General features: G+C 59.6%; 2 protein-coding genes across 3 annotated transcripts in view; both read left to right on the top strand.

Annotated features, from left to right (window-relative positions):
* Nucleotides 1–11,088: 11,088 nt before the first annotated feature.
* Nucleotides 11,089–39,715, top strand: ACCS (1-aminocyclopropane-1-carboxylate synthase homolog (inactive)). The gene is made up of 14 exons (XM_054162145.1): nucleotides 11,089–11,706; nucleotides 14,239–14,298; nucleotides 18,948–19,018; nucleotides 19,500–19,569; nucleotides 22,330–22,396; nucleotides 25,444–25,541; nucleotides 27,322–27,399; nucleotides 30,774–30,874; nucleotides 32,486–32,575; nucleotides 33,790–33,835; nucleotides 34,765–34,906; nucleotides 36,267–36,409; nucleotides 37,281–37,434; nucleotides 39,420–39,715. Exons 1-14 carry the CDS (start codon nucleotides 11,092–11,094, stop codon nucleotides 39,713–39,715), a joined length of 2,031 nt encoding a protein of 676 aa, XP_054018120.1. The 5' UTR covers nucleotides 11,089–11,091.
* Nucleotides 39,716–63,757: 24,042 nt separating this feature from the next.
* The window catches only part of EXT2 (exostosin glycosyltransferase 2), a 105,913-nt gene continuing 102,048 nt past the window's right edge, over nucleotides 63,758–67,622 (top strand). For both annotated transcript variants that reach the window (XM_054161415.1, XM_054161414.1), the window contains exons 1-2: nucleotides 63,758–64,290; nucleotides 65,324–65,413. In XM_054161415.1, coding sequence (XP_054017390.1) covers nucleotides 63,758–64,290; nucleotides 65,324–65,413 — 623 coding nt within the window. The remainder of the gene's footprint in view (nucleotides 64,291–65,323; nucleotides 65,414–67,622) is intronic.

The following is a 67,622-nucleotide window of genomic DNA, read 5'->3' as shown; positions in this document are numbered from 1 at the left end:
GGGAGCATGAGTCCCACTTGTGAGGGGTTGGAAAGGACCTCTGGAGATCATCCAGTCCAACCCCCCTGCCAGAGCAGGAGCATGGAACCCAGCACAGCTCACACAGGAACACATCCAGACAGGGCTGGGAAGGCTCCAGAGAAGGAGACTCCACAACCTCTCTGGGCAGCCTGCTCCAGGGCTCTGGGAGCCTCACAGGGCAGAAGTTCCTCCTCATGCTGAGGTGCAACCTCCTGTGCTGTATCCATTGCCCCTTGCCCAAGGCTTCTGTTTCTCTCACGTCCATGTGCTGCAGCTGCTTAGACTGCTGTCTTCATTCCACAACTCCCAACAATACTCTCACTGTGCCTTCAGATGAAATTAGCCTAGGAGCAGGCCTCTGTAAGTGCCTGTTGGGGCTTCTTTGCTGGGAAATCCAGCAAGATGTCAGCTCACCTCTAAAGAAACAGAGAGAGATGGAAAAATAAGGAAGGAGCTGGGAGGGAAGGTCCTGGTACACAGGAGCTCCTGCCTTAGTTTTGGCTTAGATGCTTTACTTCAGCCCTCGTGCTGTAGTTGTCAGGGGCTGGTGTGTGCCTCCATGGTCTGTTTGGACCTCAGCTTCTAAGCTGCAAAGAATTTTCAGCAGTGCAAGCTCTCAAGAACTAGACCTGGGTCTGCTCAAACCTTCTGAATGCAAGTCAGGGTGGGAGCAGGCAGCAGGTGGTTCTGGTTGTGCTGCTGCTGCTGGACATCAAGTAAACTGCTCCTAGCAGAGGGTGCACATCCCAGGGAGGCAACCTTCTGGCCTGCAGCATTGTAAGAGTCAGTCCAGCATCCTCTTCCACGTCAGAGGCCGATGAAAAGACTTAACTGCAGCAGAAGCTTCCTCTTATACCATGTACTGAACCTTGATTATTGTGTTCAGGTTTGGGCCCCTCACTGCAAGAAGGACATTGAGGGCTGGAGCAGGTCCAGAGAAGGGGAACGAAGCTGGGGAAGGGTCTGGAGCACAGGGCTGGGGAGGAGCAGCTGAGGAAACAGGAGCTAGCTGTTCAGCCTGGAGAAAAGGAGGCTGAGGGGAGGGAAAGGTGGGGGTTGGCCTCTTCTCCCTCGAAACAAGTGAGAGGACGAGGGGAAAGGGCCCCGAGTTGCACCAGGGGAAGCTTAGGTTGGGCATGAGGAACAATTTCTTCCCCAAAAGGGCTGTCAAGCCCTGGAACAGGCTGCCCAGGGCAGTGGTGGAGTCACAGTCCCTGGAAGAGTTTCAAAGCCGTGCAGATGCGGTGCTGAGGGACATTGTTCAGCGGTGAGCTGCCAGCGCTGCGTTAATGGCTGGGCTTGACGAGCTTAAAGGTCTTTTCCAACCTAAACAATTCCGTGCTTCCATGAACTTCCGAGAAAGAGGCCTGCCAGGCAACTCACCCTCCAGCTTAATCTGCCTCTGATGCATTCCCAGCCTGCCAAGGTCCCCTCGCTTGCCTGCGCTCCTTCCCACCCAAAGCTTTGCACAGAACCCTGCTGCAGCGTGTTGCAGTCCCAGCTGTCCTGCTCCAGCTTGGAGGAAAGTAGCTGGGACTGGAGCACCCTCTGCAGGGACCTGCCTCCCATCACTACCCGAGCTGCCTGCCACAAACACCTCCATGCTGCTACAGCTCCTCCTGAGGAATGCAGACAGATGTGAGCTGACATTCCGAGGAGGTTTTCCTTTGCAAGGCTTCAGCTTCAGGCGTGCCAGCAGGGGGAACTGCTGTCTCTCTCCATCACTTTCCTCCAGTCCTGGCTCACTGGAGAGGTCCCAGGTGACTGAAACTGGCCAAGGTGGTCCCCATCCACAGGCAGGGTGGGATGGAGGAACCTGGAAACTCCAGGCCTGGCAGCCTGACCTCAGTGCCAGGGAAGTGATGGAGCAGATTATCCTGGGGGCAATAACTGCACCTGAAGCATGGCCAAGGGCTCAGGCCCAGCCAGCATGGGTTTAGGAAGGGCAGCTCCTGCCTCTCCAACCTGATCTCCTTCCATGCCCAGTGACTGCCTGGTGGATGTGGGGCAGGCTGTGGATGTGGTCTACCTGGAATGCAGCAAGGCCTTTGACACCGTCCCCCACAGCAAACTCCTGGCCAAGCTGTCAGCCCCTGGCTTGGACAGCAGCTCTCTGAGCTGGGTTAGGAACTGGCTGGAGGCTGAGCCCAGAGAGTGGTGGTGAATGGTGCCACAGCCAGCTGGCAGCCAGGCACCAGTGCTGTGCCCCAAGGATCAGTGCTGGGCCCTGTGCTCTTCAACATCTTCATTGATGATATGGATGAGGGGGTTGAGTCAGTCATCAGCAAGTTTGCAGATGACACCAAGCTGGGAGCAGATGTTGGTCAGTTAGAGGGCTGAAGGGCTCTGCAGAGGGACCTTGCCAGGCTAGACAGATGGGCAGAGGCCAACAGGATGGCATTCAACAAGTCCAAGTGCCAGGGGCTGCACTTTGGCCACGGCAACCCCATGCAGAGCTACAGGCTGGGGTCAGAGTGGCTGAGAGCTGCCAAACAGAGAGGGACCTGGGGGTGCTGATTGACAGCTGCCTGAACATGAGCCAGCAGTGTGCCCAGGGGGCCAAGAGGGCCAATGGCATCCTGGCCTGCATCAGGAACAGTGTGGCCAGCAGGAGCAGGGAGGTCATTGTGCCCTGTGCTCAGCACTGCTGAGGCCACACCTTGAGTCCTGTGTCCAGTTCTGGGCCCCTCAGTTTAAGAAGGACATTGAGAGACTTGAAGGTGTCCAGAGAAGGGCAACAAGGCTGGGGAGAGGCCTTGAGCACAGCCCTGTGAGGAGAGGCTGAGGGAGCTGGGGTTGCTTAGCCTGCAGAAGAGAAGGCTCAGGGGTGACCTCATTGCCCTCTACAACTACCTGGAAGGTGGTTGTAGACAGGAGGGGGTTGGTCTCTTCTCCCAGGCAAGCAGCACCAGAACAAGAGGACACAGTCTCAAGCTGTGCCAGGGGAGGTTTAGACTCGACGTGAGGAAAAAGTTCTTCCCAGAGAGAGAGATTGGCCCTTGGGATGTGCTGCCCAGGGAGGTGGTGGAGTCGCCGTCCCTGGAGGTGTTCACGGGGAGATTGGACGTGGCACTTGGTGCCATGGTCTAGTCGTGAGGTCTGTTGGGACAGGTTGGACTTGATGATCCTTGGGGTCTCTTCCAACCTTAGTTATACTGTGAGACTCTGATACTGTCTCCTCACCTCGGAGGGGCTGCAAGTGGCTCTCTTTGAGAGGGGTGGAGAGGGGAACCCCAGAATCCCAGCATGGTGTAGATTGGAAAGGAACTCTGGAGCTCACCCAGTCCAACCCCCTGCCAAAGCAGGGCACCCACAGCAGCTTGCCCAGGAGCACAATGGCCAGGGGGGGTTGGAAGCTCTCCACACAAGGAGACTCCACAACCTCTCTGGGCAGCTTGGTGACTGGATGTTAGGAATTCAGATTGGCTGTGAGGAAGAAGTTGTTGCCCAGGAGGGTGGTGAGAGCCTGGCACAGGTTGCCCAGGGTGGAAGCCTCCTGCCTGGAGGTGTTTGCAGCCAGGCTGGAGGTGGCTGTGAGCAACCTGCTGTGGTGTGAGGTGTCCCTGCCCATGGCAGGGGGTTGGGACTGGCTGAGCCTTGAGCTCCCTTCCAAGCCTGCCAGCTCTGTGATTCTGTGATTGTGGAGATGCTAAGCCAAGCTGCTGCTCATTAGCAGCCACCCTCTGTGCAGCATGAAGACCTCACTAATTTTAAGGTGCCTTTTTTATATTGCTAAACCAAATTACTGTGACATTTATCTGTGCAGCAAGCCCTCCCTGTGCTTTGCTGAGGGTTTTCTCCACCAAAACAAACAGAAGAACCACTGAAAGGGTTCTCAAAGCCTGGCCCAGGCTGCCCAGGGAGGTGGTTGGATCCCCTTCCCTGGAGGTGTTTCCAAGCTGCAGGGATGTGGTGCTGAGGGACATGGCTTAGCCAGCTGACTTGGTAGAGTTAGGGAATGGTTGGGCTTGATGACCTGAAAGGTCTTTCCCAACCCAAATGATTCTATGATTTCATGCTGCCTTGATTTATATTTGCTGTTCCCCTCTCCTCAATGGCTCTGCTCACTGAGGCCTGGGTCTTGGTGTCCTCCAGCAGTCAATGTCAATGGCCTTATTTGATTATCATTATTGGTAGAACACAGAGTGCCTGCTCCCATGAAAAACTCCTCCTAGGGAAGTGGAAACACTTTGTGGGGTTGTGGGCATACAAACCCTGCTTGAGCAGCCCCACAGCAGAAAACATCCAAACGGATCACAAGTAATTAGGAAGGGTAGCATCAGACTGAAGACAAGGACCTGGGGGTGCTGAGGGAGGAGAAGCTCAACAGGAGCCAGCAGTCAGCACCTGCAGCCCAGAGAGCCAAGCAGAGCCTGGGCTGCAGCAAGAGAAGTGTGGCCAGCAGGGCCAGGGAGGGGATTCTGCCCCTCTGCTCCACTCTGCTGAGACCACAGCTGCAGCTCTGGGGCCAGCTCTGGAGCCTCTGTGCCAGGAAGGCTCTGGAGGGGCTGGAAGGTGTCCAGAGCAGGGCCAGGAGGAGGAGCAGAGGGCTGGAGCTGCTCTGCTCTGGAGACAGCCTGAGAGAGTTGGGGTTGTGCAGGCTGGAGAGGAGAAGGCTCCCAGGAGACCTCATTGTGGCCTTCCAGGATCTGCAGGGGGCTCCAAGAAAGCTGGGGAGGGACTTTTGAGGGTGTCAGGGAGGGATAGGACTGGGGGGGATGGAGCAGAACTAGAAGTGGGGAGATTGAGATTGGCTGTGAGGAAGAAGTTGTTGCCCAGGAGGGTGGTGAGAGCCTGGCACAGGCTGCCCAGGGAGGTGGTGGCAGCCTCCTGGCTGGAGGTGTTTGCAGCCAGGCTGGAGGTGGCTGTGAGCAAGCTGCTGTGGTGTGAGGTGTCCCTGCCCATGGCAGGGGGCTGGGGCTGGCTGAGCCTTGAGCTCCCTTCCAACCCAAACCATTCTACGTGGTGTTTGCTCTGGAAGGGAAATCACAAACCTAGTGCTGGGTAGCCTGCAGATCACCTGTGAGACAGGCGGTGCAGGATGCAGCCACGCTGTGCTCTGCGTTTCTGCTCATACCTGCTGCCTTAAGACTCAGTCCTTGTCCTGCCCAGGCTCAGCTTTGGACTGAAACTTCCAAAGCACAGGGCCAGAGTGCAGCGTTCCCTCGAGGCCATCGTCTCGGCTGATGCGGCAGGACAGCTCCGAGCAGTCAGCTCCGGCAGTTACAGCTCCGTGCCGGGAACCTGCCCTGCTGAGGGGGAGGCACAAGCGCAGGCCGTGGCTCTCTGCAGCGCCCTGCGCCGCGTTCCCGGGCTGCGGCAGAGCACCGGGGGCACCCGGCAGGGCGGTGTATAACCACGGCTCGCCTTACTCGGCAGGGGCGGGGAAGGGAGGAGTGAGCTGGTGTCTGGTCCCTGCACCCCCTGCCGCTGCAGCTCCCGGGGGATGAAAAGCAAGGACTGGGCACACAGGTCCTTCACCGGGGGCCGCAGGCGCTCACCTCTCGCCCCCAGCCCTGCTGAGTGACCTGCGGGGCTGCCAAGGGCAGCTGCGGGCGCACCCCCAACCCCAGGCAGTGCTTGCCAAGCTGGGACCCCCAGGCCTGCACAGCAGAGACCCGGCACCACAGACCCCCCCCAACAGCCTCCCCAGCACAGACCCCTGCTCACACCTGCCGTGACAGCCCCCCCAGCACAGCCCCCTCCTCACACCTGCCGTAACAGCCCCCCCCAGCACAGCCCCCTCCTCACACCTGCCGTAACAGACCCCCCAGCACAGCCCCCTCCTCACACCTGCCATAACAGCCCCCCCAGCACAGACCCCTCCTCACACCTGCCGTAACAGCCCCCCCCAGCACAGCCCCCTCCTCACACCTGCCGTAACAGACCCCCAGCACAGCCCCCTCCTCACACCTGCCGTGACAGCCCCCCCCAGCACAGCCCCCTCCTCACACCTGCCGTGACAGCCCCCCCCAGCACAGCCCCCTCCTCACACCTGCCGTAACAGCCCCCCCCAGCACAGCCCCCTCCTCACACCTGCCGTAACAGACCCCCAGCACAGCCCCCTCCTCACACCTGCCGTAACAGCCCCCCAGCAAAGACCCCTCCTCACACCTGCCGTAACAGCCCCCCCAGCACAGCCCCCTCCTCACACCTGCCGTAACAGCCCCCCCAGCAGATACCCCTCCTCACACCTGCCGTAACAGCCCCCCCAGCACAGCCCCCTCCTCACACCTGCCGTAACAGCCCCCCCAGCAGATACCCCTCCTCACACCTGCCGTAACAGCCCCCCCCAGCACAGCCCCCTCCTCACACCTGCCGTAACAGCCCCCCCCAGCACAGCCCCCCTCCTCACACCTGCCGTAACAGCCCCCCCCAGCAGAGACCCCTCCTCACACCTGCCGTAACAGCCCCCCCCAGCACAGCCCCCTCCTCACACCTGCCGTAACAGCCCCCCCAGCAGAGACCCCTCCTCACACCTGCTGTAACACAACCCCAGCACAGCCCCCTCCTCACACCTGCCGTAACAGCCCCCCCCAGCACAGCCCCCTCCTCACACCTGCCGTAACAGACCCCCCCAGCAGAGACCCCTCCTCACACCTGCCGTAACAGCCCCCCCAGCACAGCCCCCTCCTCACACCTGCCGTAACAGACCCCCAGCACAGCCCCCTCCTCACACCTGCCGTAACAGACCCCCCAGCACAGCCCCCTCCTCACACCTGCCGTAACAGCCCCCCCCAGCACAGCCCCCTCCTCACACCTGCCGTAACAGCCCCCCAGCACAGATCCCCTCCAGACCCCTCCCCACAGACCTGCCCCCCAGCACAGATCCCCCCCAGCCCGCCTCTCCCTGCTCCGGAGCCCCGCGGGCGAGGCCGTGCCGAGCCGTGCCTGGCCGCGGCGGGCGGGGCGGGGCGGGGCGGGGCGGGGCGGGGCGGGGCCGGGGGCGGCGCTGGCCCTGCCCGGCACAGCTTGGTACGGCGCAGAACGCTGCTGCCTGGCGGGGGGGTGGAGGGGGGGCGGGTAAGGCAAGCCCGGCGCTGCGGTCGCCTGGCACGGGCTAAAAGTTATCCCGGAATAAGGCGGCACGCATGTGCGTCACCCCGGATGTGAACATGCCGGCCCGGCCGCTCGCCGCTAGCTCGCTCCGCCCGGTTCCAGCGGCCGGGCCGTGCCGCGCCGCGCCGTGCCGCGCCGCGCCGAGCCGTGCCGGCGGCCGCGCAGCCCGTTAGGGGCGCGCGGGAGGGCAGGGGGACGGGGGAGGGCGGCAGGGCCGGGCCGGGCGCCCTCCTTCCCGCCGGGTCCAAGGTGCCAGAGCCTCCTCCCGGCGGGGGGCCCGGCCCCCCGGGCCGTGGCGGGCCGGCGCCCGCGGCAGGTGCGCGGGGCCGGGCCGGCCCCAGCGGCGGGCGCGACCCCCGGCGGGGCTGGGCAGGGCGGGGGGCGAGCTCCCGGGCCGGCGGCGGCGGCGCCTGGCCGCTGCGCCGCGGAGCGCGGCGGGGCCCGGGAGCGATGGATTTCCGCGGGAAGAAGTACGAGCGCGGCAGTAACTGGTCGGACCCCGAGGTGGTGGAGCTGCTGCAGCTGTGGGCCGACGAGTCGGTGCAGCTGGAGCTGGAGAGCTGCCTGCGCAACCAGCACGTCTTCAACCGCATCGCCGAGGTGCTGCGGGAGAAGGGCATCCACCGCACCGGCGACCAGTGCCGGGAGAAGATCAAGAAGATGAAGCTGGAGTACCGGCGGATCAAGGACAACAGCAAGGCGCCGCGGGGCGGCCGGACCTGGAAGTTCTACGAGGTGATGGACCGGGTGCTGACCAGCCGACCTCCCCCGGCCTTGGCTTACGGAGCGCTGAGCGGCACCATGATGGCTCAGCAGGTGCTGCAGGGCACCATGGTGGAGACCTACCACCACCAGTTTGCCTCCTCCGCCCTGCCCTTCGGACCCTCCCAGCACCCCGAACTGATGGAGATCAAATGTGAGGAGGTGAACTCCGATGAGCGCAGCTTGACCCCAGAGCCCCCCGCGTCCATGTCTTACCAGCAGGGCTCCCCTGAAGAGCATGAGATGGAGAGAGCCTTCTTGGAGAGGGCCCAGAACGACTCTCCCATCTCCAGGGTGGAGATTCCCATTGAAACCAGTGTTTCACCTTCAGGTAGGGACAGCCTTTTACGTTCCAGCACCAGGCCTCTGCCTGGTTGCCCAGACAGAGAGCTGTAGGGGTTTGGTTTTTTTCCCCCCTGGTGCAGAGATAAGACACCAGCTTTTCACACTGGCATTTGCATCCTTGTTTTCCCACATCCCAGAAAGCCTTCAAGTAGAAGGCTGGTGTCTGCTGTGGGTGGTCTTCTGGCCAGCCCTGTAAGGAGTCTCACTGCAGGTAAACAAAGGCTGAAACCACTGCCTTGGGCTCATTGCCGTGGCTGGAATCCAAAGGAGCTGCCAGGGCTGCCGGGTGAGGTGCTTGATTCCTGCCTGGGAAGCGGACAGGAATCACCACCTGGACTGAAAAGCCATGACAAATTGGATGCCTTTTAGTACCTTTTGAGTATCACCAGGGCTCCTCATGCTGAACTGGGTGGGAGAGAGCCTCTTCTGCCATGGCTGCGTTGCAAAGCTGCAGGTGAAACCTTCAGCACCTTCCTGGCCAAGTGTTCCCCAGATCTAAAATGTTAGGAGACTCCACGGGGAAGGACACCTGGGAATAATCATGGCCTGGCTTTTCCAAGCTCTTCAGTAGGACTTGCAGTGCTACAGGCTGGGGACAGAGTGGCTGAGAGCAGCCAGGCAGAGAGGGACCTGGGGTAGTGGTGGACAGCAGCTGAACGTGAGCCAGCAGTGTGCCCAGGGGGCCAGGAAGGCCAAGGGCATCCTGGCCTGCAGCAGGAACAGTGTGGCCAGCAGGAGCAGGGAGGTCATTGTGCCCTGTGCTCAGCACTGCTGAGGCCACACCTGGAGTCCTGTGTCCAGTTCTGGGCTCCTCAGGTTAGGAAAGAGGTTGAGCTGCTGGAAGGTGTCCAGAGAAGGGCAACAAAGCTGGGGAGGGGTCTGGAGCACAGCCCTGGGAGGAGAGGCTGAGGGAGCTGGGGTTGCTTAGCCTGCAGAAGAGGAGGCTCAGGGGAGACCTTCTTGCTCTCTCCAACTCCCTGAAGGGAGGCTGTAGCCAGGTGGGGGTTGGTCTCTTCTCCCAGGCAGCCAGCACCAGAACAAGAGGACACAGTCTCAAGCTGTGCCAGGGGAAGTCTAGGCTGGAGGTGAGGAGAAAGTTCTTCACAGAGAGAGAGATTGGCCCTTGGGATGTGCTGCCCAGGGAGGTGGTGGAGTCCCCATCCCTGGAGGCGTTCAAAAAGGCTTGGATGTGGCCCTTGGAGCCATGGTTTAGTTGTCAGGAGGTGCTGGGTGCCAGCTTGGACTGGCTGAGCTCTGAGGTCTTTTCCAGCCTGGCTGATTCTGTGAGCTGATGATTCCAAGATGGTTGTGAAGGTCCCTGGCAGGAGTGGCGTAGCTGTGGTACAAGGAAATGAGACTCCTGCACTCAGAACTGCTCTTGGCTGGCACTTGGCTGCCAGGAAGGGTACAGCCTGGAAATCCTGGGGATCTCAAGCCAGTCTAGGCTGGGCTGATGGCAGAGCATGGCATGATGGGGAGATAGGAGGTGGTGAGCAGTGTGAGGTCAATGACTGAGAGCAGAAAGAGTTGCTGTCCTTGTGGTTAGTCCAGTGGAGGGAGCTAAGGGTCGTTCAGGTTAATTGCCCAGAGTCGAGGGAGGTGATTCTCCTGCTCTGCTCTGCCCCAGAGCTGCAGCACTGCATCCAGTTCTGGTGCCCTCAGTATAAGAGGGACACTGAGCTGCTGGAGTGGGTCCACAGGAGGGCCCTGAAGATGGTCAGAGGGCTGGAGAACCTCTCCTGTGGGGATGGGCTGGGAGAGTTGGGGCTGTTCAGCCTGGGGAAGAGAAGGCTCCAGGCAGACCTTAGAGCAGCCTTCCAGTACCTGAAGGGGCTCCAGGAGAGCTGGGGAGGGACTTCTGACAAGGGCTTGTAGTGACAGGATGAGAGGCTTTGAGCTGGGAGAGGGGAGACTGGGACTGGAGATCATGAAGAAATTCATTCCAGTGAGGGTGGTGAGACACTGAACCAGGTTGTCTGGGAAGGCTGTGGATGCCCCCTGCCTGGAGGTGTTGAAGGCCAGGCTGAATGAGGCCTTGAGCAACCTGCTCTAATGTGAGCTGTCCCTGCCCATGGCAGGGGGCTGGAACTGGATGATCTTTAAGGCCTCTTCCAACCCAAACCATTCTGTGAGTCTGTGAAGCCCAGCATGGTGGGGGTTGGAAGGGGCCTCTGGAGATCATCTAGTCTGACCCTCCTGCTAAAGTAAGCTCACTCAAAGCAGTTTAGCCTTGTCCAGTTCAAATCAGAGGCTGAGGATGGGGCTGGGAGCACAGGAAAGTGCCCAGCATGCAAAGTTAAAGCCAAACTTCAACCAAACTCCAGCAGCTCCAGGATGTACCTGCGAGGTTTGGCTTTGGTTTCTCTGGACAGCTCCACAGGAGAGGCTGAGGGAGCTGGGGGTGTTCAGCCTGGAGAAGAGGAGGCTCTGGGGAGACCCAAGAGCAGCCTGCCAGGACCTGAATGGAGCCTATGGGTAGGATGGGGAGAGACTGTTTCCAGGGGCCTGCGGTGGCAGGACCAGGGGCAGTGGCTTCACCCTGGAGCAGAGCAGATGGAGATTGGATTTCAAGAAGTTCTTCACCATGAGGGTGGTGGAAGACTGGCACAGGTTGCCCAGGGAGGTGGTTGAGGCTCCTTCCCTGGAGGTATTCCAGGTAAGACTTGTTGAGGCCCTGGGCAGCCTGATGTGGTTGGGGATGTCCCTGCTGGCTGCGGGGAGGTTGGGCTGGGTGAGCTTTGGAGGTGCCTCCTGGCCTGGCCCACTCCGTGACTGCACGGCTCTCCGGAGGGGGTTGCCTAGGAGGGGCAGGGGGGGCAGCAGAGCGCTGCCATGCCGCCGGCCCTGCCGCGCAGTGATGCTCTCCCTCTCCGTGGCGTGCCGGCAGGTTTCGCCGAGCCCAGCATGGCCACCTCCTCGCGGCTGCAGAACGTGGTGCCCCGGCCCGGCTTCTCCGCCTTGCACCGGCTGAGGAGGAAGCGCAGAGGCCAGCGGGCGAAGGACCCTCTGGACGAGCTGCTGCTGAAGACGCTGAGCTCGCAGCGGGCGATGGAGGAGCGGTTCCTGCAGCTGGAGGAGCGGCGCTTCCAGCGGGAGGCGGAGGCGGAGGAGCGCCGGCTGCAGCTGGAGCAGCGCCGCCTGGAGCTGGAGCGGGAGCACGAGTTCCGCATGTTCGGCGTCTTCGCCCAGATGCTCAGCATCCTCAGGCACAGCCACGGCGGCGCCGCCTGCCCCCCGCCCCCCGCCCCGGCCGCCGTGCCTCGAGGCTTGGACTTCAACCTGCTGCTCGCCGAGGTGATAGGGATGGGAGGAGGAGGAGGAGACGACCTGCAAGGGGCGAGGGCTCGGCCGCTTAGCCAGAGGAGGGTGGACCTGCACGGCTTCTGCAGCCCCAGGGACTTCCAGAGGAGCCCCTACCTCTCTGCTCGGGGCAACCTTGCCAGCCTCTTCTGTGGCTCCACTGAGGAGGGCTACAAGGCCTACCACGCTGACAAGTACGATGAAGACAAGAACCCCAACGTAAGTTGGGGGCAGGAGTTGATTGTTAGAGGGTAGGAGAGCTCTGCAGAGGGACCTTGCCAGGCTGCACAGGTGGGCAGAGGCCAACAGGATGGCATTCAACGAGTCCAGGTGCTGGGTGCTGCGCTTCGGTTGCCGCAACCCCATGCAGTGCTACAGGCTGGGGAGCAGCCTGGGGGTAGTGGTGGACAGCAGCTGAACATGAGCCAGCAGTGTGCCCAGGTGGCCAAGAAGGCCAAGGGCATCCTGGCCTGCATCAGGAACAGTGTGGCCAGCAGGAGCAGGGAGCTCATCCTGCCCTGTGCTCAGCACTGCTGAGGCCACACCTTGAGTCCTGTGTCCAGTTCTGGGCTCCTCAGGGTAGGAAAGAGGTTGAGCTGCTGGAAGGTGTCCAGAGAAGGGCAACAAAGCTGGGGAGGGGTCTGGAGCACAGCCCTGGGAGGAGAGGCTGAGGGAGCTGGGGTTGCTTAGCCTGGAGAAGAAGAGGCTCAGGGGAGACCTTCTTGCTCTCTCCAACTCCCTGGAGGGAGGCTGCAGCCAGGTGGGGGTTGGTCTCTTCTCCCAGGCAACCAGCACCAGAACAAGAGGACACAGTCTCAAGCTGTGCCAGGGGAGGTTTGGTATCATAGTATCAGTCAGGGTTGGAAGGGACCACAAGGATCATCTAGTTCCAACCCCCCTGCCATGGGCAGGGACACCCCACACTAGATCAGGCTGCCCAGAGCCTCATCCAGCCTGGGCTTAAACACCTCCAGGGCTGGGGCCCCAACCACCTCCCTGGACAGCCCATTCCAGGGCTTCACCACGCTCATGGGGAAGAACTTCCTCCCCATGTCCAGAAGGCTGGAGGTGAGGAGAAAGTTCTTCCCAGCAAGAGAGATTGGCCACTGGGATGTGCTGCCCAGGGAGGTGGTGGAGTCCCCATCCCTGGAGGTGTTCAGGAAAGGCTGGGGTGTGGCCCTTGGAGCCATGGTGGAGTTGTCAGGAGCTGTTGGGTGATAGGCTGGGCTCGATGATCTCTGAGGTCTTTTCCAGCCTGGCTGATCCTGTGATGAGACTCTCAGAGTGGCTTTCCTGAGGCTTGTTTTCTGACATCCACCAGAGGGCCTCACAGTGTGTGTGGGGTTTGGTTTCTCTTCTCTCACTAATACCTGGAGGGGCAAGAGACAGCTTTGAGCTCATGCAGGATGAATGCTGTGCAGCTTAGGCTTGCTGACGGATTTTCTTTTCCCCTCTTGGGGAAAATGATAGATGTAGGAAACCTCCAGGAGCAGAGCTCCTCTTGCTCCTTACACTGTGAGGGTGAGGGGAGACCTCCTTGCTCTTTTCAACTCCCTGACATTGGGGTGAGCTGGGGTTTGGTCTCTTCTCCCTAGTATCAGGTGACAGAAGGAGAGGAAACGGCCTGGAGCTGTGCCAGGGGAGGGTCCCTTTGGAGGTGAGGGAATATTTCTTTGCTTGGGAACATTCAGGCTGCCCAGGGAGGGGTGAGCTCACCTCCCTGCAGGTGTTCAGGAAGCCTGTGGCCATGGCACTGTGGGGCATGGTTTGGTGGTGGCTGCACTCGGTGATCACAGACATCCCTTCCAACCCAGACAATCCTGTGACTCTCTGATCACATCTGCTACCCACTGAGGACCAGCTGTGATATCCTCCAGCTGTTGCAGGTGATGGGTGCAGGAGGTAGAGTAGCTAAGGAGCAGAGATTTGGAGGGTTAAATTGCTTCAGCTAACCCCAAATGTCCTCAGAGGTGACTCCAGGTGGCTTTCAGCACTTCCTCTCCTTGGTGGCTGCAGGTAGCTCATCATAACCCCTTCTGGCAGCAAGGCTGAGTGGGAACAGTTCAGGGCAAGTTATTAGCAAGTGTACTAAATATAGACAATAATCTGAAGGCTGTGAAGATGCTGGGGGGCTCCTCTGTGAGGAGCAAAGGCTGAGAGCCCTGGGGCTGTTGAGCTTGGGAGAGGAGCAGCCCCAGAGGGGAGCTGAGCAATGCTCAGCAAGAGCTGAAGGACCTGTGGGGGGCAAGAGGATGAGGGCAGATTCTTGTCACTGGTGCCCAGAGACAGGGCAAGGGGCAACAGGCACAGACCTAAGAGGAGGAGAAACTTCTTTGCTGTGAGGGTGCTGGAGGCCTGGAGCAGGCTGCCCAGAGAGGTTGTGGAGTCTCCTTGTGTGGAGAGCTTCCAACCCCCCCTGGCCATTGTGCTCCTGGGCAAGCTGCTGTGGGTGCCCTGCTTTGGCAGGGGGGTTGGACTGGGTGAGCTCCAGAGGCCCCTGCCACCCCCACCGTGCTCTTCTCCAGCTCTGCCCAGCGCTTTGTGAGCTGTGTTTTGGCTTCCCCTCTGGGGGCTTTCGGGAGGCTGCTCTGTGAACCTATGGTGGCACAGCCCCCGCCCAGACACCCCGCCCCGACACACCCCCTCCCCCAGACGGCCCCTCCCCCCCAGACACAGACAGACAGACATCCCCCTCCCCTCCCCCCCCCCGTGTGTAATGTCTCTAACCAAGACGTGGTTCCTTCTCTTCAGGGCATAATAAACTTCGGCACCAGCGAGAACAAGCTGTGCTTCGACCTGATGTCCAAGCGGGTAAGTCCTGACCCAAATGGCTTTTGCTGCTTGGTTCCTGCTCAGTGCTTGCCCCTGGCTGTGGCTCAGGCTGCCCTGCTGCGGTGTGCTCATGGGGAGGTTGTTGCTGTGTCGGAGGTTCAGCTCCTTGCCCGTTTATTGGTGTGGTTTTCTCCCCAGGGGGTTAGGGAGAAGGGTGGTTTTCCCTCTCCCTCTTTTGGGTTTCCCTTTGGGGATGTCCTTGGCTTACAGAGCTAACTGAAAATAAGCTGGGGTTTAAACTGAAAATAAGCTGGGGTTTATTTGCTCCTGTTGGCAGTGGCTGATTTAATTCAGAGGGTTGGAAATCAGCTTGCAACTCTTACCTGGTTTTGAGGAGCTTCACATCTTCCCCAGGAGGGTGGTGAGAGCCTGGCACAGGTTGCCCAGGGGGGTGGTGGCAGCCTCCTGCCTGGAGGTGTTTGCAGCCAGGCTGGAGGTGGCTGTGAGCAAGCTGCTGTGGTGTGAGGTGTCCCTGCCCAGGGCAGGGGGGTTGGAACTGGCTGAGCCTTGAGCTCCCTTCCAGCCCTGGCAACTCTGTGACTCTCTGATCTGTCCGTTCTGAAGTCAGACGATTTGGACAGCCAAGATGTGCCAGGATGGCAGCAGCCAGCAGTGGCAGCTCCTGAGGCCCCTCATGGATCCCACCTGGGCAGCTGCTGCCTGCTTGCTTTGGCAGGACAGCTCCAAAAGCAGAGGCAGGCAGGAGGAAAAAGAGCAGCACCCTGCTGCAGAGGAGTGCTGCTTGGCTTCCATCCCAGGTGGCAGCTTCTCCTACCTGACAGTGCTGCGTGGGGAGGGACGGAGGCTCTGGCTCGGGCAGTGCAGCCTCTGCGGTTCGGAAGCTGGTGCTTGCTCCCCTTCCCCTGGGTGCCACCCTCAAAGCCTTCCTTCTTTTATTGCTGCCTGCCACTGCACTGCCTGCGGGGGGACTGCTCCTCCTTCCAGCTAAAGGAACAGGTAAGGCAGAGCTGCTGCCTGCGCCACAAAGGAGCCTTCAGTTTGCACAGTGGTGCCTCCTTTCTTCCCTCCCCTCCCTTCCCTTCTCTTCCCTCCCCTCCCTTCCCTTCTCTTCCCTCCCCTCCCTTCCCTTCTCTTCCCTCCCCTCCCTTCCCTTCTCTTCCCTCCCTCCCTTCCCTCTCTTCCCTCCCCTCCCTTCCCTTCTCTTCCCTCCCCTCCCTTCCCTTCTCTTCCCTCCCCTCCCTTCCTTCTCTTCCCTCCCCCTTCCTCCTTCCTCCCCTCCCTTCCTTCTCTCCCTCCCTCCCTTCCCTTCTCTTCCCTCCCCCTCCCTTCCCTTCTCTTCCCTCCCCTCCCTTCCCTTCTCTTCCCTCCCCTCCCTTCCCTTCTCTTCCCTCCCCTCCCTTCCCTTCTCTTCCCTCCCCTCCCTTCCCTTCTCTTCCCTCCCCTCCCTTCCCTTCTCTTCCCTCCCCTCCCTTCCCTTCTCTTCCCTCCCCTCCTTCCCTTCTCTTCCCTCCCTCCCTTCCCTTCTCTTCCCTCCCCTCCCTTCCTTCTCTTCCCTCCCCTCCCTTCTCTTCCCTCCCCTTCTCTTCTCCCTTCCTCTCCTCTCTCCTCCTCCCTCCCTTCCTTCTCTTCCCTCCCCTCCCTTCTCTTCCCTCCCCTCCCTTCTCTTCCCTCCCCTCCCTTCTCTTCCCTCCCCTCCCTTCTCTTCCCTCCCCTCCCTTCTCTTCCCTCCCCTCCCTTCTCTTCCCTCCCCTCCCTTCTCTTCCCTCCCTCCCTTCTCTTCCCTCCCCTCCCTTCTCTTCCCTCCCCTCCCTTCTCTTCCCTCCCCTCCCTTCTCTTCCCTCCCCTCCCTTCTCTTCCCTCCCTTCCCTCCCCTCCCTTCTCTTCCCTCCCCTCCCTTCTCTCCCCTCCCCTCCCCTCTCTCCCCTCCCCTCCCTTCTCTTCCCTCCCCTCCCTTCTCTTCCCTCCCTCCCTTCTCTTCCCTCCCTCCCTTCTCTCCCCTCCCCTCCCTTCTCTCCCCCTCCCCTCCCTTCTCTCCCTCCCCTCCCTCCCCTCCCCTCCCCTCCCCTCCCCTCCCCTCCCCTCCCCTCCCCTCCCCTCCCCTCCCCTCCCCTCCCCTCCCCTCCCCTCCCCTCCCCTCCCCTCCCCTCCCCTCCCCTCCCCTCCCCTCCCCTCCCCTCCCCTCCCCTCCCCTCCCCTCCCCTCCCCTCCCCTCCCCTCCCCTCCCCTCCCCTCCCCTCCCCTCCCCTCCCCTCCCCTCCCCTCCCCTCCCCTCCCCTCCCCTCCCTTCTCTTCCCTCCCCTCCCCCCAAGCCTGCAGTAGGGAGTGCAGAGGGAGATGGCAGTCAGCAGCCTCTCTATTACCTGATGCAGGAGTTCAGACTCTCCTGGCCGTCGTGCTTGTGGCGAGGAGCAAAACAAAGCTCTGCCTGGCAGCTTCCCTGCAGTCCCAGCACCAGCTGGGGTTGTAGGCAACGAATGTGCTGCTGCTGGGGTGATAAACCCTCCCTGTTCCCTCTGGGTCATGGAGCAGCTTTCTGCCTGCAGCTTGGGACCCTGAAAGTCAGAGACTGTTTCCTGCTGTGAGCTCTCAGCTGGTTTCCTTTCAGCTGTCCCATCTGCTTTCCTCAGCCCAGGGGTCCTTCTGCTTCTTGCTGCATAGCCATTTGCAGCCTCCTCTGCTGATGTCGTTTATGTTGTCCCCTCCAGATTTAAGTTGAGGAAATTTATTGATGATCTGGATGAGGGCATTGAGTCCATCAGCAGTAAATGTGCAGCTGACAGCAAGCTGGGGGCAGGAGTTGATCTGTTAGAGGGCAGGAGAGCTCTGCAGAGGGACCTTGACAGGCTGGGCAGATGGGCAGAGGCCAAGGGCAGGAGATTGAACACATCCAAGTGCCAGGGGCTGCACATTGGCCACAACAACCCCATGCAGAGCTACAGGCTGGGGTCAGAGTGGCTGAGAGCAGCCAGGCAGAGAGGGACCTGGGGGTGCTGGTTGATGGTAGACTGAACATGAGCCTGCAGTGTGCCCAGGCAGCTAAGAGGGCCAATGGCATCCTGGCCTGCATCAGGAACAGTGTGGCCAGCAGGAGCAGGGAGGTCATTGTGCCCTGTGCTCAGCACTGCTCAGGCCACACCTTGAGTCTTGTGTCCAGTTCTGGGCCCCTCAGGTTAGGAAGGAGGTTGACTTGCTGGAACGAGTCCAGAGAAGGGCAACAAAGTTGGTGAGGGGCTTGGAGCACAGCCCTGTGAGGAGAGACTGAGGGAGCTGGGGTTGCTTAGCCTGGAGAAGAGGAGGCTCAGGGGAGACCTTATTGCTCTCTACAACTCCCTGAAGGGAGGCTGTAGACAGACAGATATTGGTCTCTTCTCCCAGGCAGCCAGCACCAGAACAAGAGGACACAGTCTCAAGCTGTGCCTGTGGAGGTTCAGGCTAGATGTTAGGAGGAAGTTCTACCCAGAGAGAGTGATTGCCCATTGGAATGGGCTGCCTGGGGAGGTGGTGGAGTCCCCATCCCTGGAGGTGTTCAGGAGGAGACTTGATGGGGTGCTTGGTGCCATGGGTTAGTTGTTTGGGCGGTGTTGGATTGGTTGATGGGTTGGACACAATGATCTTGAAGGTCTCTTCCAACCTGGTCTATTCTATGTATTCTATGAAAGAGAGAGCTAAGGAGGCACAGTTCTGAGCTGCAGAGGCTCCCAGAGCATCCACAGCTGCACTCTAATCCTGTAAGATCAGGCTGGCTTTCTGCATGGGATGAGGGCCAGCGTCCTTCAACTCCAGAGCCTGCCACTCATTACTCCAACACCAACTCAGCCCTCATGGGTTTCTTATCCTGTGAGAGACTTCCACACTGCATGTTGATCTCCCTCCTCCCTCACACTGTCACCTACCTCCTGTCCTCCACCCTCACCTTTATTTATCTCAGAGATTTGGCTGCCAGTAGGCACTGGGAAGGTCTCTTGTGCTGGATCTGTCTGTATTGCCATTTTGTGTGTCTGAAAGGTCTTCTCTCTGCCCCTGGCACCACTCAGCTTTGCCTTGCAACTTCAGGGGACTGGATTATGTGAACCCCCTGACACTGACAGCCCTTGGGAGTGTGTGGATGTTTATCTCCAGGTGAATCTGGCTCTCAGATCAGCCTGAGCTCCTCAGTCAGGAGCAGAGTGCCTGCCCTGGGGGGAGGATGCTCAAGCAGATCGTTCCCTTTTTGAGTGCTCCTGTTAAGGCTTCATCAAAGCTTCCCAGGATTATGGAGCCGAAGGAGCTGATGTGGCTTAGGGACTTCTAGCCCCTTCTGACAGCCTGCAGCTGAACTTGCACAGCTGGGACCTTGCTTTCCAGCTGGAAGCTGTTCTCAGAGCTGGGGTTGCTCTGTCTGCTGAGGAGGTCTCCTGCAGGCAGCTGGGCGCCGGGCGTCGTGCGGTCGCGGCGGCTCGGCTCTGGCTGCAGTCGCTGGGCTGAAGCTGCACCTTCACACCACCCCAAGTTCCCCCTCAGCACTTTGCTTTCCCAAGCTCCATTCTTGCTGATGGCCAGTGGCTTTCTCAGTCCAGTTGTAGAGCTGTTGGAGTTGCTCCTGTGTTTGTGTGTGCGTGGATCTCCCCTAGCCCTGTGCCTCCGGTAGCAGTGATCCTGCTTTTCATGGCTCTTCTTCTTGCTCCCAGCTGACACAGACAGACATGAACCTGATGGAGCCTCCACTGCTTCAGTACCCTGACTGGAAGGGACACATGTTGTGAGTCTGCTCTTTTCTGTCACCTTTCTCTTTGTCTGCTAAGCAGAGTGGCTGAGAGCAAACCTCTGCACTCCCAGCTTAAAGCTTTCTTAGGCTGGCTTCGTCGCTCTTTGCTTTGCCAGCCCATAAATGAGCTGCCCCACCAGTTCACCCAGTCAAAAAATCCCTACCTGGGAGGCAAGATGCACATCTTCTGGAGTCAGCCCAGGCTTAAAAGCCCTTTACAGAGCTTAACAACTGAGCTGACACTTGGGAGCCTCGATCCTCCCCTCCCCTGCCCGCATGAGAGCCCAGCAGCAATCTGTGCACCGTGCTCGGGGCTACCCGTGACTGATGCGTGGCGTGGGCCTCAGCTCTCCTGTTTTCCAGCTGTCTTTGCTGTGTCTCCTGGGTTTCTGTCCCTGAGCTGAGGGCCTGGGGAAGCCCAGCCTCGTGGGGAAGCAGCTCAGGCCATAACTTGTTGCTTTTGTTTGCTTTTCAGTTTGCGGGAGGAGGTGGCTCGGTTCCTGACCTACTACTGCAAGGCCCCCACGCCGCTCAAGGCAGAGAATGTGGGTACCCCCCCCTTGGGTGTCTTCTCTGATGTGCTGGCAAACAAGTTCATCTTCTCTTTGATTAAACAAACGGTTTGGGAAGGCCTTTTGTCATGCTAATGAGAGCAGTTCGGTAGCTGGGCCACGAGGAGGAGCAGGGGGCTGGAGCTGCTCTGCTCTGGAGACAGCCTGAGAGAGTTGGGGTTGTGCAGGCTGGAGAGGAGAAGGCTCCCAGGAGACCTCATTGTGGCCTTCCAGGATCTGCAGGGGGCTCCAAGAAAGCTGGGGAGGGACTTTTGAGGGGGTCAGGGAGGGATAGGACTGGGGGGGATGGAGCACAACTAGAAGTGGGGAGATTGAGATTGGCTGTGAGGAAGAAGTTGTTGCCCATGAGGGTGGTGAGAGCCTGGCACAGGTTGCCCAGGGAGGTGGTGGCAGCCTCCTGCCTGGAGGTGTTTGCAGCCAGGCTGGAGGTGGCTGTGAGCAAGCTGCTGTGGTGTGAGGTGTCCCTGCCCATGGCAGGGGGTTGGGACTGGCTGAGCCCTGAGCCCTGACAGCTCTGTGGGTCTATGATTCTGCTGCACAGCTCAGCCACAGCACTGTGTGCTTGCCCCACACTTTACTTCTGTGTGCCAGCTCCTCATGGCAGTGATCTCACTGGGGCTTGATGTTTTCATCTCCTTACTCACTGGGACAGAGAGCTCTCATTGTTTCAGCTGAGTTGAGTTTCAGCCTGTTCTGCTCTTAAACCTCAGGACACAAATCTGTAGTTGAGCCAAGCAGCAGTTTCAGCCTGGAAAAACAAACCTTTTAGTGGCAGTGTTGTAAGGAAGGCATCAAGACTGCTGACCTGGGAGGGTCTTGCTTGGGGACTCCTACTTCTGCTGAGTGCTGCTGCTGTCAGTGCTTTGCTGACTCAAATAATTCAGCAGAAGCCCTGAAGTTACCACTCATAAGTTTGCTGCTGCTCCAAGGCAGCAGATTCTGCCTGGTGCTTGCAGTGCTGATGCTTGTAGTGAGACTCACAGGACCCTGACAAGCTGGGGAGGAGGTGCCCAGGAGAACCTCATGAGGTTCAACAAGAGCAAGTGCAGGGCTCTGCACCTCACTGTCAACACAGACTGGGGGAGGAGGGGATAGAAAGCATCCCTGAGGAGAAGGACTTGGGGGTGCTGAGGGATGAGAAGCTGGCCAGGAGCAGGCAGGGTGAGACTGCAGCACAGAAGGCCAAGGGCAGCCTGGGCTGCATCCAAAGCAGCATTGCCAGAGAGCCAGAGAGGTGATTCTGCCACTCTGCTCTGCTCTGGGGAGACCTCACCTGCAGTGCTGGGGGCAGGGCTGGAGCCCTCAGCACAGCAAGGACCTGGAGCTGATGGAGAGGCTCCAGAGGAGGCCATGGGAATGCTCAGGGGGTTGGAGCAGCTCTGCTGTGAGGCCAGGCTGAGGGAGCTGGGGGTGTTCAGCCTGGAGAGGAGAAGGCTCTGGGGAGACCTAAGAGCAGCCTGCCAGGAGCTGCAGGGGGCTACAGGAAGGCTGCAGAGAGACTGTTTGCAAAGGCCTGCAGGGACAGGAGCAGGGGCAATGGCTTCAAACTAGAGCAGAGCAGATTGGGATTGGATGTGAGGAACAAGTTCTTCACCATGAGGGTGGTGGAACACTGGCACAGGCTGCCCAGGGAGGTGGCTGAGGCTCCTTCCCTGGAGATATTCAAGGTGAGGCTGGGCAGGGCTCTGGGCAGCCTGATGTGGTTGGGGATGTCCCTGCTGGCTGCAGGGAGGTTGGGCTGGGTGGGCTTCCAGCCTGGACCATTCTGTGATTCTATTCTGTGATATTCTGAGCATGGTCTTAGCAGTTTGCTGAAACCCCCATCCAGCCTGGCCCTGAGCACCTCCAGTGAGGGGCACCCACAGCTTCTGTTTCAGTGTTTCAGGTTTTTTTCCTAACACCCTAAATCCCTTTCAGTTTAAAGCCACTTGGAGCCTTTGTCCTGCCAGTCCACTCCCTGATGCAGAGTCCCCTCCCCAGCTTCCCTGTAGGCTCCCTTCGAGTACTGGGAAGTCTGCCTTGGAGCCTTCTCTTCTCAAGGCTGGTCAACCCCAGCTCCTTCAGCCTGTCCTCACAGGAGAGCTGTTCCAGCCCTCTCTTCACCTTTGTGGCATCCTCTGGTCTTGCTCCAAGAGGTCCATGTCCTCCTTATGCTGGGAGCTCCAGAGCTGGACACAGCAATGCAGGTGGAGGCTCATCAGAGCAAAAGGGCTGGGCAGGGTCCCCTCCCTCACCTGCTGGCCACCCTGCTCTCATTTCTGACCTGACAAATGCTTGAAGTGCAAGTCAAAAACCCCAAACCTTTAAAGCCAGGAGCTCAGTGCTTAGTCTCAGTACTAAGTGCTAGGTCTTCTAGCAGCAGAGGTTCAGCCTGCTCTTGTTTCCATTCCAGCATGGGTCTGGCAGGAGGCTGGGGCTGCCCTTGCCACACCTGCCAGCTGGTGACAAAGTGCTTTGCTTTCCTGGCAGCCCAGGAACCTGCTCCCCAGTTTGTCTTTTCTCCCCCTACCCTTTCTCCAAACTGCACATGAGAGGCAGGAGTGGCCCTGGAACAAGGTGGCACTGAAGCAAGGTTTGAGTTGCTTCTGGTGGAGGTGGGGTTGCAGCAGGAAGCTCTCCATGTCAGAGGCTGGTGGGAGAGAGGCACTGCAGAGCCACGGGCAGGAATGATCCTTGTCTGCCACTGTCCTTCCACAGGCAGGTTTCTCACTGGCCTTTCTCTCTCTTCTGTAGGTGATTGTTTTAAATGGTTGTGGCTCTTTGTTCTCTGCCCTGGCCACGGTCCTCTGTGATCCAGGGGGTAAGTGGATGGTGGGGAGATGTTGTTAATGTTGCTTTGTGCTGGGGAGGAACCTCTTGCTCCACTGCAGCGTTGTGTGGCAGCAGTGAAACTGGCCTTGACCTGCTGCACAGCTCTTGTTTCCTTGCCTTGGGCTGAGCTGGAAACAGCTCTGGACAGAAAGGTGTTTCACCCTCTGGAGGGTTGACATTACCCTCCCCAGCTAGCTGGAGTTGAGCCTCAGACTAAATTACCAAGAGACCCAAGCTGAGAAAGCAAAATGAATGTTCTGTGCACAAAGGGTAGCTAAAGTCTGGAAGTATGAGATGCAAGGAGCAGGTACCAGATACCTTCACAAGGCAAGAGAACACAAATCTCCTTGTACAGAACCACCCCTGGATGGCCCAGGGGGAGCCTTGGGCTCTCCTCCCCTTCGTCCCTTCCTGGTACCTCAACAGACACAATGTGGAGCCAGGGGGAGGTCAGGACAGAGAGGTAAGGGAGCAAGCCAGGCAAGCTGTAAGAGAGACCCAGAGAGACATGGAATCACAGAATCAGCCAGGCTGGAAAAGACCTCAGACACCATCAAGTCCAACCTAATACTCAACTCAACCATGGCTCCAAGTGCCACATCCAGTCCCCTCTTGAACACCTCCAGGGATGGGGACTCCACCACCTCCCTGGGCAGCACATCCCAAGGGCCATTCTCTCTGGCTGGGAAGAACTTTCTCCTCACCTCCAGCCTGAGACTGTGTCCTCTTGTTCTGGTGCCTACCTGGGAGAAGAGACCAACCCCCACCTGGCTCCAACCTCCCTGCAGGGAGCTGGAGAGAGCAAGAAGGTCTCCCCTGAGAAGAAGACAGGAGAAAAGGATACTTTGTGCTGCACACTTCACCCTAGTCAGAGAGCCAGTGGAATGATGTAGATAAAGCAATTGTTGCTCTTTTGTGGCTAACTTGGTTTGCCTTTTACCATTTCCTGCTCCAAGTCTCTGGAATTTTCCCAGTTCCTGTTCATGACTAAGAGCCCAGGCTAAAGCATCAGCCTAAAACAATAACACACCCTAAAGGAGTGGCATAAAAACACCCAGGCAGGATTGGGGGTGACATGGAAATGCTGCTTACAAACAAATATACCAAAGTATAAAAGGCATTCAGGAACAGAGGAGCTGCAGGGAGGGCAGAGCAGGGCAAGGAAGCTGGGAAGGGCCTGGAAAAGAAATCTGCTGGAGAGAGACTGAAGGAGCTGGGGATGGGTAGTGTGAAAGAGAGGAGGCTGAGGGGAGACCTCCTGGCTGTCTGCAGCCACCTGATAGGAGGTTGTGGAGAGGCTGCTGCTGGGCTCTGCTCACAGGTAATTAGTGACAGAACAAGAGGGAATGGCCTCAAGCTGCCCCTGGGGAGGTTTAGACTGGACAGGAGGAAAAAAATATTCAGGGAAAGAGTGGTGAGGAATTGAATCATGGAACTGTCAGGGCTGGAAGGGAGCTCAAGGCTCCAACCCCCTGCCATGGGCAGGGACACCTCACACCACAGCAGCTTGCTCACAGCCACCTCCAGCCTGGCTGCAAACACCTCCAGGCAGGAGGCTTCCACCACCTCCCTGGGCAGCCTGTGCCAGGCTCTCACCACCCTCATGGGCAACAACTTCTTCCTCACAGCCAATCTCAATCTCCCCACTTCTAGTTCTGCTCCATCCCCCCCAGTCCTATCCCTCCCTGACACCCTCAAAAGTCCCTCCCCAGCTTTCTTGGAGCCCCCTGCAGATCCTGGAAGGCCACAATGAGGTCTCCTGGGAGCCTTCTCCTCTCCAGCCTGCACAACCCCAACTCTCTCAGGCTGTCTCCAGAGCAGAGCAGCTCCAGCCCTCTGCTCCTCCTCGTGGCCCTGCTCTGGACACCTTCCAGCCCCTCCAGATCCTTCCTGGCACAGAGGCTCCAGAGCTGGCCCCAGAGCTGCAGCTGTGGTCTCAGCAGAGTGGAGCAGAGGGGCAGAATCCCCTCCCTGGCCCTGCTGGCCACACTTCTCTTGCTGCAGCCCAGGCTCTGCTTGGCTCTCTGGGCTGCAGGTGCTGACTGCTGGCTCCTGCTGAGCTTCTCACTGGAAAGTGCTGCCCAGGGAGGTGGTGGAGTCCCCAAGCCTGGCTGTGTTTCAAAGGTGGTTTGGATGTGGTGCCTGAGGCTATGGTTTAGGGGTGACCCTTGTGGTGCAGGGTTCTGGGTTGGACTTGGTGATCCTGAGGGTCTGTCCTACCCTGAACATTTCCATGGTTCTGTGAATCTATACACAGCCAGAATCAACTCAGCTGAGCTCCCCAGCCCCCACCTGGGCTGCCAGTGGGCCAAGACCTCCCTGACAGCCCCAGGCCTCAGTAGGCACAGAGCAGCCCAAACTGCACCCCCTGGCCCTAAGACAGGACCCCCAAGCTGGGCTGACTAGGTGCAGCTGTGCAGCAAGGCCATGGCTTGCCAAGAAAGGCTGCAGACCCCCACAACCCAGAGGGAGAGTGGGGAGAAAGGGACAGAATGGGCTGTGAGGTGGCAGCCTCCTGCCTGCAGGTGTTTGCAGCCAGGCTGGAGGTGGCTGTGAGCAACCTGCTGTGGTGTGAGGTGTCCCTGCCCAGGGCAGGGGGGTTGGCACTGGCTGAGCCTTGAGCTCCCTTCCAGCCCTGTGATTCTATTTCCATATCCTGTGCCTGCCTCTGGACTGCCTGGCCCCTGGAGGGCTCTCTGCCTCCATGGTGAGCACAGCTGGTCTCTGGCCTGCAGCACTGCTGCAAGGTGATGCTGTGGCAGGCGTCATGCCCATGGCCTGCAGGTGCCACGCACTCAGGCTTGGCACCCTGCCCTAGCTGCCTGCTCTCGTAGGCTCCTGTTGGAAGATTGTGAGACTGAATGTGGGCTCTGCTCATGATGGCCTGCAGAAGATGAAGGAATTAAAGAGGAGGAGGGAAGGGCAGTAGCATCAGTGTTTCCAGAGGGCAGGGCTGGTAAAAACCCTTCGCTGTGTACAGGAGGGGAGGGCAAGGCCTTGAGCTGCTGCTGACTCGCTTTGTTCCCTTGCTTCCAGAAGCTGTTCTGATTGCCACTCCCTTTTACAGTGGCATAACCCAGAGTGTCTTCCTCTATGGTAATGTCAAGCTGGTCTATGCCTACCTGGACAGCAAGGTAAGGTCATGGGATCAGGGCGTGGGCCGGGCTGCACAGCGCCTCCGCGAGTCGTCTGGCCCAGCGTCCCAGCAGGGAGAGACATCTTCCACCACAGCATCTCACCCAGGGCCTTGTGGAGCCTCACCTTGGCTATCTCCAGGGATGGGGCCTCAACTACCTGGGCAGCCTCTTCCAGTGTTCCAGCAGCCTCCTGGTGCAGAACTTCTTCCTCACATCCAATCTCAATCTGCTCTGCTCTGGTTTGAAGCCATTGCCCCTGCTCCTGTCCCTGCAGGCCTTTGCAAACAGTCTCTCTGCAGCCTTCCTGCAGCCCCCTTCAGGTCCTGGCAGGCTGCTCTTAGGTCTCCCCAGAGCCTCCTCCTCTCCAGGCTGAACACCCCCAGCTCCCTCAGCCTGGCCTCACAGCAGAGCTGCTCCAACCCCCTGAGCATTCCCATGGCCTCCTCTGCAGCCTCTCCATCAGCTCCAGGTCCTTCCTGTGTTGATGGCTCCAGAGCTGGACACAGCACTGCAGGTGAGGTCTCCCCAGAGCAGAGGGACAGGATCCTCTCTCTCCATCTCTGGCCACACTGCTTTGGATGCAGCCCAGGCTGCCCTTGGCCCTCTGTGCTGCCAGTGCCCATTGCTGCCTCCTGTCCAGCTTCTCCTCCACCAGCACCCCAAGCCCTTTCTGCAGGGCTGCTCTCTAGCTCATCATCCCCCAGCCTGGATTGATCTCTAGCACTGCCCTGACCTAGGTGCAGGACTTTGCACTTTGCCTCCTTGACCCTCATGGGAATCTCCTCAGCCCACCCCTCCCAGCCTGCCCAGGTCCCTCTGGATGCCCTCCCACCCTTCAGACTTGCCAACCACTCAGCTTTGTGTCATCTGCAGAGGTGCTGAGGCTGCCTCAGTCTGGCTGCTGGTGTCAGTGGTGCAGATCTGAGGGAAGGGAGTCCCAGCCTCTGTGGCTAACCAGCAATTGATGCTGAGGCATTTGGAGCTTTGGGGGCCTCTGAAAGCAACCCTCAGCAGGAGGATAGCCTGCAGCCTGGGGGACATTGCCCCAGTTTAACACTGGGAAACTGAGCAGGTCAGTTGTAAGAAAGCTGTCAGGGACCATAAATCTGGTCTGTAACAGCCACCTGTGTCCTTGCCTTGTGTCTGCCTCCCAGGAGCAGCTCTGGAGAGGGGACAAAACATTGTGAGCCTTGGAGGCAGCAGTAGGAACTGTCCTACTAAAGATGGTCCTGGGGGTGGAAGAGCAGAGGGACATCTTGCACTGGTCCTTCAGGGACCACCAGAGAATGCTCCCTGTGTGGCCAGCCTGTGTGATTATCTTCATTGCTTTATTCTCCCTGGGGTATGGAAGATGAAGCAGATGGCCACTGGAGAAGGGCAGATTGAGATGGGATGTGAGGAACAAGGTCTGCACCATGAGGTTGCTCAGGGAGGTGGTTGAGGCTCCTTCCCTGCAGATCCTCAGGGTGAGGCTGACCAGGGCAGCCTGATCTGGCTAAGAGTGCTCCTGCTTGCTGCACAGGGGTTGGGCTGGCCAGCTGCCTTTCAACCCAAGCCATGCAGTGATTCCATAGCTCCATGCCTACAGCCTGACCTGGTGGAAGATGTCCCCTGCAAGGAGGGGGAGGGGGTCGGGCTGGGTGACCTTCAGAAGCCCTTTCCCATCCCAAACATTCCCTGATTCTGTTGTTTTTTGGGGAGCAGTCCTCAGGGGCTTGGCTGAGGGCAGGCTCTGCTGAAATAACCTGGCCTGCTTTCCCCCTGTGCTGTGGCTCAGGTCACTGGAAGCAGCACTCGTCCCTTCCAGCTCACCGTGGACAAACTGGAGGCAGCCCTGCAGGATGCCCAGGCAGAGGTGGGTCCAGCTCAGCCCCACAGCACCACTTACAGCTGACACTTCTTGAAGGCAGCACAGCCCTGTGTGGCCTGGGGATCAAGGCATTGTCACAGCCTGGCACCTGCCTGTTGTTGGTTGTCCTCAGAGCACAGAATGTGAGGGGCTGGAAGGGGCCTGGAGAGCTCACCCAGCCCAACCCCCTGCCAGAGCAGGAACACCTAGAGCAGCTCACACAGGAACACATCCAGGGGGGGTTGGAGTATCTCCAGAGAGGGAGACTCCACAACCCCCTGGGCAGCCTGCTCCTCCTGTGTCCATGGAGCTTCCTCTGCCTCAGCTTCCACCACTGCCCCTTGGGCTGGCATTGGGCATCCCCCAGCAGAGCCTGGCTCCAGCCTCTGGGCACTGCCCCTGCACAGCTTTAGCACCAGCAAGGAGCTCACCCTCAGGCTCCTCCTCTGCAGGCTCCAGAGCCCTCAGCTCCCTCAGGCTCTCCTCCTGAGGAAGATCTTCCACTCCCCTGATCATTTTTGTGGCTCTGTGCTGGACTCTCTCAAGCAGCTCCCTGAGGTCCTTCCTGAGCTGAGGGGCCCAGAGCTGGCCACAATATTCCAGATGTGGCCTCAGCAGGGCTGAGCAGAGAGGGAGGAGAACCTCTCTGACCTACTGCCCACAGCCCTTCTAATGCAGCCCAGGATGCCATTGGCCTCCTTGGCCACCAGAGCACATTGCTGGCTCATGGTCAACCTCCCATCCACCAGGACCCCTCAGGTCCCATTCCCCTTCCCTGCTCTCCAGCAGCTCAGTCCCCAGCCTCTCCTGCTCCCTGGGGTTGTTCTTTCCCAGGTGCAAGACTCTGCCCTTGCCCTTGTTGAGCTTCATTAGATTTCTCATTGCCCAGCTCTCCCAGGTCTGCAGCAGCTTGCACACTCAGGGGCAGTTGTAGGTGGGATCCCATCATGTCATGGCTCTTGAGCAGAAAGGGCAAAGCTGGAGTGCAGTAGTACAGCTGAGTCCACCACCTGGGCATGCACTCAGAGGAGTGTGGCCAGCAGAGCCAGGGAGGTTCTCCTCCCCCTCTGCTCTGCCCTGGGGAGACCTCACCTGGAAGATTGCATCCAGCTCTGGGCTCCCCAGCTCAGGAGGGACAGGGATCTGCTGGAGAGAGCCCAAGGGAGGGCTCCAAGGATGCTGAAGGGACTGCAGCACTGCCTGGGGAGGAGAGGCTGAGAGCCCTGGGGCTGTTCAGTCTGCAGAGGAGAAGGCTGAGAGGGATCTGATCAATGTCTATCAATAGCTGAGGGCTGGGGGGCAGGAGGGAGGGGACAGGGACAGGCTCTGCTCAGCTGCACCCTGGGATAGGCCAAGGGGCAATGGATATAAACTGCAGCCCAGGAGGTTCCAGCTCAACATGAGGAGGAACTTCTGCCCTGTGAGGCTCCCAGAGCCCTGGAGCAGGCTGCCCAGAGAGGTTGTGGAGTCTCCTTCTCTGGAGCCTTCCCAGCCCTGTCTGGATGTGTTCCTGTGTGCCCTGTGCTGGGTTCTCTGCTCCTGCTCTGGCAGGGGGTTGGACTGGAAAATCTCCAGAGATCCCTTCCAGCTCCTAACACCCTTTGAGCCTGTGAGTTCCCCCCAGAGTAGTTGCTCAGCACAGCTTTTGCTCAAGGGAGAGAGGTGCAGGTCTGGAGGCAGATGAGCATCACCTTGGTGAGGAGTGGGTCTGTCAGTTTTGATGTTGCCCTAAGCCCTCTGTGTTTGCCTGAGTCTTTAGGGTCATTGCTGGCTGAGATCTCCAGCCAAGTGTGCTCTGAAGGAGAACAGTTTCCACCCACAGAGCTCCAGTTCCTGTCTCTCCTCCCTCATTCATGTAACCTTCAGCACTTTGTGGCTTCCCAGCTGCTGATGTAGCCCAGAGGAAGTTCTCCTCCACGCTGAGGACACCTGAGGGCACTTTCCTCTCCACTTGGTGGTTGTGGCAGGCTCCCTTCTTTCCAGCCCACAGAGTCATTCTCTCATCTTCTCTCCTGTTCATTTTGCAAGTGATACCAGTGTGTGTGTGGGGGGAGGGGAAATCACTCAGCTTGTGGCTTGAAGTTTTGTCCTACCAATCTAACTTGTGACGTGGAGAGGGTTGGAAGGTCAGGGAGAACCTTGCTTCTCCCTGGCTGCTCAGGCAGGGGACTGAGAATACATACAATACATAGAATACATACATACACAGAATACATACATAGAATAGACCAGGTTGGAAGAGACCTTCAAGATCATCGTGTCCAACCCATCAACCAATCCAACACCACCTAAACAACTAAGCCATGGCACCAAGCACCCCAGCAAGTCTCCTCCTGAACACCTCCAGGGATGGGGACTCCACCACCTCCCCAGGCAGCCCATCCCAATGGGCAATCACTCTCTCTGGGTAGAACTTCCTCCTAACCTCCAGCCTAAACCTCCCCTGACGCAGCCTGAGACTGTGTCCTCTTGTTCTGCTGCTGGCTGCCTGGGAGAAGAGACCAACCTCTGCCTGTCTACAGCCTCCCTTCAGGGAGTTGTAGAGAGCAATAAGGTCACCCCTGAGTCTCCTCTTCTCCAGGCTAAGCAACCCCAGCTCCCTCAGCCTCTCCTCCCAGGGCTGTGCTCCAAACCCCTCACCAACTTTGTTGCCCTTCTCTGGATTCGTTCCAGCAAGTCAACCTCCTTCCTAAACTGAGGGGCCCAGAACTGGACACAGGACTCAAGGTGTGGCCTGAGCAGTGCTGAGCACAGGGCACAATGACTTCCCTGCTCCTGCTGGCCACACTGTTCCTGATGCAGGCCAGGATGTCATTGGCCCTCTTGGCCCCCTGGGCACACTGCAGGCTCATGTTCAGCCTGCCATCGACCAGAACCCCCAGGGCCTTTTCTGCCTGGCTGCTCTCAGCCACTCTGACCCCAGCCTGTAGCACTGCCTGGGGTTGCTGTGGCCAATGTGCAGCACCTGGCACTTGGATGTGTTCAGTCTCCTGCCCTTGGCCTCTGCCCATCTGCCCAGCCTGTCGAGGTCCCTCTGCAGAGCTCTCGTACCCTCTAACAGATCAACTCCTGCCCCCAGCTTGCTGTCAGCTGCACATTTACTGATGCTGGACTCAATGCCCTCATCCAGATCATCAATAAAGATGTCAAAGAGCACAGGGCCCAGCACTGATCCCTGGGGCACACCACTGGTGCCTGGCTGCCAGCTGGCTGTGGCACCATTCACCACCACTCTCTGGGCTCAGCCTCCAGCCAGTTCCTCACCCAGCCCAGAGAGCTGCTGTCCCAGCCAGGGGCTGACAGCTTGGCCAGGAGTTTGCTATGGGGAATGGAGCTGGTGAGGGCTGCTCTCTTACCACGGTGTCACTTCTCTTCTGCAGGGTGTCTGTGTAAGGGCCTTAATCCTTCTGAACCCCCAGAACCCCCTTGGGGACATCTACTCCCTGTCAGAGCTCCGGGACTACCTGGAGTTTGCTAAAAGGTAGGTTGCTTGGGAAGGCTGAGAGGCATCCCAAGCTGGGGGGCTGCTGGCTGCCCTGAAGCAGGCTGTGGAGTCAGGCAAGCTGCCTGCTGGGGACAAGGGGGCAGGGGCCATGCAGTCAGGTGGAGTAGCAAAGCAGCTTGCACCAAGGACTGTGGGTTGCATTTGGTGGTAGGGCAAGCAGACACTGCGGTGCTCTGCTAGGGAGCTGAGCTGTTGTCCTCTTGGTTCCTCTGCATGTGCCAAGACAGAGAAACAGAGTGGCAGAATCAGAATTGTTTGGGTTGGAAAAGACCTCCAAGCTCACCTGGTCCAGCCACCTACCCACCCCCACTGTGGCCACCAAACCCTGGCCCACAGGTTTCCTGAACCCCTCCAGGGATGGGGACTCCCCCACCTCCCTGGGCAGCCTCTCCCAATCCCTGAGCACTCCTGCAGCAAAGAAGCTGTTCCTCATCTCCAGCCCAAGCCTTCCCTGGCACAGTGTCAGACCACTTCCCCTCCTTCTGTCACCTCACAGACTGATCACTAAATAGGTGAAGAGGAGCTTTCAGCTTCATCATGGGTCATGGGTAGGCTCTGAGATTCAGAATCTGTGAGGTCCTGACTGAATGATGATCACAGAATCACTGAGGCTGGAAAAGAACATTGAGTCCAGCTGTTCAGCCAGCACTGCCAGCTCACTGCCAAAGCACATCCCTCAGCATCACATCTGCACAGCTTGGAAAGCTCTCCAGGGATGGGGACTCTTAACTGCCCTGAGCAGCCTGGGCCAGGGCTTGACAATCCTTTCAGGGAAGGAAGAGTTCCTCATGTCCAACCTAACCCTCCCCTGGTGCAACTTGAGGCCATCTCCTCTGGTCCTCCCACTTGTCCCTTGGGAGGAGAGAGCAGCCCCTTCTCCTTCCCAACCTCCTCTCAGGGAGCTATAGAGAGCAGTGAGGTCTCCCCTCAGCCTCCTCCAGACCAAACACCCCCAGCTCTCTCAGCTGCTCCTCCCCAGCCCTGTTCTCCAGACCCTTCCCCAGCTCTGCTGCCCTTCTGTGGACCTGCTCCAGCCCTCAGTGTCCTTGGAGTGTGGGGCCCAGAACTGAAGCCAGCGCCTCAGCAGTGCCAAGTACAGAGGGCCAAACCCCAGTACTGCTGGCCTCACTCTTGCTGATCCAGGCCAGGCTGCTGGTGGCTTTCTTGGCCACCTGGGCACACTGCTGCCTCACCTTCAGCCAGCTGGTGACCAGCACCCCCAGGCCTTTCTCCACCAGGCAGTTTGCAGCCACTCTGCCCCAAGCCTGGAGCGTTGGGGTGGCTGTGCCCCGAGTGCAGGAGCCAGCCCTTGGCCGTGTGTGGGGTGCAGCTTGCCCTAGGGCAGAGCAGTTCATCCCCAGTGGGGCACTGGGGAAATGACTCCCATTTTCCCCTTGCTTTCTGGTTGCAGTGGGTGACAGGTGGATATGCCCTCAAATCCCTTCAGTCTCCATGTAAGAGGCCTTCAGAGCTGTGCTGGGAACGCTTTTCCTCCCCTCTTTGTCTAAAGCAAGGCTCTGCAGGCCTGTGTTCACCTCTGCTTCTCACCCACCCACCTGTCCTTCTCCCTTTGTGTCCTTTTTGCAGGCATGAATTGCATGTGATAGTAGATGAGATCTACATGCTGTCAGTCTTTGATGACTCAGCCACCTTTCACAGTGTCCTAGGCATGGACAGGTAAAACCAGCTCCTACTCCCCCTGGCCATCTTCCAGTGACAGTTCCACCATCATGCCTTGCTGAGAACTGGTGACTGGAAGTTAAGTCATGAGATAGCAAATTCTGCCTCTGCTCCTCCTGCTTTGGGTTTTGCTGAGTTCTGGAGAGCAGAGGCACTGCCCAGTGCAGTCTGCCCAGGAAGGCAGTGGCTTTCTGTGCTGTTCCAGCTGCCCAGTGTGTGTGCTTTGGGATGTGCTTGGGACAGTGTCCCCTTTTTCTGCCCTCCCAAAGCTGGAACCAGATCTGGAACTGCTTCAACCTGAGAGGCTTCTCTTCCTACCTTAAAACATTTTTACCACTTCCCCACCTTGCTGGTGGTGCCTGGAAAGATTTTTCTCTTGCTGGTTATAGATCCACAGAAGGGGTTGGGCTGGAAGGGACCTTAAAGGTCATCCAGTCCCAATGCCCCCTGCCATGGGCAGGGACACCTCCCACCAGCCCAGGCTGCTCCAGGCCTCATCCAGCCTGGCCTTGAACACCTCCAGGCAGGGGACAGCCACAGCCTCCCTGGGCAACCTGTGCCAGGCTCTCCCCACCCTCACTGGAAAGAATTTCTTCCTCCTCTCCAGTCTCAGTCTGCCTTTTCCTACAGCAATCACAGCTGAGAGTGTTATTACAAACTGATGCTGCAAGGTTTTCTTTGGTATTGCTTGAAGGAGACCAGAACCCCTTCAGACCTCACCTTGCAGAGCTCCCCCCTGGGGCTGTGTGCTGGGTTTTGTTTACACCTGGAGTTTTCACCTTTCTCTTTGTGCTGTGTGGCAAAGCATCAAACCACCCTTGCTTAAGAGCTAGCTGGGTGTTGCCTGTCAGCACTGCAAAGGGGGAGTTCTATCTCCTCCTGCAGAACACTGGGGGTTGCAAAGGAAGGAGATGGCTTTACATTCAGGGTGGTCCCTTGGCAGAGGCCTGGCTTCCAGCAGCAGCTGTTTCTGGGCACCAAATGCAGCACTCCCAAAGCGTTGTCATCCCCCACCACGAATCGAAGCCCTCTCTGAAACTAGCTGCAGGGGGTTCCCAGCTCCTCCAGTGGACTTGAGTTTTCCTCACCTGCCTGCTGTTCCTTGCTGCACTCTGTAATGTTGCCTCTCTGTTTCTGCACTGCTGCCCTGGTGACCCCAAAGCTGCAGCACCCATGACACTAACTGCCCATCTGCATCCTTCTACATACAGATTGCCCGACCCGCAGCGGACCCACGTCATGTGGGGCATCACCAAGGTGAGGAGGGCTGCCTGCCAGCCTGCCCTGCCTGCCTGCCAGCCTGCCCTGCCTGCCTGCCAGCTGCCCTCCACCTGCTCCCCTCAGCTTCCTCATGCTGGCAAGAGCAGGGCACTAGCAGTGATAGCACCCCAGCATGGGAGGGTTGGAGGGGACCTCTGGAGCTCACCCAGTCCAACTCCCCTGCTCCAGCAGGGCACCCCCAGCAGCTTGCCCAGGAGCACAATGGCCAGGGGGGGTTGGAAGCTCTCCACACCAGGAGACTCCACAACCTCTCTGGGCAGCCTGCTCCAGGCCTCCAGCACCCTCACAGCAAAGAAGTTTCTCCTCCTGTTCAGATGGAACCTCCTGGGTTCCAGTTTGTGCCCCTTGCCCCTTGTCCTGTCCCTGGGCACCACTGAGCAGAGCCTGGCCCCAGCCTCCTGCCCCCCACAGCTCCTTCAGCTCTTGCTGAGCATTGCTCAGCTCCCCTCTGGGGCTGCTCTGCTGCAGGCTCTCAGCCCCAGGGCTCTTAGCCTTTGCTCCTCTCAGCCTTTCCACCTCAACAGCTCCAGGCCCCTCAGCATCTTTGTAGCTCTGTTGGGCTCTCTCCAGTAGTTTCTTATCCCACTCGACCCAGGGAGCCCAGAACTATCCCCAGTCCTCCATCTGTGGCCTCATTAAGACAGAGAAGAAGGGGAGGAAGATCTCCCTTGACCTGCTGGCCACACTTAATGCCCCCCAGGACACCTTGGCTGTGAGGTCACCTTGCTGGCTCCAGGGCAAGCACCACCACTCCCAGATCCTTCTCTGTGGAGCTGCTTTCCAGCAGGTCCATCTCCAGCCTGTCCTGGTGCAGGTTCCCCCCCGGGTGCAGGGCCTTGTGTAGCAGTGGAAGAGCAGCTCTTGGTGTTGCTGTGGCACAGGACATTTCTCTCTGTGTCCTGCAGGACTTTGCTGTCTCTGGAATTCGTTTTGGTACTTTATACACAGAGAACCAAGATGTGGCCAACGCTGTGGCTTCCCTCTGTTATTTCCATGGGGTTTGTGGACCTGTCCAGCATAAGGTGGCACAGCTGCTTCGAGACAGAGGTGAGTCAGTGGCTCCATGCTGTGTCCTGGTCCGTGGGGGATGCCTTCTCTTCACCTTCCTGAGTGATCTCCTGTTAGCACAGCTCAGTCTCCTGTACATCTGAGGGTCCCCGTGGGACATGAGGCTGATAGGGAAGGGCAGAGCTCCCAGGCAGCAGAGCTTGGGGGGGAGCTCTGAAGAACTGTGAGAGGTCTTTGTATGGATATTGCCAGTGGTGTGTAGAACCAGCTGAGCAGAAGCAGCTTGTGAGGGGAGTCTCTAGCTTTGCCCTGGTGGGAGTTAGGAACTCCGTAGCTCTGCTATGCTGAGATGCTCCCTGCAGGCCTGGGGCGGCTCTGGAGTCCTCAGCACAGCACACACCTGTTGGAGTGGGGCTGAAGGAAGCCACAGCAATGCTGGCAGGGCTGGAAGCCCTCTGCTGTGAGGCCAGGCTGAGAGAGTTGGGGTTGTGCAGCCTGGAGAGGAGAAGGCTGCAGGGAAGCTTCCTCAGAAAGGACAGGAAGGCAATCTAGTGGAGGATGTCCCTGCTGACTGCAGAGGGGCTTGGACTAGATGACCTGTGGAGGTCCCTTCCAACCCAGACCATCCTGTGATTTCCCCCCCTGCAGCTCTGGGGCCAGCTCTGGAGCCTCTGTGCCAGGAAGGCTCTGGAGGGGCTGGAAGGTGTCCAGAGCAGGGCCACGAGGAGGAGCAGAGGGCTGGAGCTGCTCTGCTCTGGAGACAGCCTGAGAGAGTTGGGGCTGTGCAGGCTGGAGAGGAGAAGGCTCCCAGGAGACCTCATTGTGGCCTTCCAGGAGCTGCAGGGGGCTCCAAGAAAGCTGGGGAGGGACTTTGGAAGGTGTCAGGGAGGGAAAGGACTGGGGGGGATGGAGCACAACTAGAAGTGGGGAGATTGAGATTGGCTGTGAGGAAGAAGTTGTTGCCCAGGAGGGTGGTGAGAGCCTGGCACAGGCTGCCCAGGGAGGTGGTGGAAGCCTCCTGCCTGGAGGTGTTTGCAGCCAGGCTGGAGGTGGCTGTGAGCAAGCTGCTGTGGTGTGAGGTGTCCCTGCCCATGGCAGGGGGCTGGCACTGGCTGAGCCTTGAGCTCCCTTCCAAGCCTGCCAGTTCTGTGCTTCCATGATCCTCTTCACAGACCTGTACCTGCTAAGTCATAGGATGATGATTTGGCTTGGGAGGGACCTCCAAAGCTCATCCAGTCCAACCCTCCAAGAGCTCCTGCCTGGCTTTTTGCTGTCTGAGGGAAACCACAGGGAGGAGGCCCAGGGTGAAAGGGGAAGAGGCTCTGCAGCGGTTTGGACACCGACAGCCCTCTGAGTTTTGCTCACTTTGTGCTTGCTTGTTGTCTCCTCCTCCTGTCAGAGTGGATCAACCAGGTGTACCTGAGGGCCAACCGTGCCCGGCTGAAGGCTGCCCACAGCTACGTGACGGAGGAGCTGCGGGCCCTGGGGGTTCCCTTCCTGGACCGCAGCGCAGGCTTCTTCGTCTGGATCGACTTCCGCAAGGTTGGCAGGGAGGGAGCCGGCCCCCGGCCTCACACTGCTCCCTGGGGCAGCTGCAGGGAGGGGACAGCCTCCCCTGCCCCTCTGCTCTGCCCTGCTGAGGCCACATCTGGAGTATTGCGGCCAGCTCTGGGCCCCTCAGCTCAGGAAGGACCTCAGGGAGCTGCTGGAGAGAGTCCGGCACAGAGCCACAAAAATGATTAGGGGAGAGGAAGATCTTCCTCAGGAGGAGAGCCTGAGGGAGCTGAGGGCTCTGGAGCTTGCAGAGGAGGAGCCTGAGGGTCAGCTCCTTGCTGTTGCTAAAGCTGTGCAGGGGCAGTGCCCAGAGGCTGGAGCCAGGCTCTGCTGGGGGATGCCCAATGCCAGCACAAGGGGCAGTGGTGGAAGCTGAGGCAGAGGAAACAGGAGGAAGAATTTTTCCCCTGTGAGGGAACCCTGGAGCAGGCTGCCCAGGGGGGCTGTGGAGCCTCCCTCTCTGGAGATATCCCAACCCCCCCTTGGATGTGCTCCTGTGTGAGCTGCTCTAGGTGCTCCTGCTCTGGCAGGGGGTTGGGCTGGATGAGCTCTCCAGGCCCCTTCCAGCCCCTCACATTCTGTGATTGTGTGAACCTTCCACCCTCACTGATAAGCAGCTTGGTTTGACCCCTCTGTTCCCTGATGGAGCAGAGAAGGAAGGGCTGCCTGCTGTTTCTGCCCACTCTCTTCCTCCTGTCTGCCTGCATTTCCCTCCTTGCAGGAATCTTGCCGCTCTCTTCCCTGCCCATCCCTCCTTCGTGTCACGGCTGCCATGCTTGCAGACCTCACGGGGCTGTGAGGAGCTGCCTGATGGCAGCCCACCTGCCATTAACCTCTGGTGTCCTCCTGCTGTCTGTAGTACCTGAGGAGAGGCACATTTGAGGAGGAGTTGCTGCTCTGGAGGCGTTTCCTGGACAACAAGGTTCTCCTGTCCTGCGGCAAAGCCTTCGAGTGCGGCGAGCCGGGCTGGTTCCGCATCATCTTTGCTGACCAAACCCACCGGCTGCAGCTGGGTGAGCAGTGCTGCCTCCCCCTGCCTCCCACCACAGCTGCTGCACCGCTCTGCCCTCCTCTCCTTAACCCTAAGCTTGTCCTCTTGGGAGCAGCTGGGCCTGAGCTGGCACTGGGCCTTCCCAGCCCAGAGCCAGGCATGTCCTGGGGCAGGGGATCCTGCCCCTCTGCTCTGCTGGGACCCCCCTGCAAGGGCTGGGGCAGCTCTGGAGCCCTCAGCACAGCACAGCCAGGGACATGTGGGAGCAGGGCCAGGGGATGCTGCCCCTCTGCTCTGCTGGGACCCCCCCTGCAAGGGCTGGGGCAGCTCTGGAGCCCTCAGCACAGCACAGCCAGGGACATGTGGGAGCAGGGCCAGGGGATCCTGCCCCTCTGCTCTGCTGGGACCCCCCCTGCAAGGGCTGGGGCAGCTCTGGAGCCCTCAGCACAGCACAGCCAGGGACATGTGGGAGCAGGGCCAGGGGATCCTGCCCCTCTGCTCTGCTGGGACCCCACCTGCAGGGCTGGGGCAGCTCTGGAGCCCTCAGCACAGCACAGCCAGGGACATGTGGGAGCAGGGCCAGGGGATCCTGCCCCTCTGCTCTGCTGGGACCCCCCTGCAAGGGCTGGGGCAGCTCTGGAGCCCTCAGCACAGCACAGCCAGGGACATGTGGGAGCAGGGCCAGGGGATCCTGCCCCTCTGCTCTGCTGGGACCCCACCTGCAAGGGCTGGGGCAGCTCTGGAGCCCTCAGCACAGCACAGCCAGGGACATGTGGGAGCAGGGCCAGGGGATCCTGCCCCTCTGCTCTGCTGGGACCCCCACCTGCAGGGCTGGGGCAGCTCTGGAGCCCTCAGCACAGCACAGCCAGGGACATGTGGGAGCAGGGCCAGGGGATCCTGCCCCTCTGCTCTGCTGGGACCCCCACCTGCAAGGGCTGGGGCAGCTCTGGAGCCCTCAGCACAGCACAGCCAGGGACATGTGGGAGCAGGGCCAGGGGAGGCCACAGCAGTGCTGGCAGGGCTGGAAGCCCTCTGCTGGGAGGTCAGGCTGGGAGAGCTGGGGTTGTGCAGCCTGGAGAGGAGAAGGCTGCAGGGAGAGCTCCTGGGGGCCTTGCAGTGCTTGAAGGGGTTACCCTGTTGGGCAGGGCCTGATGTGAGAGGACAGGGGGGGATGGTTTGAACTGAAAGAGAGAGATTTGGACTGGAGAGAAGAAAAAGAGTTTGTTTACAGTGGCCCAGGATTTCCAGAGAGAGTGTGGAAGCCCCATCCCTGGAACTGCTCCAGCTCAGGTGTTTGGGGCTGTGAGCAGCCTGCTCCAGTTGCAGGTGTCCCTGGGGGCTGGGTGGCCTTTAAAGGCCTCTTCCAACCTAAAACTTTCAAAGGTGGTTATTATTTTTCCTTCCTTTCCTTCCACCCTCCAAATTTCCCTGGCTCTGCTGGGTTTGAGGACTCCTGCAGCTTTGCTGTGTCCAGTTCTGGGCCCCTCAGTTTAGGAAGGAGGTTGAGCTGCTGGAAGGTGTCCAGAGAAGGGCAACAAAGCTGGGGAGGGGTCTGGAGCACAGCCCTGGGAGGAGAGGCTGAGGGAGCTGGGGTTGCTTAGCCTGCAGAAGAGGAGGCTCAGGGGAGACCTCATTGCTCTCTGCAACTCCCTGCAGGGAGGTTGTAGCCAGGTGGGGGTTGGTCTCTTCTCCCAGGCACCAGCACCAGAACAAGAGGACACAGTCTCAAGCTGTGCCAGGGGAGGTTTAGGCTGGAGCTGAGGAGAAAGCTCTTCCCAGCCAGAGAGATTGGCCCTTGGGATGTGCTGCGCAGGGAGGTGTTGGAGTCCCCATCCCTGGAGGTGTTCAGGAAGAGCCTGGCTGAGGCCCGTGGAGCCATGGCTGAGTTGAGTGGATGGTGTGGCTCCTCGGCGTCTCTCCCAGCCTTAGTTACGCCGTGTGACACTGCCTGGGGCCGGCCCTGCGACCCCGAGCCCAGCCGCCGCCGTGTCTCCCTCTTGGCCGCAGGCATGCAGCGGATCCGCAGGGTGCTGGAGGAGCGGGAGCGGGAGCTGCTGGCCCAGGAGGAGCGGCGGCAGCAGCCTCGCCAGTCGGAGCAGGAGGGCAGAGCGGACAGCACGGAGGAGGTGGCGGTGGTGTCCGGGCAGCAGGAGCGCGGCGGCGCCGGCCTGGGGGAGCTGATCGGCCTCCTGCAGCAGCAGCTGCGCTCCTCCGACTGGCTGCGGAAGGGCTCCGCCGAGCGCTTCGCCCGGGAGGCGCCGGAGACCTGCGAGGTGTTCAGCAAGCTGCTGGGGAAGCAGTGAGGCTTTGCTGAGCGCTGACTGACCCCGGGTGCTGCCGGGGGGCCCTGCCGGCAGATCGTCTGTGGAGAGAGGAGATCGCTTTCTTAAAGCCTCTCCCCACCCCCCTTGGACGTCGCTGCTTCGTGTTACAGGGGCTGGGGGGAGGGGATGGTGGGGGTCCTGCTCACCCTGCCTGCTCTTTTGTATTTCGTTTCTAATGATTATGCTCTTAACTCTCTTAAGAGATTCCGCTGCTGCAGTTCGTTTCATGCGTCCTGTTCCCTGCCTCCCGGGAAGGTGGAGGCCTCAGGAGCAGCTGTGAGCACAGGCTGAGGCAGCTGGGGGTGTGCAGCCTGGAGGGGAGAAGGCTCTGGGGGCACCTTAGAGCTGCCTTCCAGTAAGCCTGCAGGAGGGCTGCAGAGAGCCTTTTCCTGAGGGCATCTAGAGGCAGAACAAGGGGGAAGAGGCAGAGCAGGCTCAGGCTGGAGCTGAGGAAGGAGTTCCTCAGTACGAGGGTGGTGAGATGCTGGAGTAGGATGCCCAGGGAGGCTGTGGATGCCTCCTCCCTGGGGGTGTTCAAGGCCAGGTTGGATGAGGCCTGGAGCAACCAGATCTAGTTGAGAGGCATCCCTGCCTGTGGTGGGGAGGTTGGAGTAGATGATGCCAAGTGCAGCTGGGGGGCTGTGACCGGTGGAGTCCCCCAGGGATCAGTGCTGGGTCTGGCCCTCTTCAACATCTTCATCAGTGACATTGATGAGGGAACAGAGCCTGCTCAGCAAGGTTGCTGATGGTACCAAACTGGGAGCCTTGGCTGAGACACCTGAAGGCTGTGAGGCCATCCAGAGACTTGGACAGGCTGAGAGCTGGGCAGAGAGGAACCCAATGAGGGTCAACAAGGATGAGAGCAGAGTCCTGCACCTGGGATGGAGAATAAACTGCAGCAGCACAGGTTGGGAGGGGAGCTGCTGGAGAGCAGCCCCTGGAGAAGGACCTGGGAGTGCTGGGGGGCAGCAAGTTCTGCAGGGGACAGCAATGTGCCCTGGGGGCCAAGAAGGCCAAGGGGGTCCTGGGCTGCATTCAGAGGAGTGTGGCCAGCAGAGCCAGGGAGGTTCTCCTCCCCCTCTGCTCTGCCCTGGGGAGACCTCACCTGGAATATTGCATCCAGCTCTGGGCTCCCCAGCTCAGGAGGGACAGGGATCTGCTGCAGAGAGTCCAAGGGAGGCTCCAAGGATGCTGCAGGGACTGCAGCACTGCCTGGGGAGGAGAGGCTGAGAGCCCTGGGGCTGTTCAGTCTGCAGAGGAGAAGGCTGAGAGGGATCTGATCAATGTCTATCAATAGCTGAGAGGCTGGGGGTCAGGAGGGAGGGGACAGGGACAGGCTCTGCTCAGCTGCACCCTGGGATAGGACAAGGGGCAATGGATATCAACTCCATCACAGGAGGCTCCAGCTCAGCATGAGGAGGAACTTCTGCCCTGTGAGGCTCCCAGAGCCCTGGAGCAGGCTGCCCAGAGAGGTTGTGGAGTCTCCTTCCCTGGAGCCTTCCCAGCCCTGTCTGGATGTGTTCCTGTGTGCCCTGTGCTGGACTCTCTGCTCCTGCTCTGGCAGGGGGCTTGGACTGGAAGAGCTGCAGAGATCCCTTCCAACCCCTGACATCCTGTGAGCCTGTGTGAGCCTGTGATCTCTCAGGTCCCTTCCACCCTAAACCAGTCTGTGGTTCTCTGGTTGTTTAAATGCCTGCAGCTTCCATTCTCCTGAGTGCTGATCAGATCTAACCAAGTATTTTGGGGGGCAGAAGGTGCCTGCTGTGACACAAGGAGCTAGAACCACAGGATGGTTTGGGTTGGAAAGACTCTTAAAGCTCACCCAGAGCGGAGAGGTGCAGTGGTGTGGCTCCCATCTGTGCAGGCAGCTGTCTGCTTGTGGCTGGGTGACGCAGCCTGCTGTGTGGGAGCTGCTGCTGCTCTTGGCTCTCTGCTCAGCTTCATGCTCTCCAGCTCTGGGGGTTTGTGTGAGGAGCAGCCTGTAGTCTGCAGGGTTCCATCTGGTGGCCAGAGAGCTGCAGTAAGTAGAATGGTTTGGGCTGGAAGGGACCTGAGAGATCAGCTGGCTCCAATCCCCCTGCCATGGGCAGGGACACCTCCTGCTAGGACTTCCCCAGCCTGGCTTTGAGTCCTTCCAGGCTTGGAGCATCCACAGTTTCCCTGAGCAGCCTGTTGCAGTGCCTCACTCCTGTCCTGGGGAAGAGTCTCACCCTACTGTCCCATCTAAACCCAGCTCCTTCTAGTTGGAAGCCATCACCTCTTGTCCTGTCCTTGCAGGGCTTTGTAAAACCCAGGGTCAGCCCCTGCAGTGCTCCAGGCCTAGGGAAGAGTTGCTGAAGAGCTGCCCAGAAGAGAAAGCCCTGGGGGGGTGGTGCTGGTTGGCAGCTGGGTGAGGATGAGGCAGCAGTGTGCCCAGGTGGCCAAGAAGGCCACCAGCAGCCTGGCCTGGATCAGCAGTGGTGTGGCCAGCAGGGCCAGGGCAGCAATCATCCCTCTGCAATGGGCACTGGTGAGGCCACACCTTGAACACTGGGCTCAGGTTTGGGCTCCCTGCTGCAAGAAGGACTTTGGGAGGCTGGAGTAGGTTCAGAGAAGGGCAACAGAGCTGGGGAAGGGGCTGGGGAACAGGGCTGGGGAGGAGCAGCTGAGGGAGCTGGGGGGGTTCAGGCTGGAGAAGGCTGAGGGAGACCTCCTTGCTCTCTGCAGCTCCCTGGAAGGAGGCTGGAGCCAGGTGGGGGTCGGGGGCTGGAGCCAGGTGGGGCTTGGGCTCTGCTCCCCAGTTACAAGCACTGGGAGGAGAGGAAATGGCCTCAAGCTGTGCTGAGGAGGTTTAGGTTGGAGATGAGAAACAATTTCTTCCCTGAGAGGGTTGTCCAGGCCTGGCACAAGCTCCCCAGGGCGGTGATGGAATCCTCATCCCTGCTGGCCTCCGGGAGGCACAGCGGTGCGGTGCTGAGGGCCACGGTTCAGCACAAGGCTCCTGGATGTGGACAGCAGAAGGGCTGAGCAGTGAGCATCTGGCTGGAGGTCACAGAAGGAACAAACAGCTTGGGCAGGCAGAGCCTGTGGTGTTTCTGCCAGCAAGTAAGAGCCAAGCTGGCTTCCACAGACACAGGGCTGCCTAAATGTTTGCCCACGCTTTTCAAGCACTCTGGATGGGGCCTCGGGGGGGGAGACAAACACTGTTTACCCCAACAGCAGCTTCACAGCATCCCCACAGCTCTCTAGCCTCCTTCCTGGCTAGTGCTGGGGCCAGCATTGCTCAGAGGAGAGCTCCTCAGGCAGATGTTTAACTTGGAGACCCCAGGGGAAATACTTCGTGCCCCAAGGAGTTGTGTCCTGTTTCTCTGAGCTACAGCAGGCTCAGATGGAGCTGACCATGGGCCAGGCTGGGGGGTCTCTGAGCAACCTGCTGGGGGGGGAGGTGTCCCTGCCCATGGCTCCCTTCCAGCCCTGACAGCTCTGTTTCTATGACAGTTGCTGTGAGGAAAGTGTGTGGGCACCAAAAGGAACTCGCAGAACAACAACAAACAGACCAAGACCAAGGATGTGAACAGGAGGGATTGATGAGTCTGGTTCAGTGCAGGCATCCCCCTGGGGCTGCTCAGTCTGCAGAGGAGAAGGCTGAGAGGGAGCTGATGAATATCAATGTCTGAGGGTCTGGGGGTCAGGAGGGAGGGGACAGGGGCAGGCTCTGCTCAGCTGCACCTGGGATAGGCCAAGGGGCAATGGATAGAAACTCCAGCACAGGAGGCTCCAGCTCAACATGAGGAGGAACTTCTGCCCTGTGAGGCTCCCAGAGCCCTGGAGCAGGCTGCCCAGAGAGGTTGTGGAGTCTCCTTCTCTGGAGGCTTCCCAGCCCTGTCTGGATGTGTTCCTGTGTGCCCTGTGCTGGGTTCTCTGCTCCTGCTCTGGCAGGAGGTTGGACTGGAAGAGCTGCAGAGATCCCTTCCAACCCCTCCCCATCCTGTGAGCCTGTGACAAGGTTTGCCCAGCACTGGGTGCCCCTGTGCCCAGTGTGCACAGCCACAGCACCTCCTGCCCCTGGCAGGGAGCTGGAGGTAGCCCTGGGGAGGTGGTGCTGAGAGAGCTGGCAGATGAGCTGCCAAGCCGCTCTCCATCATTTTCCTCCAGTCCTGGCTCACTGGAGAGGTCCCAGGTGACTGAAACTGGCCAAGGTGGTCCCCATCCACAAGCAGGGTGGGATGGAGGAACCTGGAAACTCCAGGCCTGGCAGCCTGACCTCAGTGCCAGGGAAAGTGAAGGAGCAGATTATCCTGGGGGCAATAACTGCACCTGAAGCATGGCCAAGGGCTCAGGCCCAGCCAGCATGGGTTTAGGAAGGGCAGCTCCTGCCTCTCCAACCTGATCTCCTTCCATGCCCAGTGACTGCCTGGTGGCTGTGGGGCAGGCTGTGGATGGAGTCTGCCTGGACTGCAGCAAGGCCTTTGACACTGTCCCCCACAGTAAACTGCTGGCCAAGCTGTCAGCCCCTGGCTGGGACAGCAGCTCTCTGAGCTGGGTTAGGAACTGGCTGGAGGCTGAGCCCAGAGAGTGGTGGTGAATGGTGCCACAGCCAGCTGGCAGCCAGGCACCAGTGGTGTGCCCCAGGGATCAGTGCTGGGCCCCATCCTCTTTAACATCTTCATTGATTGATTCATTGATGAGGAGGGGATTGAGTCAGTCATCAGCAAGTTTGCAGATGACAGCAAGCTGGGAGCAGATGTTGGTCAGTTAGAGAGCTGAAGGGCTCTGCAGAGGGACCTCGACCGACTGGACAGATGGGCAGAGGCCAACAGGATGGCATTCAACAAGTCCAAGTGCCAGGGGCTGCACTTTGGCCACAGCAACCCCAGACAGAGCTACAGGCTGGGGGCAGAGTGGCTGAGAGCTGCCAAACAGAGAGGGACCTGGGGGTGCTGATTGACAGCTGCCTAAACATGAGCCAGCAGTGTGCCCAGGGGGCCAAGAGGGCCAATGGCATCCTGGCCTGCAGCAGGAACAGTGTGGCCAGCAGGAGCAGGGAGGTCATTGTGCCCTGTGCTCTGCATTGGTTAGGCCACACCTTGAGTCCTGTGTCCAGTTCTGGGCCCCTCAGTTTAAGAAGGACATTGAGAGACTTGAAGGTGTCCAGAGAAGGGCAACAAGGCTGGGGAGAGGCCTTGAGCACAGCCCTGTGAGGAGAGGCTGAGGGAGCTGGGGTTGCTTAGCCTGGAGAAGAGGAGGATCAGGGGAGACCTCATTGCCCTCTACAACTACCTGGAAGGTGGTTGTAGACAGGAGGGGGTTGGTCTCTTCTCCCAGGCAAGCAGCACCAGAACAAGGGGACACAGTCTCAAGCTGTGCCAGGGGAGGTTTAGACTCGAGGTGAGGAGAAAGTTCTTCACCGAGCGAGTCGTTCGTCATTGGGATGTGCTGCCCAGGGAGGTGGTGGAGTCCCCATCCCTGGAGGTGTTCAAGGGGAGATTGGATGTGGCACTTGGTGCCATGGTCTAGTCGTGAGGTCTGTGGTGCCAGGTTGGACTTGATGATCCTTGGGGTCTCTTCCAACCTTGGTTATACTGTGAGACTGTGAACTGACCCCAGCAGCTCTGCATAGCCTGGAGGGTTGGGCAGAGAGGGAACTTGATGGACATCAACAAGGGCAAGTGTAGGGTCCTGCAGCTGGGGAGGAATCAGCCCTGCAGCAGCACAGCTGAGGGGAGACCTGCTGGGAGGCAGCTGTGTGGAGAAGGACCTGGGAGTGCTGTGGACAACAAGTTCACCATGAGCCAGCACTGTGCCCTCGTGGCCAAGAAGGCAAATGGGATCCTGGGCTGCATGAGGAGGAGTGTGGCCAGCAGAGCCAGGGAGGTTCTCCTCCTCCTCTCCTCTGACCCTGTGAGGCCAAGCCAGGCTGTCCAGTTCAAGAGACAGAGAGCTACTGGAGAGAGTCCAGTGCGGGCTACAGAGCTGCTGAGGGGCCTGGAGCAGCTCTGTGAGGAGCAAAGGCTGAGAGCCTGCAGCAGAGCAGCCCCAGAGGGGAGCTGAGCAGTGCTCAGCAAGAGCTGAAGGGCAGTGAGCTCTGCCAAGGGGGACCCAGGAGTGCCAGTGGCCACCAAGTTCACCAGCATGAAGACCAAGGTTCTCCTGAGGTGCAGGAAGCAGAGTGTGTCCAGCAGGTCACACCTGCCTGGCCAGTGTGCTCCTGGGCAAGCTGCTGTGGGTGCCCTGCTTTGGCAGGGGGGTTGGGCTGGGTGAGCTCCAGGGGTCCCTTCCAACCCCCATGCTGGATGTTTGACATGTTTTGTGGCCAGGTTATCATTGGAGAGTGAAGCCTGAGTGGTTTCAGGGTCCTGGCCACGTTCCAGCCTCTGTCTCTTGTTTCCCCACTGCCTGCTCCAGAGGAATGTTCAGTGTGGCAGGTAAGAGGTGAGACTTCCCTGTGCAGCACTGCTCTGGGTCATGGGAAAAACACACAGGGCAGGTCTGGGACCTGGGAAGTTCTCTTAACACACATGGCAGCTCTGCCCTTGATGTGTCTGTGCTTGTGGGAGGGGGGAGCCTGGCCACCTCCAGGGGATTAACCTCTGCTGTGTGAGAGTGCAGGTGGGGCCCAGGCACAGAGCCACAGAATCACCAAGGTTGGAAGAGACCTCAAAGATCATCGAGTCCAACCTGGCACCACAGACCTCATGGCTAGACCATGGCACCAAGTGCCACATCCAATCCCCTCTTGAACACCTCCAGGGATGGGGACTCCACCACCTCCCTGGGCAGCACATCCCAATGGCTAACAACTCTCTCTGGGAAGAAGTTCCTCCTCACCTCGAGGCTAAACCTCCCCTGACACAGCTTGAGACTGTGTCCTCTTGTTCTGGTGCTGGTTGCCTGGGAGAAGAGACCAACCCCCACCTGGCTACAACCTCCCTTCAGGTAGCTGTAGAGAGCAATGAGGTCTCCCCTGAGCCTCCTCTTCTCCAGGCTAAGCAACCCCAGCTCCCTCAGCCTCTTCTCACAGGGCTGTGCTCCAGACCCCTCCCCAGCCTCCTTGCCCTTCTCTGGACACCTTCAAGTCTCTCAATGTCCTTCTTAAACTGAGGAGCCCAGGACTGGACACAGGACTCAAGGTGTGGCCTAACCAGTGCTGAGCACAGGGCACAATGACCTCCCTGCTCCTGCTGGCCACACTGCTCCTGATGCAGGCCAGGATGCCCTTGGCCTTCTTGGCCCCCTGGGCACACTGCTGGCTCATGTTTAGGTGGCTGGCTGGGTAAGTGGTGATGATGGATCAGTTGGTGAAGATCAGTTTTGCCTTCCTGATCAGAAGCTAAATATCTGGAAGGGAACATACTGCCTCACCATCGTTCTCTACCTTCCCTGAGGGAGGACAGCTGCTCACCTGGGCTCTGGGATGGCTTTGAACCTAATGAGATGCTGATACCTTGGCTGCTGTCTCCATTAGAGTGCATCCAAGGCAAGCTATGGCTGCCTGACTGCTGTCTGCTTGCCCCCTGCCCCTGCCTTGGGGCCACATTCTCCTTTCTGTTGAGAATTTTTCTGCAGCTTCCCCCCAGTTCCTTGCTTCCAGAATGTTCCTCTCACTGCCCTGCTGCTGGCAGAGCAGGGATTGCATCTCAGCAGTGAGATGCTGGCACACAAGGGATGGATGAAAACCATGCAGCTGGAGGAGGCTGGAGAAAAGGTGGCTGAGGGGAGACTTTGACACTCCCTACAAGCCCCTGAGAGGAGGCTGGAGCAGGGCAGGTGTTGGTCTCTTCTCCCAGATGACACGCACCAGGACAAGAGGAAGGAGCCTCAGGTGGCACTAAGGGAGGCTTAGGTTGGACAGCAGAAGACACTTCTGCACTGAAAGGGCTCCCAAAGACTGCAAGAGGTTGCCCAGGGAGGTGGTTGAATCCCCAACCCTGGAGGAGTCTAGAAGACACAAAGGCATGGGTTAGCACCAGCATCCTGGCCTGGATCAGCAAGAGTGTGGCCAGCAGGCTCTGGAGGGGCTGGAAGGTGTCCAGAGCAGGGCCAGGAGGAGGAGCAGAGGGCTGGAGCTGCTCTGCTCTGGAGACAGCCTGAGAGAGTTGGGGTTGTGCAGGCTGGAGAGGAGAAGGCTCCCAGGAGACCTCATTGTGGCCTTCCAGGAGCTGCAGGGGGCTGCAAGAAAGCTGGGAAGGGACTTCTGAGGGTGTCAGGGAGGGATAGGACTGGGGGGGGATGGAGCAAAACTAGAAGTGGGGAGATTGAGATTGGCTGTGAGGAAGAAGTTGTTGCCCAGGAGGGTGGTGAGAGCCTGGCACAGGCTGCCCAGGGAGGTGGTGGCAGCCTCCTGCCTGGAGGTGTTTGCAGCCAGGCTGGAGGTGGCTGTGAGCAACCTGCTGTGGTGTGAGGTGTCCCTGGCCATGGCAGGGGGGTTGGAACTGGCTGACCCTTGAGGCCCCTTCTGTGATTCCATGAAGCACTGAGTGGTGCCAGGCTCCCAGGTGAGATAGCCCCCAGGAGCCTGAGCTGGTTATGCACCCTGTGCCTTGTGGCCTGGCTCAGCCCGGGCTGGGTTATCTTTAGCAGTGAGCCAGTCGACCTTATCAAAGTGAAGAGGCAAAAATAGGCTGGAAAAACACTGCAAGGAAAAAGCTATTTTTAGCTCCCTCTGCCTCTTCCCTGCTGCTCTCCAGCCAGGCCTGCTGGGACCGCTGAGTTCTTGCAGGAGAAGGCTTGTCCTGACCTCTTCTCTCCCCGAGTCCCTCCCTGCAGCAAGGCTGGGCTGGATTCAGGGTGAGTGCATCTGCAAGGGGACAGCTGCCAGCAAGGGGGGGAGGAGGAGGAGGAGGCTGATCAGGAGGGCACTCAGAGAAGGACAGAATGCTTTAAGGTGGGAAGGGACCATTAAAGGTCATCCTGGCCAACCCCCCCTGAAGTCATCAGGGACACAGAGTCGTAAGAACTGTTTCAGTCAGAGATGTCCTCCAAGGTGACAGAGTCACAGACTGCACAGGTTGGAAGGGAGCCTCAAAGGTCACAGTCTCACAGTATCACCAAGGTTGGAAGAGACCCCAAGGATCATCAAGTCCAACCTGTCCCAACAGACCTCATGACTAGACCATGGCACCAAGTGCCACATCCAATCCCCTCTTGAACACCCCCAGGGATGGGGACTCCACCACCTCCCTGGGCAGCACATCCCAATGACGAACGACTCGCTCGGTGAAGAACTTTCTCCTCACCTCGAGTCTAAACCTTCCCTGGCACAGCTTGAGACTGTGTCCTCTTGTTCTGGTGCTGGCTGCCTGGGAGAAGAGACCAACCCCCTCCTGTCTACAACCACCTTTCAGGTAGTTGTAGAGGGCAATGAGGTCTCCCCTGAGCCTTCTCTTCTCCAGGCTAAGCAACCCCAGCTCCCTCAGCCTCTCCTCACAGGGCTGTGCTCAAGGCCTCTCCCCAGCCTTGTTGCCCTTCTCTGGACACCTTCAAGTCTCTCAATGTCCTTCTTAAGCTGAGGGGCCCAGAACTGGACACAGGACTCAAGGTGTGGCCTAACCAATGCAGAGTCCAGGGGCACAATGACCTCCCTGCTCCTGCTGGCCACACTGTTCCTGATGCAGGCCAGGATGCCATTGGCCCTCTTGGCCACCTGGGCACACTGCTGGCTCATGTTTAGGCAGCTGTCAATCAGCACCCCCAGGTCCCTCTCTGTTTGGCAGCTCTCAGCCACTCTGACCCCAGCCTGCAGCACTGCCTGGGGTTGCTGTGGCCAAAGTGCAGCCCCTGGCACTTGGACTTGTTGAATGCCATCCTGTTGGCCTCTGCCCATCTGTCCAGTCGGTCGAGGTCCCTCTGCAGAGCCCTTCTGACCTCTAACTGACCAACATCTGCTCCCAGCTTGGTGTCATCTGCAAACTTGCTGATGACTGACTCAATCCCCTCCTCCAGATCATCAATGAAGATGTTAAAGAGGATGGGGCCCAGCACTGATCCCTGGGGCACAGCACTGGTGCCTGGCTGCCAGCTGGCTGTGGCACCATTCACCACCACTCTCTGGGCTCAGCCTCCAGCCAGTTCCTAACCCAGCTCAGAGAGCTGCTGTCCCAGCCAGGGGCTGACAGCTTGGCCAGCAGTTTGCTGTGGGGGATGGTGTCCAAGGCCTTGCTGCAGTCCATGCAGACTCCATCCACAGCCTGCCCCACATCCACCAGGCAGTCACTGGGCATGGAAGGAGATCAGGTTGGAGAGGCAGGACCTGCCCTTCCTAAACCCATGCTGGCTGGGCCTGAGCCCTTGGCCATGCTTCAGGTGCAGTTATTGCCCCCAGGATAATCTGCTCCTTCACTTTCCCTGGCACTGAGGTCAGGCTGATCTCAGTTGTCTTGTCCCAGCCCCCTGCAGGCAAGCAGGGACAGCTCCAGCTGGAGCAGCTGCACAGGTGCCACCACTGAGGGATGGGACAGGGCTTGATACAAGCAAAGAGCCTCCTGTATTGTACCAAGTCTTTCCTTTCTGTAGTCTCACAGTCTCACAGAATCACCAAGGCTGGAAGAGACCTCAAAGATCATCAAGTCCAACCTGGCACCACAGACCTCATGGCTAGACCATGGCACCAAGTGCCACATCCAATCCCCTCTTGAACCCCTCCAGGGATGGGGACTCCACCACCTCCCTGGGCAGCACATCCCAATGGTGAATGACTCTCTCTGGGAAGAACTTTCTCCTCACCCCCAGCCTGAACCTCCCCTGGCACAGCTTGAGACTGTGTCCTCTTGTTCTGCTGCTGGCTGCCTGGGAGAAGAGACCAACCCCCACCTGGCTTGAACCTCCCTGCAGGGAGTTGTAGAGAGCAAGAAGGTCTCCCCTGAGCCTCCTCTTCTGCAGGCTAAGCAACCCCAGCTCCCTCAGCCTCTCCTCCCAGGGCTGTGCTCCAGACCCCTCCCCAGCTTTGTTGCCCTTCTCTGGACACCTTCCAGCAGCTCAACCTCTTTCCTGACCTGAGGAGCCCAGAACTGGACCCAGGACTCAAGGTGAGGCCTGAGCAGTGCTGAGCACAGGGCAGAAGGACTTCCCCTGCACTCTGCACTGGTTAGGCTCACCTTGAGCTGCTAACATCATCACAAGCAACTCATGGTTAGCAGATGTGTCCCTGTGACAGGGACAGCCTCCTGACTGGCTGCCCAGGAGATGCCAGGGGGCACACATCCCTTGGCCAGGCTCAGGCAGGTGCTAGACAAAAGGCCAAGGCTCCCCCATCTCTCACCCAGGGTCAGCCAGAAGACAAAGAGGCTCTGCTGCAGTGCTCACCAGCTCCTGTTCTCAGGTCGTTGTGTGGTCACAGTGGCCCTTGGTAAGCAGCTAAATGCTTTTTGCTCTCTACACAGCTGCAGTTTGCTCCCCAGGGTTTGTGGCTAAAACATTTCCTTCTATCAGCTGAGCACTGCTTGAGGTTCTGCTCCCTAAACTCAGTCCTTCACACAGGGGCACAGCAAGTCTGGCCTTGAGTATCTCCAGGGCAGGGGCCTCAGCCACATCCCTGGGCAGCCTGTGCCAGGGTTCCACCACTCTCATTGTAAAGAGCTTCCTCCTAATGTCCAGCCTACAGCTGCCCTGCTCCAGTCTCAGACCATTGCTCCTCATCCTATCCCTGCAAGCCCTCCTCAACAGTCTCAACCCAGCCTCCACTGAAATGTGGCTGTGAGGATTCCCTGGAGCCTTCTCTTCATCAAGTCCAACCCTCAGCCTGGTTCAAGCTGCCAGCCCAGGTGATACCTTCAACTGGAGCAGGCTGCTCACAGCCCCAGATAGCCTGACCTGGAATGGTTCCAGGGCTTCTACCACCGCTCTGGGCAACCTGGGCCAGGGTCTCACCACCCTCAGTGTATCAACATTCTTAGTGGGAAGCTCAGTGGACACCAATGAGGGCACTGTTGGCTTGGAAGACAGGAAGCAAAGCATTGAGCCAAGGCAGTGCCCTGGGTGTTCCATCCTCCTGCTTTCCCCTTGGGCTAGAGATGCTTTCATTCAGCCCAGCACCTCCTGCTAGCACAGAATCAGAGGGCTGTTTGGATTGGAAAAGAGCTCCAGGATCACCCAGTCCAGCCACCAGCCCAGCACCACCGTGGCCACCAAACCCTGGCCCCAGCTGCCATGGGCACAGGTTTCTGGAAGCCCTCCAGGCATGGGGACTCCACCACCTCCCTGGGCAGCCTCTGCCAGTCCCTGACTGCTCCTGCAGCAAGGAAATCGTTCCTCATCTCCAACCTAACCCTCCCCTGGCACAATTTCAGGCCATTCCCTCTCAAGCTAACACTTGTGACCTGGGACAAGAGACCAATCCCCACCTCACTCCAACATTGCAGGGAGCTGCAGGGAGCAAGGAGGTCTCCCTCAGCCTCCTCTGCTCCACACTCAACACCCCCAGCCCCCTCAGCTGCTCCTTCCCAGCCCTGTGCTCCAGACCCTTCCCCAGCCTCAGGGCACTTCTCTGGACCTGCTCCAGCCTCTCAATGTCCTTGGAGTGAGTGCCCCAAAACTGAACCCAGCATCTGAGGTGTGGCCACGCTAGTGCCAAGTACAGAGGAACCACCAAATCCTTGCTCCTGCTGGCCACACTGATCCAGGCCAGGCCAGGCTTTCTTGGCCACCTGGGCACACCCTGGCTCCTCTTCAGCCAGCTGTTGACCACCACAGAGAGCTCTTCTTACCATGAGTCCTGGTTGGCTGCTCTCACAGTGTTTCTTCTCTCTCTCCTCCTTTCCCTCTCTCCTCCTTTCCCTCTCTCCTCCTTTCCCTCTCTCCTCCTTTCCCTCTCTCCTCCTTTCCCTCTCCTTTCCCTCTCTCCTCCTTTCCCTCTCCTTTCCCTCTCCTTTCCCTCTCCTTTCCCTCTCCTTTCCCTCTCCTTTCCCTCTCCTTTCCCTCTCCTTTCCCTCTCCTTTCCCTCTCCTTTCCCTCTCCCCTCCTTTCCCTCTCCTTTCCCTCTCCTTTCCCTCTCCTTTCCCTCTCTCCTCCTTTCCCTCTCTCCTCCTTTCCCTCTCTCCTCCTTTCCCTCTCCTCCTTTCCCTCTCCTTTCCCTCTCCTTTCCCTCTCTCCTCCTTTCCCTCTCCTTTCCCTCTCTCCTCCTTTCCCTCTCCTTTCCCTCTCTCCTCCTTTCCCTCTCTCCTCCTTTCCCTCTCCTTTCCCTCTCCTTTCCCTCTCCCCTCCTTTCCCTCTCCTTTCCCTCTCCTTTCCCTCTCCCCTCCTTTCCCTCTCCTTTCCCTCTCCTTTCCCTCTCTCCTCCTCTCCTTCCCCCAGGCACAAAATCCACGCTGCTCTATGCAGCAGCAGTCAACTGCATGGCATGATGGCGAAGTCTTTAAATCCCCAGCTGACACCTCCCCCTCCTCTCCCCTGCCCCTCCTTCAGGTCATCCAAGCCAGGACATGAAAGGGCAAAGCAGAGAGAGGTGAAATCTCTGACTTCTCTTCTGCCTCTCTCAGAACTGATGACCCCTCACCAGGTGCTGCTGAGAATGTTCATGAGCTATAAATGGCAGCCTGGAGTCTCAAAATAGAGGCTGTGCTGCAGCCTTGGCTGGCTGAGCCACATCCCCAGCACAGCAAGAGGCTCCCTGGTGTGGCTGGAGGCAGCCTCTGCCCAAGCAGGCTCCAGCTCTCTTTGATTTGATTTGCTTGTGATCATTCTGAAAGGAAATTGCTGCTGCTGCTGCCTGCACTTCTGTCACTGCAGCTTCCAAACAGCACTGCACTGCTTGCCAGGCTGTCCCACAGGGAGGAAGTGAGCAGGAATCACACACTCACAGGGTGTCAGGGGCTGGAAGGGACCTGGAGAGCTCACCCAGCCCAACCCCCTGCCAGAGCAGGAGCACCTAGAGCAGCTCACACAGGAACACATCCAGGTGGGGTTGGAGTATCCCCAGAGAGGGAGACTCCACAGCCCCCCTGGGCAGCCTGCTCCAGGGTTCCCTCACAGGGGAAAAATTCTTCCTCCTGTTTCCATGGAGCTTCCTCTGCCTCAGCTTCCACCACTGCCCCTTGGGCTGGCATTGGGCATCCCCCAGCAGAGCCTGGCTCCAGCCTCTGGGCACTGCCCCTGCACAGCTTTAGCACCAGCAAGGAGCTCACCCTCAGGCTCCTCCTCTGCAAGCTCCAGAGCCCTCAGCTCCCTCAGGCTCTCCTCCTGAGGAAGATCTTCCCCTGCCTTCATCATCCTTGTGGCTCTGTGCTGGACTCTCTCAGGTAGCAGCCTGTCCCTCTTGAACTGAGGGGCCCAGAGCTGGACACAATATTCCAGATGTGGCCTCAGCAGGGCAGAGCAGAGAGGGAGGAGAACCTCTCTGAGCTACTGCCCACAGCCCTTCTAATGCACCCCAGGATGCCATTGGCCTCCTTGGCCACCAGAGCACCTTGCTGGCTCATGGTCAACCTCCCATCCACCAGGACCCCTCACGTCCCTTTCCCCTTCCCTGCTCTCCAGCAGCTCAGTCCCCAACCTCTCCTGCTCCCTGGGGTTGCTCTTTCCCAGGTGCAAGACTCTGCCCTTGCCCTTGTTGAACTTCATTCCATTTCTCCCTGCCCAGCTCTCAGCCTGTCCAGGTCAGGCTGGGTGGCAGCACAACCCTCCTGTGGCAGCCACTCCACCCAGCTTGGTGCCACCAGCCACCTTGCTGGCAGTGCCCTCTGTGCCCTCATCCAGGTCCTTGATGAATCTATTGACCAGCTCTGGTCCCAGTCCTGACCCCTGAGGGACTCCCCTAGGCGCAGGCCTCCAACTGGGCTCCATCCCATTGACCACAACTCTGAGTTCTTTCCTCCAACCAGTTCCCCTCCACCTCCCCCCCTGCTCATCCACTGCCTCAGGTTAGCTGTGGGGCTGCTGTGGCAGACACTCTCAGATGCCTTACTGGAATCCAGGCAAACCACAGCCCCTGCTCTGCCACCATCTGCCCACCTGCCTATGTTCCCATCAAAGGCTTCAGTCCTGGGGCCACAATGGAGCTGCTGCATGTCTCTTTTCCCTGGCAGAGCAGGGAGGCAGAAGGGAGGCCTGTGGGTGCTGCATGGGCTGGTGCAGGCTGTGTGTGGTGGCCCTCAGCAGTGCTCCCACCAGGGCTGAGGCACAGCCCAGCACAGGTCACACTGAGCACCCCGCAGCCAAGCGCAGGGCTCCGCACCCGGCTGGGGGCAACACCAAGCTCAGAGCTAGGCTGGGAGGAGAAGGGACAGAGTGCAGCACTCCTGGGTGCTGGCTGAGGAGGGGCTCTTGAAGGGACTACAAGACCTGCCAACAAGCCTCGATTCAAGTGGAGCCAGGAGCATAACTTACAGCTAATGTAGCCAAGCAGGGAGGGGATCCTGCCCCTCTGCTCTGCTGGGACCCCACCTGCAGGGCTGGGGCAGCTCTGGAGCCCTCAGCACAGCACAGCCAGGGACATGTGGGAGCAGGGCCAGGGGATCCTGCCCCTCTGCTCTGCTGGGACCCCACCTGCAGGGCTGGGGCAGCTCTGGAGCCCTCAGCACAGCACAGCCAGGGACATGTGGGAGCAGGGCCAGGGGATCCTGCCCCTCTGCTCTGCTGGGACCCCACCTGCAAGGGCTGGGGCAGCTCTGGAGCCCTCAGCACAGCACAGCCAGGGACATGTGGGAGCAGGGCCAGGGGATCCTGCCCCTCTGCTCTGCTGGGACCCCACCTGCAAGGGCTGGGGCAGCTCTGGAGCCCTCAGCACAACACAGCCAGGGACATGGGGGAGCAGGGCCAGGGGATCCTGCCCCTCTGCTCTGCTGGGACCCCACCTGCAGGGCTGGGGCAGCTCTGGAGCCCTCAGCACAACACAGCCAGGGACATGGGGGAGCAGGGCCAGGGGAGGCCACAGCAGCGCTGGCAGGGCTGGAAGCCCTCTGCTGGGAGGTCAGGCTGGGAGAGCTGGGGCTGTGCAGCCTGGAGAGGAGGAGGCTGCAGGGAGAGCTCCTGGGGGCCTTGCAGTGCTTGAAGAGGCTGAGCAGAGAGCTGGGGACAGAGTGCTGGGCAGGGCCTGATGTGAGAGGACAAGGGGGGATGGTTTGAACCAGAAGGAGGAGATTCAGACTAGGTAGAAGCAGGCGATGAGCCTCGCCGCTGGCCACGGCTTTGCGCTCGCCCCAGCTGCCAGCAGGAGCCACCGTGGGCTGTCCCCCGCCCCTTGCAGTGCCGACCTCCCACCACGCGGCGGCGCTACCCGAAGCGGCTGGGCCGGGTGGTGACGCGCTTTGGCTGCGGCGGGCCGCGCGCATGCGCACCGCGCCCCGGTAGGCCCGGGGGCAGCGGCGGCCGGGCTCGGGGCAGGGGGCAGCGGCGGCGGCCGGGGCCTGCTGGCGGCCGGGCTCGGGGCCGGGGGCAGCGGCGGCCGGGGGCTGCTGGCGGCCGGGCTCGGGGCCGGGGGCAGCGGCGGCCGGGGGCAGCGGCGGCCGGGGGCAGCGGCGGCCGGGCTCGCCCCGCTCCGTGGGGCCGGGAGCGAGCTGGCGGCACGGGCGGTGGGGCCCGAGCGACTGCGAGCGGAGGTGAGCGAGTGTCTGGCGGCGGGAGCGGGGCTCTCTTCTTGCTCCGTGTTGCGGGGGTCGGCGGGGCCGGTACTCCGCCGCCGTGCTGGCGCTCCGCGGGCCCCGCCGCTGCCCTTTGCCCGCTGAGCTGCCGTGGGCGAGGAGAGCAGGACGTGGGGAAGCGCGGGGCCTGGCTGCTGCCGGTCCTGTGGCGGTACCGGCTCAGCCCGGGCGCTGCTGGAATCGTAGGATGGAGCCAGAGAATCGTTAGCCTGGAAAAGCGATTCCTAATGCTCGCGTCCAGCCCTGAGGCAGCGCTGCCAGCTCACCGCCAGGCGATGTCCCTCAGCGCCGCTCCTCACCCCTGCGGGGCTGGGCACTCCGCTGCCCGGGCAGCCTGGGCCACAGCTGGGCAGCACTGCTGGGGAGGAAACTGTGCTTCATGACCAACCTAAACCCCTGGCGCAACTTGAGGCCGTTTCCTCTGGTCCTGTCCCTTGGTTCTTGGGAGGAGATTATGGCAAGGTGATGGAGCAGTCATCCTGAGTGCAGTCACACAGCACCTGCAGGACAGCCAAGGGCTCAGGCCCAGCCAGCATGGATTCAGGAAGGGCAGCTCCTGCCTGACCAACCTGATCTCCTTCCATGCCCAGTGACTGCCTGGTGGATGTGGGGCAGGCTGTGGATGGAGTCTGCCTGGACTGCAGCAAGGCCTTTGACACTGTCCCCCACAGCAAACTCCTGGCCAAGCTGTCAGCCCCTGGCTGGGACAGCAGCTCTCTGAGCTGGGTGAGGAACTGGCTGGAGGCTGAGCCCAGAGAGTGGTGGTGAATGGTGCCACAGCCAGCTGGCAGCCAGGCACCAGTGGTGTGCCCCAGGGATCAGTGCTGGGCCCCAGCCTGTTCAGTATCTTCATTGATGATCTGGAGGAGGGGGTTGAGTCCAGCATCAGTGAATGTGCAGCTGACAGCAAGCTGGGGGCAGGAGTTGATCTGTTAGAGGGTAGGAGAGCTCTGCAGAGGGACCTGGACAGGCTGGGCAGATGGGCAGAGGCCAAGGGCAGGAGATTGAACACATCCAAGTGCCAGGGGCTGCACATTGGCCACAGCAACCCCAGGCAGTGCCACAGGCTGGGGTCAGAGTGGCTGAGAGCAGCCAGGCAGAGAGGGACCTGGGGGTAGTGGTGGACAGCAGCTGAACATGAGCCAGCAGTGTGCCCAGGTGGCCAAGAAGGCCAAGGGCATCCTGGCCTGCATCAGGAACAGTGTGGCCAGCAGGAGCAGGGAGGTCATTGTGCCCTGTGCTCAGCACTGCTCAGGCCACACCTTGAGTCCTGTGTCCAGTTCTGGGCTCCTCAGGTTAGGAAAGAGGTTGAGCTGCTGGAAGGTGTCCAGAGAAGGGCAACAAAGCTGGGGAGGGGTCTGGAGCACAGCCCTGTGAGGAGAGGCTGAGGGAGCTGGGGTTGCTTAGCCTGCAGAAGAGGAAGCTCAGGGGAGACCTCATTGCTCTCTCCAACTCCCTGAAGAAGTTTGTAGCCAAGTGGGGGTTGGTCTCTTCTCCCAGGCCCCCAGCACCAGAACAAGGGGACACAGTCTCAAGCTGTGCCAGGGGAGGTTGAGGCTGGAGGTGAGGAGAAAGTTCTTCCCAGACAGAGAGATTGGCCCTTGGGATGTGCTGCCCAGGGAGGTGGTGGAGTCCCCATCCCTGGAGGTGTTCAGGAGGAGACTTGATGGGGTGCTGGGTGCCATGGGTTAGTTGATTAGGTGGTGTTGGATGATGGGTTGGACTCGATGATCTTGAAGGTCTCTTCCAACCTGGTTTATTCTATTCTATTCTATTCTATTCTATTCTATTCTATTCTATTCTATTCTATTCTATTCTATTCTCTCTTTGTTTTCAAAGCAGGAAGTAGCTGCTTCCTCAGGCTGTGCTTAAACAAATTGCCTCTTGCCATTTTGTCTGTAACAACTTGTCAGGAGCACCCCAGAAGGCAGGGGCTGGGTGCCTCTGGGAGTGTTCAGGTTGTTTCTCCTCCCTTGCAGTTCACAATTTCATTCTTCCTTAGTTTCCTCTGTGAACACTCACAGAGAGGTGCAGAGTCTGAGGCACCTTCCTCCCCTCACCACCCAGGCCGTGGCCCTTTGTGCCTTGTGGTCATTGACTGACCAGCATCATTCTGCTGCAACCAGGCCCAGATGGGACTGAGTGTCTGGGACTGGGGCTTAAGTGGTGGTCTCTGTTGACCCCTTAGCATCCTGCAATGGTCTGGTTGGAAGGGACCTCTGAAGGTCAGAGAATCAACCAGGCTGAAAGATCATCAAGTCCAACTAATCACCCAACCCTAGCTGATCAACCTGACCAAAGCACTAACACTCAGCCAGGCTCTTCCTAAACACCTCCAGGGATGGGGACTCCACCACCTCCCCAGGCAGCACATCCCAAGGGCCAATCTCTCTGGCTGGGAAGAAATTTTCTCCTCACCTCCAGCCTCAACCTCCCCTGGCACAGCTTGAGACTGTGTCCTCTTGTTCTGGTGCTGGCTGCCTGGGAGAAGAGACCAACCCCCACCTGGCTACAACCTCCCTTCAGGGAGCTGGAGAGAGCAATGAGGTCTCCCCTGAGCCTCCTCTTCTGCAGGCTAAGCAACCCCAGCTCCCTCAGCCTCTCCTCCCAGGGCTGTGCTCCAGACCCCTCCCCAGCTTTGTTGCCCTTCTCTGGACACCTTCCAGCAGCTCAACCTCTTTCCTGACCTGAGGAGCCCAGAACTGGACACAGGACTCAAGGTGTGGCCTGAGCAGTGCTGAGCACAGGGCACAATGACCTCCCTGCTCCTGCTGGCCACACTGTTCCTGATGCAGGCCAGGATGCCCTTGGCCTTCTTGGCCCCCTGGGCACACTGCTGGCTCATGTTTAGGAGGCTGTCTGGGTAAGTGGGTAAACTCTCTTTGGGTAGTTGTAGAGGGTAATGAGGTCTCTGAGTCTCCTCATCCAGCCCACTCCCCTCTCCACTCAGCAGGGACATCCTCTACTAGATCAGGTTGCCCAGAGCTCTGTCCAGCATCACTTTGAATATCTCCAGGGAAGGAGCCTCAACCACCTCCCTGGGCAGCCTGAACAACTCCCTGGAGGGAGGTTGTAGCCAGGTGGGGGTTGGTCACTTTTCCCAGGCCCCCAGCATGAGAACAAGAGGACACAGTCTCAAGCTGTGCCAGGGGAGGTTCAGGCTGGAGGTGAGGAGAAAGTTCTTCCCATCCAGAGAGATTGGCCCTTGGGATGTGCTGCCCAGGGAGGTGGTGGATTCCCCAGCCACGGGGGTGTTCAAGGAAGGCTTGGACGTGGCCCTAGGAGCCATGGTTCAGTTGTAAGGAGGTGTTGGGTGGTAGGTGACAGCTTGGACTCGATGACCTCCGAGGTGTTTTCCAGCCTGGTGGTTTCATTCTGTGCTTCTGAGGCCAAGAGCCCCCAGGGAAGCTGTGTGTCTGTGCTGTGCTGCCCATGTGTGCCATGGCTGAAGCTGTGTGTCTGTGCTGTGCTGCCCATGTGTGCCATGGCTGAAGCTGTGTGTCTGTGCTGTGCTGCCCGTGTGTGCCATGGCTGAAGCTGTGTGTCTGTGCTGTGCTGCCCCTGGCTGAAGCTGTGTGTCTGTGCTGTGCTGCCCGTGTGTGCCATGGCTGAAGCTGTGTGTCTGTGCTGTGCTGCCCATGTGTGCCATGGCTGAAGCTGTGTGTCTGTGCTGTGCTGCCCCTGGCTGAAGCTGTGTGTCTGTGCTGTGCTGCCCCTGGCTGAAGCTGTGTGTCTGTGCTGTGCTGCCTGTGTGTGCCATGGCTGAAGCTGTGTGTCTGTGCTGTGCTGCCCATGTGTGCCATGGCTGAAGCTGTGTGTCTGTGCTGTGCTGCCCCTGGCTGAAGCTGTGTGTCTGTGCTGTGCTGCCCCTGGCTGAAGCTGTGTGTCTGTGCTGTGCTGCCCCTGGCTGAAGCTGTGTGTCTGTGCTGTGCTGCCCCTGGCTGAAGCTGTGTGTCTGTGCTGTGCTGCCCCTGGCTGAAGCTGTGTGTCTGTGCTGTGCTGCCCGTGTGTGCCATGGCTGAAGCTGTGTGTCTGTGCTGTGCTGCCCCTGGCTGAAGCTGTGTGTCTGTGCTGTGCTGCCCCTGGCTGAAGCTGTGTGTCTGTGCCGTGCTGCCCGTGTGTGCCATGGCTGAAGCTGTGTGTCTGTGCCGTGCTGCCCGTGTGTGCCATGGCTGAAGCTGTGTGTCTGTGCTGTGCTGCCCCTGGCTGAAGCTGTGTGTCTGTGCTGTGCTGCCCATGTGTGCCATGGCTGAAGCTGTGTGTCTGTGCTGTGCTGCCTGTGTGTGCCATGGCTGAAGCTGTGTGTCTGTGCCGTGCTGCCCCTGGCTGAAGCTGTGTGTCTGTGCTGTGCTGCCTGTGTGTGCCATGGCTGAAGCTGTGTGTCTGTGCTGTGCTGCCCCTGGCTGAAGCTGTGTGTCTGTGCTGTGCTGCCCGTGTGTGCCATGGCTGAAGCTGTGTGTCTGTGCTGTGCTGCCCCTGGCTGAAGCTGTGTGTCTGTGCCGTGCTGCCCGTGTGTGCCATGGCTGAAGCTGTGTGTCTGTGCCGTGCTGCCCCTGGCTGAAGCTGTGTGTCTGTGCTGTGCTGCCCCTGGCTGAAGCTGTGTGTCTGTGCTGTGCTGCCCCTGGCTGAAGCTGTGTGTCTGTGCTGTGCTGCCCGTGTGTGCCATGGCTGAAGCTGTGTGTCTGTGCCGTGCTGCCCGTGTGTGCCATGGCTGAAGCTGTGTGTCTGTGCTGTGCTGCCCCTGGCTGAAGCTGTGTGTCTGTGCTGTGCTGCCATGGCTGAAGCTGTGTGTCTGTGCTGTGCTGCCCCTGGCTGAAGCTGTGTGTCTGTGCCGTGCTGCCCGTGTGTGCCATGGCTGAAGCTGTGTGTCTGTGCTGTGCTGCCTGTGTGTGCCATGGCTGAAGCTGTGTGTCTGTGCCGTGCTGCCCCTGGCTGAAGCTGTGTGTCTGTGCTGTGCTGCCTGTGTGTGCCATGGCTGAAGCTGTGTGTCTGTGCTGTGCTGCCCATGTGTGCCATGGCTGAAGCTGTGTGTCTGTGCTGTGCTGCCCCTGGCTGAAGCTGTGTGTCTGTGCTGTGCTGCCTGTGTGTGCCATGGCTGAAGCTGTGTGTCTGTGCCGTGCTGCCCGTGTGTGCCATGGCTGAAGCTGTGTGTCTGTGCCGTGCTGCCCCTGGCTGAAGCTGTGTGTCTGTGCTGTGCTGCCCCTGGCTGAAGCTGTGTGTCTGTGCTGTGCTGCCTGTGTGTGCCATGGCTGAAGCTGTGTGTCTGTGCTGTGCTGCCCATGTGTGCCATGGCTGAAGCTGTGTGTCTGTGCTGTGCTGCCCCTGGCTGAAGCTGTGTGTCTGTGCTGTGCTGCCCGTGTGTGCCATGGCTGAAGCTGTGTGTCTGTGCTGTGCTGCCCCTGGCTGAAGCTGTGTGTCTGTGCTGTGCTGCCCCTGGCTGAAGCTGTGTGTCTGTGCTGTGCTGCCCCTGGCTGAAGCTGTGTGTCTGTGCTGTGCTGCCCGTGTGTGCCATGGCTGAAGCTGTGTGTCTGTGCTGTGCTGCCCCTGGCTGAAGCTGTGTGTCTGTGCTGTGCTGCCCCTGGCTGAAGCTGTGTGTCTGTGCCGTGCTGCCCCTGGCTGAAGCTGTGTGTCTGTGCTGTGCTGCCCGTGTGTGCCATGGCTGAAGCTGTGTGTCTGTGCTGTGCTGCCCGTGTGTGCCATGGCTGAAGCTGTGTGTCTGTGCTGTGCTGCCCCTGGCTGAAGCTGTGTGTCTGTGCCGTGCTGCCCGTGTGTGCCATGGCTGAAGCTGTGTGTCTGTGCTGTGCTGCCCCTGGCTGAAGCTGTGTGTCTGTGCCGTGCTGCCCCTGGCTGAAGCTGTGTGTCTGTGCTGTGCTGCCCCTGGCTGAAGCTGTGTGTCTGTGCTGTGCTGCCCGTGTGTGCCATGGCTGAAGCTGTGTGTCTGTGCTGTGCTGCCCGTGTGTGCCATGGCTGAAGCTGTGTGTCTGTGCCGTGCTGCCCGTGTGTGCCATGGCTGAAGCTGTGTGTCTGTGCTGTGCTGCCCCTGGCTGAAGCTGTGTGTCTGTGCTGTGCTGCCCCTGGCTGAAGCTGTGTGTCTGTGCTGTGCTGCCCCTGGCTGAAGCTGTGTGTCTGTGCCGTGCTGCCCGTGTGTGCCATGGCTGAAGCTGTGTGTCTGTGCTGTGCTGCCCGTGTGTGCCATGGCTGAAGCTGTGTGTCTGTGCTGTGCTGCCCCTGGCTGAAGCTGTGTGTCTGTGCTGTGCTGCCCCTGGCTGAAGCTGTCTGTCTGTGCTGTGCTGCCCCTGGCTGAAGCTGTGTGTCTGTGCCGTGCTGCCCGTGTGTGCCATGGCTGAAGCTGTGTGTCTGTGCCGTGCTGCCCCTGGCTGAAGCTGTGTGTCTGTGCTGTGCTGCCCCTGGCTGAAGCTGTGTGTCTGTGCTGTGCTGCCCCTGGCTGAAGCTGTGTGTCTGTGCCGTGCTGCCCCTGGCTGAAGCTGTGTGTCTGTGCTGTGCTGCCCGTGTGTGCCATGGCTGAAGCTGTGTGTCTGTGCTGTGCTGCCCGTGTGTGCCATGGCTGAAGCTGTGTGTCTGTGCTGTGCTGCCCCTGGCTGAAGCTGTGTGTCTGTGCTGTGCTGCCCCTGGCTGAAGCTGTGTGTCTGTGCCGTGCTGCCCGTGTGTGCCATGGCTGAAGCTGTGTGTCTGTGCTGTGCTGCCTGTGTGTGCCATGGCTGAAGCTGTGTGTCTGTGCCGTGCTGCCCCTGGCTGAAGCTGTGTGTCTGTGCTGTGCTGCCTGTGTGTGCCATGGCTGAAGCTGTGTGTCTGTGCTGTGCTGCCCATGTGTGCCATGGCTGAAGCTGTGTGTCTGTGCTGTGCTGCCCCTGGCTGAAGCTGTGTGTCTGTGCTGTGCTGCCTGTGTGTGCCATGGCTGAAGCTGTGTGTCTGTGCCGTGCTGCCCGTGTGTGCCATGGCTGAAGCTGTGTGTCTGTGCCGTGCTGCCCCTGGCTGAAGCTGTGTGTCTGTGCTGTGCTGCCCCTGGCTGAAGCTGTGTGTCTGTGCTGTGCTGCCCCTGGCTGAAGCTGTGTGTCTGTGCTGTGCTGCCCCTGGCTGAAGCTGTGTGTCTGTGCTGTGCTGCCCGTGTGTGCCATGGCTGAAGCTGTGTGTCTGTGCCGTGCTGCCCGTGTGTGCCATGGCTGAAGCTGTGTGTCTGTGCTGTGCTGCCCCTGGCTGAAGCTGTGTGTCTGTGCTGTGCTGCCCATGTGTGCCATGGCTGAAGCTGTGTGTCTGTGCTGTGCTGCCTGTGTGTGCCATGGCTGAAGCTGTGTGTCTGTGCTGTGCTGCCCGTGTGTGCCATGGCTGAAGCTGTGTGTCTGTGCTGTGCTGCCCCTGGCTGAAGCTGTGTGTCTGTGCCGTGCTGCCCGTCTCTCCCTCGTGCCAAGGCTGTGCTGTGCCGTTGCAGGGCCCCGCGCCGCCGGACGCCGCCATGTGCGCTGCGGCCAAGCACAGCCCGCGGGGCCCGGCGCTCATCCCCCGCATGAAGACCAAGCACCGCGCCTACTACATCGCCCTCTTCTCGGTGGTGCTGCTGGGGCTGCTGGCCACCGGCGTCTTCCAGTTCTGGCCGCACTCGCTGGAGCCGGCGGGCGAGCGGGCGGCGGGGCGCGGCGTGCGCCAGGCGCCCCTGGTGCGGCTGCCGGCCCGCGCGCCCCTGCCCGAGCGCGGCGACCCCGGCTGCAGGATGCACACCTGCTTCGACGTCTACCGCTGCGGCTTCAACCCCAAGAGCAAGGTGAAGGTCTACATCTACGGGCTGAAGCGCTACGTGGACGAGCGGGGGGCGGCGGTCAGCGGCCCCATCTCCCGCGAGTACAGCCAGCTGCTGGCCGCCATCGCCGACAGCGACTTCTACACCGAGGACGCCGGCAGGGCCTGCCTCTTCGTGCCCTCCATAGACCTGCTCAACCAGAACTCCCTCCGCATCAAGGAGACGGCGCAGGCTCTGGCGCAGCTCTCCAGGTGCGCGGGCAGCTCGCCAGCCTGACTCTGCACTGGGGGTGGGACAGGCCCTCGGCATCACTGACCTGACAGTGGGGAAGGGAGCTCCAGGCTCAGCCAGTCCCAGCCCCGTGCCATGGGCAGGGACACCTCACACTGCAGCAGCTTGCTCACAGCCACCTCCAGCCTGGCTGCAAACACCTCCAGGCAGGAGGCTTCCACCACCTCCCTGGGCAGCCTGTGCCAGGCTCTCACCAACCTCATGGGCAACAACTTCTTCCTCACAGCCAATCTCAATCTCCCCACTTCTAGTTCTGCTCCATCCCCCCCAGTCCTATCCCTCCCTGACACCCTCCAGAGTCCCTCCCCAGCTTTCCTGGAGCCCCCTGCAGCTCCTGGAAGGCCACAATGAGGTCTCCTGGGAGCCTTCTCCTCTCCAGCCTGCACAACCCCAACTCCCTCAGGCTGTCTCCAGAGCAGAGCAGCTCCAGCCCTCTGCTCCTCCTCGTGGCCCTTCTCTGGACACCTTCCAGCCCCTCCAGAGCCTTCCTGGCACAGAGGCTCCAGAGCTGGCCCCAGAGCTGCAGCTGTGGGCTCAGCAGAGTGGAGCAGAGGGGCAGAATCCCCTCCCTGGCCCTGCTGGCCACACTTCTCTTGCTGCAGCCCAGGCTCTGCTTGGCTCTCTGGGCTGCAAGTGCTCCCTGCTGGCTCCTGCTGAGCTTCTCTTCCCCCAGCACCCCCAAGGCCTTTCCTTCAGGGCTGCTCTCCAGCCAGTTTCACCAAGTCCAACCAAGAATCCTACTCATCAGTGTTCACCCCTGAGCCACATTCCCCAAACCACTTCACTCATTGATTCCATGGCTGGAGAGTTGCATTTCACTGTGGGTTTTTTCTCCCCCCCCCAACCCTGTTCTCCAGACTCTTCACCACCTTTGCCCTTCTCTGGACCCCCTCCAGCAGCAAAAAGCCCCAGGAGTGGCCTGGTAGTTGAGGTGCAGCCTGCCCTTTGTGTGGAGAGCATCTCTCTCATTGTCTTCCTCTTCCCTTGCCTCAGGTGGGACCGAGGCACCAACCACCTGCTCTTCAACATGCTGCCTGGAGGGCCTCCGGACTACAACACTGCCCTGGATGTCCCCAGGGACAGGTGGGTGTGTGTGTGGCTGGCTCTGAGTGCTGGGGGAGCAGCAGGCTCAGGAGCATGGCTGATGGCAAAGAGTGTGCTGCTTGGTTGCTGCAAAGCTGGAGCTGCTGGCATGGGATGGCTGCAGCCAGCCCTTCATGTGAATCCCAGCTGTGGCAGGCTGCAGGCTCTCAGCTGCTGGGCTGGCTGTCAGGATGGGGAAGCCTGGGTTTAAACAGCTCTCTTTGTGCCTTACTGGAGCTGCATGGCCTGCACAATCCATGGAGTGATAGGTTCACAGAATGCTTTGGGTTAGAAGGGACCTTAAAGGTCATCTAGTTCCAACCCCCTGGCTTCCCCTTCCACAGGCCAGGGGGAGAGGAGTGCTGTTAACTCTTGAGCTGCTTCTAGGGACAGCTCAGCAGAGGGGAGGGAGCCTGCTCCTCAGCAGCTTCTCTCTGCTTTACAGAGGTGAGTCCTTATCACCCAGTCTCCTGCTGGGGCTGCACTGGCTGAGCTCCAGGGCTCCCTTCCAGCCCCTGCCACCCTGGGCTTCTGCCCAGCAAGTGCCCCAGCTGCTGTGTGCTCTCTGTCTGCCCAGCTGCCATCAGCAGGAGCAGCCTCCTGCCAGGCTGTGCAAGGCCCAGTCCATCACCTGAGGCACCACAAGGAGGACCTCACTTCCCAGCTTTGGCTCTACAGCTGTGGAGCAGCTCTGCAAAAGGAATCACAGAGTGGGTTGGGCTGGAAGGGACCTTAAAGCTCATCCAGTGCCAGCCCCCTGCCAGTCCCCTGGGCAGGGACACCTCCCACCAGCCCAGCCTGCTCCAGGTCTATTCCAACCTGGCCTTGAAGACCTGCAGGGGGGAGGCAGCCACCCCCTCCCTGGGCAGCCTGTGCCAGAGTCTCCCCAGCCTCACTGCAAAGAATCTCTCCCTAATCTCCAGTCTGGTCTCCCTCAAGCTTCAACCCATTCTCTGTCACCCTGTCACTACAAACCCTTCTAAACAATCTCTTCCCAGCTTTCCTGCCTCTCCCATTTGCAGTCCAAAGCTGGTTGGAGCTGCAGCTGCTGGAGTGGAGCAAAGAGTGGTGCATTTCAGAGGCTGCTGTTGGCTCAAAGCCTCACTGTGAGGCATGGGACAAGTGCTCTGCCCTGCAGGTGTGTTTGGAGAGTACTGGCCAGAAAGCTAAGTGACCTGAATCCAGAGCTCCACTTTGCCCTTGCAGAATACTTCTGGAAGAGGAAGAGAGGTTGTAAGGTAGAGCTGGAATCAGTCAGACTGATTTAGCTTCTGTGCTGCTCATGTGCTCCTACCAGATGGCCCTGGATGTGCTTGGTTCTGCTGAGGGAGTTCCCAGTCCCTCTCTGGAAGCTCACTGTTGACTTTCTTCTGCCTGTAATCACAGAATCCCATTTGGTGGGGGGTTGGAACTGGACCTCTGGAGCTCACCCAGTCCAAGCCCCTGCCAAAGCAGGGCACCCACAGCAGCTTGCCCAGGAGCACGATGGCCAGGGTGGGTTGGAAGCTCTCCACACCAGGAGACTCCACAGCCTCTCTGGGCAGCCTGCTCCAGGCCTCCAGCACCCTCACAGCAAAGAAGTTTCTCCTCCTGTTCAGATGGAACCTCCTGGGTTCCACTTTGTGCCCACTGCCCCTTGTGCTGTCCCTGGGCACCACTGAGCAGAGCCTGGCCCCAGCCTCTTGCCCCCCTCAGGCCCTTCAGCTCTTGCTGAGCATTGCTCAGCTCCCCTCTGGGGCTGCTCTGCTGCAGGCTCTCAGCCCCAGGGCTCTCAGCCTTTGCTCCTCACAGAGCTGCTCCAGGCCCCTCAGCAGCTCTGTAGCCTCTGCTGGGCTCTCTGCAGTCTCTCCTGAGCTGGGGAGCTCAGAGCTGGATCCAGTACTCCAGGCTGTCCTCTCTAGGGCTGAGTGGAAGGGGAGGGGAACCTCCATCAGCCTGCTGGCCACACTTGTTTTTTCATCTGCTCCTGGAGGCCATTTGCCTTCTTGGCCTCAAGAGCTGGCCCACAGTGAGCCTGTTGTCCACCTAAACTCTCAGGTTCTGCCCTGTGGAGCTGCTTCCCTTACCTGTGGAATCACAGAGCTGGCAGGGTTGGAAGGGAGCTCAAGGCTCTGCCAGTCCCAGCCCCCTGCCATGGACAGGGACACCTCACACCACAGCAGGTTGCTCACAGCCACCTCCAGCCTGGCTGCAAACACCTCCAGGCAGG

Source organism: Dryobates pubescens, chromosome 5, assembly GCF_014839835.1.
Source record: "Dryobates pubescens isolate bDryPub1 chromosome 5, bDryPub1.pri, whole genome shotgun sequence".
In the NCBI taxonomy this organism is placed as follows: domain Eukaryota; kingdom Metazoa; phylum Chordata; class Aves; order Piciformes; family Picidae; genus Dryobates; species Dryobates pubescens.
Note: the sequence above shows the minus strand (reverse complement) of the source record. Positions and strands in the feature narration are given on the sequence as shown.

Bases quoted from the DNA above. Each gene is read 5' to 3' on its own strand.
- ACCS (XM_054162145.1), top strand. From the start codon at position 11,092: ATGGCCACCTCCTCGCGGCTGCAGAACGTGGTGCCCCGGCCCGGCTTC. The intron at 30,875-32,485 runs GTAGGTTGCTTG...TCCTTTTTGCAG, and splicing joins TACCTGGAGTTTGCTAAAAG to GCATGAATTGCATGTGATAG. The intron at 33,836-34,764 runs GTGAGGAGGGCT...TGTGTCCTGCAG, and splicing joins TCATGTGGGGCATCACCAAG to GACTTTGCTGTCTCTGGAAT.